General features: G+C 38.2%; 2 protein-coding genes across 4 annotated transcripts in view; one reads left to right on the top strand and one right to left on the bottom strand.

The window, feature by feature from the left end:
- The window catches only part of LOC109434741 (spermatogenesis-associated protein 31A6-like), a 5,851-nt gene extending 1,610 nt beyond the window's left edge, over window positions 1–4,241 (bottom strand). Inside the window, exons 1-2 of the mRNA XM_074331480.2 lie at window positions 4,226–4,241; window positions 1–3,138 (exon numbers count right to left, since the gene is read on the bottom strand). The exon at window positions 1–3,138 is cut by the window's left edge and continues 1,610 nt beyond it. Coding sequence (XP_074187581.2) covers window positions 1–3,138; window positions 4,226–4,241 — 3,154 coding nt within the window. The remainder of the gene's footprint in view (window positions 3,139–4,225) is intronic.
- A 24,765-nt stretch (window positions 4,242–29,006) lies between these two features.
- Window positions 29,007–56,774, top strand: LOC109434759 (uncharacterized). 3 transcript variants are annotated; one of them, XM_074330238.2, is made up of 5 exons: window positions 29,007–33,168; window positions 35,325–35,383; window positions 44,592–44,718; window positions 45,008–45,103; window positions 52,899–56,774. In XM_074330238.2, the coding sequence occupies exons 1-5, from the start codon at window positions 32,964–32,966 to the stop codon at window positions 55,838–55,840; spliced, it is 3,429 nt and encodes a 1,142-aa protein (XP_074186339.2). In that variant the 5' UTR covers window positions 29,007–32,963; the 3' UTR covers window positions 55,841–56,774. The 3 variants fall into 3 exon arrangements, with proteins under 3 accessions (XP_074186339.2, XP_074186338.2, XP_074186337.2); XM_074330237.2 differs by lacking the exon at window positions 45,008–45,103 and having other exon boundaries at window positions 29,012–33,168; window positions 35,328–35,383; XM_074330236.2 differs by lacking the exon at window positions 45,008–45,103 and having other exon boundaries at window positions 29,012–33,168.
- Window positions 56,775–72,089: the final 15,315 nt, after the last annotated feature.

Genomic DNA, 72,089 nt, shown 5'->3' with positions numbered 1-72,089 from the left:
AAGCTACCCTGTCCGCAGTGGGCACTTTCTGAGGATGGCAGTGGGGCACCTGAGAAGCCAAGTTGTTGGGAGTAACGTGTTTGTATGTGGCACAATCTTGAGGCTGGTTCTCTGACTCTAACCTCATGTTGGGCTGATATTCACTAACAACCTCTCTGTGAAGGCATGGCTCTCCCGGATCCTGGAGAACAGACATTCTCGGGAACGGGACACTTTTGCTGGTCCCTGGAGCCCCTAAACTCCTCAAATGTGCATTTATGTTTTGGGGGTTTGTCGGCGCATTGGCTCCCAAGATGACTCTAGACTCTGGGTGAAGAGCAGGGGACAACTTGGCCTCCACTGCCTCGCTGGCCACTTTGGCACTGTCAGATTGGGACCCTAAGTTCATCTCCTTCATCGTTACCCTATGGCAGGGGTCTCGCGGCGCTCGACCCCCGTTCTTCCCGTTTGGCTGATTCCTAGCCATTGGCAAACTTGAACTGGGCTTCAGGCTGCCCCTCTCAGTCCACTCCACCGTCCCACTCTGCCAGGTGATTGTGAGGGACTGAGAAGGTGGCCTGGCTTCCTGTCTAGGCAGAGAGGTCTTTGAGGGCCCATTGCCATCAGTAAGTGGGGTCCCTCCACCCACACTCTGCGTTTCCTCGCACACAGGTGAGGGGCCAATGAGCGGCCTCACCAGGTTGGGACCCGACGCTTCTGTTAGAATCTTCTCTCCTGGATGGGCCTGAGGTGCTTTGCCCAGGAACTGAGCAAACTTGACGATGGTATGGGCCCCAGATACACAGGAGGCTGAGAAGGGAAAGGTGAACTGCTGAGTGGGCGAGGGTTGAGCCTTTTTCATCTTAAAGACACTGATGAACTTGAGGACCTTGAGGGGTAGGCCCCACCTGTGCCTCACCCAAAACCTTCTGATATGTGCTTCCAGGAGCTCTCGAGTGTCCATATTGAGGAAGGAAACCCTGTGGGTGGTGTTCACCGAGGGTTCCCAGCCCTTCAAGATGCCCAGGCTTCTGGTTTCCATGTGAGTGTCAGACTTGGCAGAAGCGTGGTTGACAGCAAGCCAGGATCGACGCACACTCACAGGGATGAAACCCTCGCTGATCTGCCTCAACTTCCTGCCCAAATGGCCTTTCAGGAGGCTTTCTCGATTTTTGTCTAAGCTCCTCAGCACATCACTTCCTGAGTCACTTCTCAAAAACATCAAGTCACTTTCTGAGTCCTCAGAGTCTGCCCTAGGAAATGTCACTAGCGAGGCTTCTGAGCCCCTGGAGAAGTCCTCTGGGACGTTCCCCAGTATATGCCCCTGTTCCTTGCCCATGTCCTGGCTTAGCTGGAACTCCATCTTCTGTGCATCCTTGCTGCTTTCACCTGTGAACGAGGAGGGCCCTGAGGGCCCATGCGCGTCCTGTGCCTGACGCCTCCCTGGTAATTTGCCCTGAAGCTGCCCTAGTTCTAGGGACTCTTGGACCTTGCGGGGCAGCTCCCAGTGGTGTTGGATAAGATACTTCTGTATGTGTTGCTCCAGTTGGTTCCGGAGCTCAGGACTGATGGGAAAATTCTCAGGAAGGATGGAGACCCCCGGATTGTCCTTGGTAATGTGGGGCATGAAGGTACTAAAAACTTCCTGAGGTCTTTTGTCTACAGAGGATAAGGCCTGCCCACTTTCCAGTGGCTCCTGCAACGAGGGCCGTTCTGGATGTTGAATCTCAGTTGGCATGACAGAGTGTGTTTTATTCTGGGCTGTTGGGCAAGATACTCCACAGGCCCCGATCTGGGGTGGAGATGATGATGAAAGGATTGGTAGAGAGGACTGGAGATGTGCCTGGGTCTGGACCTGAGCCAGAGATGAGGCCTGGAATTGCAGGATGGATGGAACCGGGGGTTGAGATTGCAAGTCCAGGTGGGACAGGGCCTGGGAATGGGAAAGCTGTGGAGATGCTGTAGCCTGCAGCTGAATTGGGCAGGCATTCAAGATTCCATTGAATAAGAAAGACGGAGACTGTAGTGCTGATGGCGTCTCAGAGATCCAGGCAGTAGCCACCAGAGATTCACTGTGCAGAGAGGGGAGACCCCAGAAAAGCTGGTTATATTCCTGCTGTAGACAGTCCCCCAAGACCTTGGGGTTTGAGAGATGCTGGGTACCAGGCAGTTGCTCTGGTTTGCTTTTTAGGCTCCAGGGTTGTTGGGGAATTTTCGTGGCCTGCTCAGCACCCAGTGATTTCAACATATTCCCCACAGAATTCAGGTGGTAGTCTGGGCTCCTTTGTTTTGGACAAGATCCGTCTTTTTCGGTTTCCTTCCAAAGCTTTACCTTGATTCTCTTTGTGACTTGTATGTCCAGGACATTCTGATCACCAGAGCTGAACAAAGAGGGGCTACCAGCCTCTACCTGTCTGTCTGAGGGGTGTCCCCCGAGCAAGGCCTCTTGTGGGTGGTGGGACCGGTGCTCTTGCTGGGTCTCACACTCTGTTGCGGTTGAGAGGCACAAGGCTTGGGCGGCCGCCTGCCACCAAGACAGGGTCGAAATGTGACAGCTTGTGCGACCAAGGCCTGACATGGTCGGGCGTGGGACAGGAGAAGCCGACCAAGGTGTGTGTGGAGATGAGCTCTGAGGGACGTTACCTACTGGCAGTGCCATCAAGTCACACTGAGGAAGAGTCAGAGCAGATTCTGCTGGTAGGGGCTCAGAGGAGGCTGTTGGAAGTGGAGGGCGGGCCTCTGAAGCAGGCAGGCATGAGGCAGAAGGGGAATGTACACGTGGCCGGGGTAAAAAAAGGGGCAGGAAAGGCTCTGGGGGCTGAAGGGCACTCAGGGATGAGTGGACGGGAACAGAAACAGAGGAGGTTATCGGGCTTGGTGAGTGGGCGAAGGCCAGAGGTAGGGGGTGTTCAGTCAGAGCAGGTGAGGAAGCCAACGGGGACATGGAAGGAGGAGCATCTTCCACAGGCTCCCTGCAGGGTCTGTGGGTTCCCTCAGGAGCTGCTTTGCACACCTTACCAGGAGGGTCTTGACATGAGCCCTGGTAAAAACTGCCCTTGTCCGGATGCCTCCCCAGGTGGCTGCAGGAGACAGAGGCACAGGCTGCAGCCAGGGGCAGGTGGGGCCAGGAGGGCCGGGAAGACCGGGCAGGGTGAGCGCCTCGGGTTCAGGGTCTCCATGGCCCCCACCCTGACTTCACAGTGCCCCTGCTGTCCCTCACTCCAGGGCTGTAGCCACACCTCATCCCTATGTCCCCTCTCCCCCCAAGGTCAGTCCAATGTGGCCTGCAGCCCCGGGGTCACATCATGGGCTCAGAAGTGGAGAGGACCCAAGAGAGAATTGGAAGATACTTTACCTTCGCAGAAGAGAAATCAGGCGCTGAGCTTCATGCAGTTCATGCAGACAATTTCTGCACGCTGGATGGAAATCAGGAGACTGGGTCATGTGGTGAAGGCAGGGCCTGGAGCTCTTATAGGAGGCTGAGTGCAATGACCCTTTAGGAGACATGCCTGGGAGAGTGGACTGTGGAGCCCAAGCATCAGGGCCCGGGACACATGGTCCCTAACAGTGATGGCAGGCTCAAGAGCTTTGTCATTTACAAAGGGCTTCCACATCCACTAACTATGAGACCCTCGCAGCTGCCCTATGTGAAAGGAAGGGCAGGCAACAACTCACAGTCTAATCTGAGCACAGGACACAACGTGCCCACAGTTAAACCCGGAGGTCCCACCTACCCATCAGGCAGTATTGGCTTCCGACAGCCCAAACATCCCACATGGCAACCCCCGTTTCCCGGTGCTCAATGCTTCATTCTGAGCATGGGATCTGGGAAGGATCCGGGTTCTGATCTGCTTCCCAGGAGCCTCCCTAAGGGCTCTGTTTCCTGAGTGACAGCTCTGCCGCTGGATTCTGGGAGCCCTGGAGCTGGGCCCTCAGGGACAGGACAGGTGGGGTGATCTGTGGGGGACAGGGCTGAGGGGCAGAAGCTCACCTGTCAAATCTCTGCTTTTCTTCCTGCTCCTCCGCCTCCGCTCCACTGCATGCTGAGAGACAACAAACTATGAGTGGCTGGGACCCCATTCTCACTCTCTTCTCTAGACAAGCTGCAGCCTGATGCTCAGTGTTCATGAGCAGGACTTTCTACATTTAACTAATAAGACTTCCTGGCTTTTCCTCTTTTTACTTATTTTTAAAGTAGGTAAAATATTTGAAGGGTACTAGAAAGTATTCTCTATGTGAGACCCACCATGGCTTTCTTCCATCGCTCTTCCTGTACTCAATTAATACACCTTCTCAAACCTCCAGGCCCATGTGAGCTCCATCAGGTAGGACTCTGCTGCCCGAGGCCAGAGCCCCACTGCAGCCTCTGCTCAGAGGCCCGCAAGGTCTCCCACTGCCCTGGGATCAGCCCCGACACAGGACGAGAAGCAACCCCGAGACACCAGCCATGGGAATGCAGCTGGTGAACCAGTGCCTGGGGGCCTGTCCCCACACAGAGATCCAACTCAGTATCCAGTCCTCGGCCACTGGTCATTGCACCTGGGACTGTGCCCTGGAGCCCTGCACCACACCTGGGCTCCTGGTCTGAGGTCTCAGATAGAAATTCTTATGCCCGCTCTCACCCCTGCCCCACCTCCTCCTGGGTGTTCCTAGAAGGATGACGTTCTCTTCTTTCCTGAGAATTCCCACCTCAGGAGTCTCTCTGGGTGATTTGGAAAAAATGGAAATAGGAATGAGAAAAATGTAATCTCTGTTGGGCCTGGTCCAAGGGTTCCTTACCTTCTTGATGTTTCGTTTCTTTGGTGGTGGTAAGAATAGTTTACTCTTGAAGAATGTCAGTGACAGGAGGAATAGCCCCACTCCACACAGGAAGGTGAAGATGGCATCAGTCACACAGGGAGTGAAACTGGAGCTTAGCCATGTATCAATAAAACATCTCAGAGAAAGGAGAGGATTCTCCATCATCTGAATCACTGTGCTGCCTCAGGCAACTGAACACTGGCGGTTCACTTGGGGAAGAACCTTAGGCGCACATCAGAGAGCTGTGATGTTGTCACAAAGGATGCTGAAGGGGGAGGGGACAGTAAGAGGCGGAGGCTGAACCACCGCCCTTCCCCCACCATCCAGCCCCACATACCCCTGCTCGCCCCTGGGCCTTCTAGAGCTCTCATTCCAGCTCTACTCTCACTTGTCAGAGAGACCTTAGCCCATTTTCTATTAATTTCTTCTGGAACTCAGATGTCATCCTGTTCCCTTCTCCCTCAAAGGTTTTGCCTAGAAGCCCACCAATTTCATAATCTTTGAAAATCTGAAGTTGATTCTGAAATTTCGGCTATTTTCCAGGGACTTTTACTCTGTTTTCTCTGTTCTCAACTCCAGCTTCCCTTCATTAGTTTTTGAAGGGAATGTCTTGCATAAACTCAGGCACAGAACTTTTATATTCACTTAATTTGTGAATGTTGAAGAGTGTTTATTTTGTCACATTTTCAATCACAGGGACCCACACATCAAATAATAAAATAATTTGTTATTCAAAATTTATAAATCTATGAAAGAAGTATACATAGTGAAACCTTTAAATATAATTTTATAAATTTGTAGCATAATTCTGGAGTTAGTAAAGCTTTAAATTGCCAAGGACTTTTGGGACATGTACACACACACACACACACACACACACACACACACATACACACACACAGACACTCGTCTTTTCACAGATCAATTCAGTATTTTTAAATCGAAGAATCCACAATATTCTACTTAAATGTTTTTCATATGTGTTTTTACACAACTGCTTATTTGCCAAAATATAGTTCTCACTCTCCACATAAGTTTTGAAACATGTTGTCTTAGTCCGTTAGGGCTGCTATAACAAAACACCGCAGACTAGGGTAGATTAAAAAAAACAAAACAATAGGAATTTACTTCCCACAGTTTGAGAGGCTGGAAAGTCCCAGATCATGGCACCAGCACGGTCACCTTCTGGTGAGAGCCCTTTTCCTGGTTCATAGCCAGAGACTTCTCACGGTGTCCTCACATAGTGGGAGGGGGTTAGGGATCTCTCGGCAGCCTCTTTTATAAGGCCAATCCCATTAATGAGGACTTATAAGCACCACCCAGTGGCCCCACCTCCTATCATCATTAGGAATTAGGATTTCAACAATACAACTTTGGGGAGAGACACAAACATTCAGACATGTACACGTGTGCTACTCTGAGAAGCCAGGAATGGGTTAGGGTGAGCTAATGTCACCCTTGAGGTGTGTAGGATGGAGCGTGAGACTAGGAGTCGAAGCCTGGGTCTGATTTAGTTCTTGAGCAGCCTCTTCACATATCCCTAGAGTGTTCTGTATGTATTTGTTTTTCTGAATGTGCCGTGCCTTACCTTCCCCCGCTTTCCCCTTCAGACCCCTGGAGCCTCCAGTCCAGCCTGACCCATATAGAAAGAGCTTTGAGTCCCATACAGAGTTCCCTTATGGTCCCATTCACAGCCCCTCAGCAGTAATCTAGATTCACTGAGGGATTCACATGGTGAAATTGTCTTCACACTCCAGGTGTGGTTAAAAGTAGTGTGTGTCTCCTGCTTGCTGGTCATAATGTTTTTATACAGCTTTAGGAGGAACGAGCGCATTTGAGTTTATTTGACTGTTTTGTCATGAACAAGGACATTCATGACAAAAATGCAGAGGATATCTGCATCTGCTGTTGCTTCTTCGATTTGCTGTCTTTTCCTCCTCTAAAATATTGGTACCTGCTCAAATCAACAGTCTATCTTTACACCTAAGGGAATTGCAAAAAGAACAGAAATATAAGCCCAAAGGGAGTACCAGGAAGGAAATAATAAAGATCAGAGCGGAAATAAATGAAATAGAGACCAAATAAACAGTACTAAAGATCAATGAAACCAAGAGCTGGTTTTTGTTTGTTTTTTGAAAAGGTAAACAAAATTGACAAACCTTTAGCCAGACTCACCAAGAAAAAGAGAGGACCCAAATTAATAAAATCAGAAATGAAAGAGGAGAAATGACAACAGATACCACAGAAATACAAAAAATTTTAAGAAAATACTACAAACAACTATATGCCAACTAATTAGACAATCTGGAAGAAATGGATAAATTTTTAGAAACATACAATCTTCCAAGACTAAATCAGGAAGAAACAGAAAATCTGAACAGACTGATTACTACCAGTGATATTGAATCAGTAATCAACAAGCTCCCAACAAAGAAAAGTTCTGGACCAGATGGCTTCACAGGTGAATTTTGCCAAATATTCAAAAAAGAAGTAACACCTATTCTTAAGCTATTCAAAAAATCCAGAATGAGGGACGGCTCCCAAGAATACTTTACGAGGCCACTATTACTCTGATTCTAAAATCAGACAAAGACATTACAAAAAAGAGAAAACTACAGACCAATATCCCTAATGAACATAGATGCGAAAATCCTTAACCAAATATTAGCAAACTGGATACAACAATACATTGAAAAGATCATACACCATGATCAAGTGGGATTCATTCCTGGTATGCAAAGTTGGTTCAATATCCACAAATCAATTAATGTGAAACACCACATTAACAAAATGAAAATAAAAATCATATGGTCATATCAATAGATGCAGAAAAAGCATTTGACAAAATCCAGCAACAATTTATGATAAAAACTCTTAGCAAAGAGAGAATAGAGGGATCATATCTCTACATAATAAAGGCCATATATGATAAACCAACAGTTAATATCATACTCAATTGGGAAAAGCTAAAACTTTCCCCTTTAAGATCATGAACATGATTGCTCACTTTCACCACTTTTATTCACCATAGTTCTGGAAGTTCTAGCCACAGCAATCAGACAAGAAAAAGAAACAAAAGGCATCCAAATTGGAAAGGAGGAAGTAAAATTGTCATTATATAGGTGACATGATACTATATAGAAAGAACCCCAAAGACACCACCAAAAACTATTAAAACTGATAAATTTAGTAAAGTAGCAGGATACAAAATTAATACTCAGAAAACTGTTGCATTTGTACACACCAATAATAAACTATTAGAAGGAGAAATCAAGAAAACAATTCCATTTGCAATAGCTTCAAAAACAATAGAATACTTAGAAATAAATTTAACCAAAGAACTAAAAACCTGTACTCAGAAAATTATAAGACACTGAAGAGAGAAATCAAAGAAGATACAAATAAATGGAAACACATACCATGCTCATAGATAGGAAGAATTAATATAGTTAAAATGTCAATACTAGCTAAGGCAATATATAGATTCAATGCAATTCCTATCAAACTACCAATGACATTTTTCACAGAAGTAAAACATATAATCCTAATTTTTCTTAATTAAAATTTATTGAGGTGACAATTGTTAGTAAAGTTACATAGGTTTCAGGTATGCAATTCCACAATGTGATATAATCCTAAAATGTATGTGGAACCATAAAAGACCCCAAATAGCCACAGCAATCTTGAGAAATAACAAAGAATGAAGTGGGAGATATCACACTACCTGACATTAAATCATACTTCAGGGCTATAGTAATCAAAACAGCATGGTACTGGCATAAAAACAGACACATAGATCAATAGAACAGGATAGAGAGCCCAGAAATAAATCCATTGCTATATGGTCATTTACTCTATGACAATGGAAGCAAGAATTCACACTGGGATAAAGACAGTCTAGTCAATAAATGGTGCTGGGAAAACTGGACTGATGCATGCAAAATAATGAAGCTGGACCATCTCCTTACCCCATATACGAGAACAAATTCAAAATGGATTAAACACTTAAATGTAAGATCTGAAACCATAAAATTCCTAGACGAAAATATAGGAAGTAAATTTGCAGTCATTATCCTGAGTAATAATATTTTTACTGATGTATCCTCTCGGGCAAGGGAAGAAAAAGAAAAAAATAACATATGTGATGACATCAAACTAAAAAGCTTTTTCACAGCAAAAGAAACCATCAGTAAAACAAAAAGACATCCTACTGAATGGGAGAAGATATTTGTCAACGATACATCTGATCAGGGGTTAATATCCAAAATTTATAAAACACTCATTCAACTCAACACCAAAAAAACAAACAACCAAATTAAAAAATGGGCAGATGACATGAAGAGACATTTCTCTAAAGAGGACATACAGATGGCCAACAGACATATGAAAAAAATGCTCAACCTCACTAATCATTATAGAAATGCAAATAAAAACCACAGTGAGATACCACTTCACTCCGGTCAGAATGGCTAGCATCAATAAATCAACAAACAAGTGCTGGTGAGGTTGTGGAGAAAAGGGAACCTTTGTGCACTATTGGTGAGATTGCAGATTGGTGCAGCCACTGTGGAAATCAGTATGGAGGTATCTCAAAAAACTGAAAATGGAACTACATTATGACCCAGCAATTCCACGCCTAGGTATCTATCCAGAGAAATCCAAAACTCTAATTCGAAAAATTTATGCACCCCTACGTTTATTGCAGCACTATACACAATAACCAAGACATGGAAACAACCAAAATGGCCATTGGTAGATGACTGGATTAAGAAACTGTGGTACATTTATACAGTGGAGTATTATGCAACCATAAAGAAGAAAGAAATCTTACCATTTGCAACGATATGGATGGACCTAGAGAACATTATGCTAAGGGAAATAAGTCAGACAGAGAAAGACAAATACCATGTGATCTCACTTATATGTGGAATCTAAAGAGAAGAATAAACAAATGAACTAATCAGAAACAGTCTCAGAGATATAGAGGAAAAACTGAGGGTTGCTAGATGGGAGGGACGTGGGGATAAGGGAGAAGGTGACCCCTTAGAAAGCACAATCAGTAATCACAAGATTGTAATAGGGATACAAAAGTCAATTTGAGGAATATAATCAATAATGTTGTAAAGATTTTGTAGGGTATCCAATGGATGCTTGTCTTATTAGGGAGACCACTTCAGGGATGGTGTAGATGCCTGATCACTGCACTGTACACCTAAAGCTGAAGCTGAATAATAATGAATGTCAAGTACATATATACATATATTTACATATATATTCACAAGAAGTGGAGCACAGCATTAAGAATAGAGAGAGTAGAAATGTAACGGCTATATGTGATGTCAGAGGGGTAGTAGATTGGGGGACGGGAGTTATCACTTTGTGAGGGGTATAAATGATAAATGTCTAACTATTACATTGTTTTGTATATCTGAAACTAATAAAAAAGAAAGAAAGAAAGAAACTGGTACATTTATACAATGGAATATTACTTGGCCATAAAGACGAATGAAATCTTACCATTTGCAATGATATGGATGGACCTAGAGAACATTATGCTAAGTGAAATAAGTCAGACAGAGAAAGACAAATACCATATGATCTCACTTACATGTGGAAACTAAAGAACTCAATAAATGAACAAACTAAACAGAAATAGTCTCAGAGATATAGAGGAAAAACTGATGGTTGTTAGTTGGGAGGAGGGTGGGGATAGGGGAGAACGTGAGCAGATTAGAAAGCACAAATTGGTAGTCACAATATTGCCACTGGGATATGAAAGATAGTTTGGGGAATATAATCAATGAGATTTTGTAGGGTGTCAGATGGGCACTTGTCTTATTAGGGAGACCAATTCATGGACTGTGTAGATGCCTGACCACTGCACTGTACACCTGAAGCTGAAGCTGAGTAATACCGAATGTCAACTGTAATTTAATATATATATATATAATCACAGGATGTGGAGTACAGCATAGGGAATAAAGTCAATGGAATTGTAACAGCTGTATACGATGTTAGACGGGTAATAGATTGGAGGAGGGTTATCACTTTGTGAGAGGTGTAAATGTCTAACTATTACATTGTTTTGTATGCCTGAAACTAATAAAAAAATTCATACCTGGAATTCAACCATATCAAAAATTGGGCTTAGGTCTTTCTTGTATTCATATTTGCCCTCTACATTTTCTCCATTATTTTTAATATGTTTTGTTTGATGAGTTGTTGTGTTGTTTTTTTTGTTTTTTTTGTTTTTTTGTTTTGACATTAAAAAATCTTATCTGAGAATCTTTACCTTGGTTTATTTAATTACTGTTCTATAATAATTTGTTTCTGCCACCTTATTTTATCCTTTATTTTCTATACTTTCTTTATTGTTTCTTCCCCCCACACACACACACACTTTGCATCTTTCACTTTATAGATCAAATGTTCTGTTTGTTAGAGATTTGGAAATTTTTAATATTGTAATGGTTTTTTATCATCAATTATGTCAATTTCCTCTTCAGTTTCTATGTGTGTCAATATTAATATCATCTCAACAATCCAAGCAAGGGCTCTTGCCTTCTCTGACTCTGATTTTGCCTTCTCCATTACAATAGCCCTTTTTCAAGGGGATATTTTCTGGAGCTTTACTTTTGGGTTATTTCGGATAAGCTACACTTTCGTTTACATTTTAGGATATAATAAATGTCGTTAACATCAATCCTTTTTCTCACAAACTTAATACTATTTTCCTAGGTTTATTTTTCCACCTACTTGAGCATTTCTCCTAGAAATGTTTTCAAATGGATTTATGTGAAATGAAACTTTGAGGCCTTATTTTCTTTTTCTTTCTTCCTTCCTTCCTTCCTTCCTTTTTTTTTTATTTTTTATTTTTTTTTAAGATTTTATTGGGGAAGGTAACAGGACTTTATTGGGGAACAGTGTGTACTTCCAGGACTTTTTCCAAGTCAAGTTGTTGTCCCTTCAATCTTGGTTATGGAGGGCGCAGCTCAGCTCCAGGTCCAGTTGCCTGAAGGAATGGTGGGCTCCACCCCCTGCAGCTAAGATTGAACACGGCACCTTGAGCTGAACTGCTGCTGAGCTCCCAGATGGCTCAGTTGGTTGGAGTGCAGGCTCTCAACCTTGAGGCCTTATTTTCTGATGACATCTTTTTTTGTGCACTCGTATTTAAAAGAGCTTGGTTGTATACAATTCAATGCTTAAAATTTGTTTCTTTTCAATTCTTTAAAATATTAGTTCACTGTATTTTTGTCCCCAACACTTCTGTTGAAAAGCTTAAAGTCAATCGAAATAAATTTTTCTTTAATGAATGAGCTGAGTTTTCATCATTTTGACAGGATGTTACAAAACAAAGAGTGTAAATCACGTTGCAACTAGAAACTTAAATAAAATGTTAATGCAATATGAAAGAAATTAAAACCTTCTTAAGGCATTCTAGTGCACAGGAAAATTAACTATCATGCTCTCATTCAGGAAACAAAAAATGAAAAAGAAACTTGATGAAAGAGACAGTCATTAGATCCAGGTACAGTTGGATGTGCTTGAATTGAGCACCCAAGGAATTGATACCGACAGCTGGCAGCAGGCCTACCATGCTGTCTGTCCAAAATTATTGATTTATCAAAGAGAATAATAAGAATTAAGTTATCTTGGTGATGTGCTGAAGAGGTGTTATGTTTCTTTTTAAACATTCAAAATAAAGGTAATTAAACTCCTGGAAAATAAGAAATAATGTACCATAAATGTACAACATTTGAAAAAAAAACTACCATGTTTTTATGTATTTAAAAATGTCATGTCTTACAGGTTGTATCCATCTTCAGCAATGTATTTCAGACTTGATGGCATGTAACTTTTAAAAAATGACATAGTTTCAAACAGTTAATGGAGAGGAAAAAGATAATTAGCTTTTTTTCTTGATTCCTGGAACCTGGGTTTTTTTGGAGGCTTAGATGTTCAAATATTTCACTGCCTTCTTGCAAATCAAATCATGCCACACACACCTGTGGTGCAAACAACAACAAACCCATAATCATGGTAATGTCATTCATTTGAGATTTCATGATCAAAATCAACCTATGGACAAAATGTGGGAGACTGCCATAATTACAAAGAGAATGTAAATTACATAAGTTTGACCATATAAATATCGGCCTATATTTGCTAAAAGTTGAAAGCCATCATGGAGAATGTAGCAAGGGAGGGAATCTCTACGTCTTACAGAGTCTGTCAATGTTGCTCAAAATGGAAAGACAATGTATAATTTAAGCATAATATTGAGTACAGTAATGTATTATTTAGAGAAAGTAAAAAAAATAAAAAACACTTAACATTTTAGGTTAAAGAACAACTGGAAAATGTGCTTTTAGGTGAAAAAGTGGGGAAAATGAGCTATATTCTCTATTATTCATAAGAAGTCAATAGATTTTACTTAAAATTGATAAAGCAAATTAGGTGATTAAATAGCATTATTTAGAGTTCAAAGGAATAGTACTTAGTGAAAAAACAAGATAGTAAAAATTGCTTACCTCTGAACAGCAGGACCAGGGCCTGTAGAGGGTAAAAACGTGGTTTGTGTTTTCATTTTTTGCCCTTCAAAGTGTTTGAATGACTTCTCCATGCACATGTATTGCTTCCATTTTAAAACGGCATGAGTGTAAATTAGGTTTCCTTTAGCCAAAGGTGTATGAATAGTAATCAGCTCATCTGATATCTTATGATACTTGAAGTTAGATATTATTAAATTATGATTTTGGGAAGAACATAAATATACCCATAAAACAACCAGGACATGACATTTAACTCTACGTTCTGCTTATCTAGGAAGTACAACTCTTATAAAAAATAATAACGATGAGTTTCACACTGTTAAGGAGCATTTTTAATAGAAATGCTAGTTTTTCACTTGTAATCAATGGTAGAACAAAGTCAATCAGGGCTAAAATTTATATTTTCAAATTTATATTGTGACTCAAATATTTATATCAAAATGTTTAAGTACAGAATTTGTAAAGTAGCTGTTTGCTTATTAATAGCGTCCCATTTCTTTCAGTGATTGGCAGCACCAGTCCTGGTCGGGCATCTTATCAAAGAACTATACTTGAAGTTCTTGAATGTACATCAGGGGAGAAAGTTTGTTTGTGATTTAACCCTATTGTTCATGTATAACTGGATGGCGGTGAACAGGGCCAATAGAACCGTTAGATTAAAAAAGCACCATTGTCTCTTAATATGGATAAATACGACAGATGAGCAGGAAAAGATTTAAAGGCTGCAATTCTTCAAATCTGAGTGATGCATAAGAAGTTTTGATAAGAATAAACATTTGAGGACTGGCCCGGTGGCTCAGGCAATTGGAAACTCCATGCTCCTAACTCTGAAGGCTGCCAGTTTGATTCCCACATGGGCCAGTGGGCTCTCAACCACAAGGTTGCCAGTTCAACTCCTCGAGTCCCACAAGGGATGGTGGGCAGTGCCCCCCTGCAACTAAGATTGAACACAGCACCTTGAGCTGAGCTGCCGCTGAGCTCCCAGATGGCTCAGTTGGTTGGAGCAAGTCCTCTCAACCACAAGGTTGCGGTTTGACTAACACAAGGGATGGTGGGCTGCGCCCCCTGCAACTAACAATGGCAACTGGACCTGGAGCTGAGCTGCGCCCTGCACAACTAAGATTGAAAGGACAACAACTTGACTTGGAAAAAAGTCCTGGAAGTACACACTGTTCCCCAATAAAGTCTTGTTCCCCTTCTCCAATAAAATCTTAAAAAACAACAACAAAAAAACAAACGTTTGAAAACCACAACCAATTTTGCTGTTTCATTATTTAATACATTTGCATCAAAAGATTTAGGCAATACAGATTAATGTGGAAATACATAATAAATGACTGAGTAGTCAGTAATTATCTTTGAAATATATGTTTAAATAACTGTTTAGTCCACAAAAAAGTGAAAAATATAATGTTCTGGCAAGAAATGGCAGTCCAAAATTGGTCTCAGGAATGTCCAATCTGAAACAAAAGTTAATTTTGATTGCTTGCTTAAGTTTTAAGAGATAGACATCTTTCACTAACGTCCAGTATATGTTCTGCTATTACTTTCAAATCCCTTCCTCAGTGAATATTTACCTAAGCACTAGGGTATCAAAGAAACTTTGAAACAAAAATTTCTAGCTAGAGAGATGTACTTTTAAGTAGGACACACATTCTGATTATGTTATTGATTTTGGTATTTTGAGAACACTAAGAAAATGAAATCCAAGGGTACAAACAGGTACCTTTGCCCCAGTGTAGCCTCTCTGACGAGAGCAATTGTGCTGACTCTTCAGGGACTCTCATGTCACCCACTACAGAGTCACAGCTGTCATGAAATGTGGCCCAAGAAGAAAGGACCAGGGTCTCTTGAAAAGATGAACAAATCTGTTAAAATAAAATCTTGGAATAAATGAGCATTTCTCTGCATAGAAACAATAAAATACTTGAGAATGAATCTTTTAGGGCTTGGATTTTTAGGAAAAAAATTTAAATAGATGGTCTGAGACACGTAAAACAAAATGAAATAACGATAATGAATAAGGTAGTGAAATTCTGTAGTAACTGGCATAAATGGCAGGAGTTGATTAATGCTGAGGATAGTGCGAAAGAAGAATCAAAGGAAAGTTAAAACTTGGAAAACTAAATATTCAGAGAAACCCTTTCCTAAAAAATGCCTAGTAAAGTATTTTGGCTTCTGTGTTAATGTATGGCTGAGTCAAAATAAGGGAATTCTTCAGAGACCTGGAAAAGCAAGAACGTGTGTGCCTAGTCTGTCATTTGCTTGGTAGTTTCTCCCAGACCCTGGGTTTTAAAGGGCCATGAGCCCCTAATTTGGGAGAGAGACTGATGCCCATACAGGGAGAAAAATCCTCTCCCATAGGTCCAGGATTTCTGAAGGGCGGCTGTACCTGGACTAGGAAAATCCCACATGGAGACAGTGAAAATACATGCCTACCTTTCTCTTGGCCCCCATAGGGCAAGAAAAAAAAAAGTTTTTGTGATCATTTCTAAATGCAAGACAATAGCCATATGGGTTTTAGGTTTGAATTCATACTGTGTCGCCTGAAAAACATCAGGGTGGAAATCAGCTCCCTGTAATACTGGGAGCTAATTGAGAAGGGAAGCCGTGGAGAGACCCACACATATTTGGAAACTTGATTTATGACATGTATCATTGCAGGTAAATGCAGAAATAGTGTATTTCTCAAAAAATAGTGCTGGGAGAATTGATCTCCATATGGGGAGTAGGGGGAAGAAATTGACCCTTTTCCCATACTGCACACAAAAGTCTATTATAATTGATTTAATGTTGTAATTGATAAATGCAGTTTTTTAAAATTTTTAGAAGAATGAGGAGGATCTTTGATCTTGGTATAGGGAAAAAATTAACTCTAGCATATAAAAATTAAAGACTTGTGTTCATTAAAAGATACTGTAGTATGAGAAAACAGCCCCAAAACTTGGCAGAGATATTTGCATCACATCTTACCTGAGTTTGGTATCTAGAATTTATATATATTTAAAAATTTTTGTTTCAGCCAATGTAAGATTAAAAGCTTAATATTTAAAATTACAAAACTAAATACATTTAAGAGAACTTCAACCAAATTTTCAAATGATGTTTTGTTAGTTTGTAGCATCTATGTTTCTACAAGTATCAAAGTTTAAAATTGCACTGAAACTTAAGGTTGATATCTGTATCTTCATAGAAATGCCCTCTTTTAAAAACAGGTTTTTTTTAAGGGGTGGCTAGTTAGCTCAGTCGGTTAGAACATGGTGCTAATAACACCAAGTTTGTGGGTTTGATCCCTGCATGGGCCACTGTGAGCTACGCACTCATTAAAAAAAAAAAAAAAAGTTTTTTTACAGTAGGGCTGTGCCATATACCTGCTTTGATCACCTAAGTTTCTTTTTTCTAGATTTGGTAAAGGAAGATTATGAAGAGTAGTGTTAATTCACATGTAATAAATTGAAAGGAATTGGGCCCTAATAATGGTGATATGAAAGTGGGTGACATGAAACAGCTTTTCTCCCCTACATGCTAACTGGGCTGTGGGTGTCCCATTGAAGTCTTGCCATTTAAGAGGAAACATACAGATCTTAGGAACGCTTACCTCAGGCTTTGATGGGCAGGAAGTTAAGTAATCAATCTTTTGGGAGATTGGTAAAATGTCACCTTAACTTGAAATATTGTTTTTAAAAAAATGAATGTTCTCAACTATGTGAAATCTTTCTCCTACCTATGCAAATGTATTCCTGGAAATTTTGCCTATACACAAAGCATTTCTGGGCCAAGGAATACTTTCAATATAGCAAGGCTCCACATTATATTGAGTGCTGCAGGTTCCATCATTTTTAAAGGACAGAAACATAAATGATAAAGAATTGTATATAAAATATTACAGTCTACCACCTAAAAAAAACATTTTTTATGGAATTTTGGAGCTTGGTGTTTCAAGTATTGATTGCAGTTTTATTTTGAAAAGAATGCTACAACTTATGTGTTTTATTCCTCCTCATGTATATATTAAAAGAAAAGCTAATAAACTCTATTTTAATGAAAATATGGCTACTGTGTTTGTAACACTTCTCTCTATTCACATAGTATTATGTCTCTGCCTAACTTATAAGTTTTAATCAGCTCTGATAGTCTTAAAGCATTTTTAAACTGACCATAATTTGGTTTGACCCTTGCCCCTAGTTAGGATGTAGTCATATCTTTAGCTTCTGCTCTTTTCAACCTAAAGATAATTTATTACACTTAAAACCAATGGCCACAGTACTCTGTGGCGTGGTGCATTCAATTATTGTATTTGAATAATTTACTAATCTGCTTTATAAATTATTAACATATAATGCTTGACCAAGGGCCTGTAAATGTATTAAAATAAAAGTGATCAGTTAAAAAAATTCATATCTATCTATCTATCTATCTATCTATCTATCTATCTATCTATCTATCTATGTAGCAAGCAGCAGTTTCTTGGGCCTGAGACCTACTGAATCTCAATTCCTGCAGCTAAAGCCTAGGAATCTCCATTAATAGCCCCAAATGATTCTTACGCAGACTCAAATTTGAAATTCTAGCCTTTTTCATTCCCTGTCCAGTCCATTCCTGAACAGCTCTTTCCTCCATGCTTTATTTACTTTTTAAAATTAGTTTCAGTTGTATAAAACAACATAACGATTAGACAGTTACAGCCCTCACAAAGCGATAACCCCACCAAGTCTACTACCCCTCTGACATCATACATAGCTATCATAACACCATTGACTATATTCCCTATGCTATACTTTACGTCCTGTAAATAAATATATATTTTTTTCTTTTTTCACTCTTTTTTATGGCAGAGTAATACTCCATTGTATTAATGCACCACACTTTCTTTATCCAATCGTCTATTGATGGGTGCTTTTGTTGTTTCTATATTTTGGCTATTGTGAATAGTGGTGTATTCACAATACACCATAGGGGTGTATATATTATTTCAAATTAGTGTTTTGGATTTCTTTGGATAAATACCCAGCAGTGGAATTGCTGGGTCATAAGGTAGTTCTATTTTTAATATTTTGAGGAACCTCCATACTATTTTCCTTAGTGGCTGCATCAGTTTGCAATCCCACTAACAGTGCACAAATGTTCCTTTTTCTCCAGATCCTTGCCAGCACTTGTTGTTTGTTGATTTATTGATGACAGCTATTCTGACAAGAGTGAAGTGATATCTCATTGGGGTTTTTATTTGCATTTCTCTGATGATTAGTGACATTGAGTATCTTTTCATATGTCTATTGGCCATCTGTATGGCCTCTTTGGAGAAATGTCTATTCATGTATTCTGCCCAATTTTTAATTGAATTGTTTGTCTTTTTGGTGTTGAGTTGTATGGTTTTTATATATACACAAGGTGTGATTAAACAATACGGTGAGTGTTTAAATTTAAAAAGATGTATTACAATAAAAGACACATTGCCATTAATCTCCCTCAAAATACTCCCCCTCGCTTTGAACACACTTATCCCATTGTTCTTGCCACTTTCTGAAGCAGTTCTGGAGTCCTCTTTTGTGAGTGTCATTAGTTGTGCTCTCTGGCTGCCTCAATGTCTTGAATCATTTTGACTTTGGGGAAGAGCCAGAAGTTGCATGTTACCAGATCGGTGAATAAGGGGATGAGGACATACCATAATGTTTTTATTTGACAGAAATTGCCGTATACCAGAAGCGATGTGTGACACAGAGCATTGTCATGATGGAGGATGATTTATGGCACACTTTAAAACACACCTTCTCTCAACTGTAGCTCACACCCAACTGACTGTACGAAACAAGTTAAAACTTATTACACACTATTACTAAGGTTTGACGCACCACTTCCCATATTGAAGATCACTGCCTTTCCGTTGGATGGTATTTGGCAGCAGCATTCACCATATTTTTTTTATTACGATGGAAAGGCTCTGTGTCACACATTGCTTCTGGACTTTTGTTTGTTGGAAACTTGTTGATTACTGATTCAATTTTATGGGTAGTAATTGGTTTGTTCAGATTTTCTGTTTCTTCTTGATTTAGCCTTGAAAGATTGTATGCTTCCAGGATTTCATCCATTTCTTCCAGATTGTCCAGTTTGTTGGTGTATAGTTGCCTGTAGTATTTTCTTAAAATATTTTGTATTTCTCTGGTGTCGGTTGTCACTTCTCCTCTTTCATTTCTGATTTTATTTATTTGGGTCCTCTCTTTTTTCTTGGTGAGTCATGTTAAAGGTTTGTCTATTTTGTTTATCTTTTCACAAAACCAGCTCTTGGATTCATTGAGCTCTTGTATTGTTTTTTACGTCTCTATTTTGTTTATTTCCACACTGATATTTATTATTTCCTTCCTTGTACTCACATTGGGCTTTGTTTGCTGTTCTTTTTCCAGCTCCTTAGGTATAAAAGTATACTGTTTTGAGATTTTTCTTGTTTCTTTAAGTACGCCTGCATTGCTATGAATTTCCCTTTTAAGATTGCTTTTGCTGTGTCCCATAGATTTTGGTTCATTGTGTTTTCATTTTCATTTATCTCAAGGTGACTTTTGATTTCTTCCTTGATCTCATTGTTGACCCATTCATTATTTAGTAACTTGTTATTTAGTCTCCACTTGTTTGTGTGTTTCTAGGTTTTTTTCTTTCAATTCATTTCTAGTTTCATACCACTGTGGTCAAAGCAGATGCTTGATATGATTTCAATCTTTTTAAATTTATTGAGACTTGTTTTGTGGTCCAACATGTGGTTTATTTTGGAAAATGTTCCATGTACACTTGAAAAGAATGTATATCCTGCTGCTTTGGGGTGAAATGCTCTAAAAATATCAATTAAATCCATCTGGTCTAGTGTGTCATTTAAGGCCACTGTGTCTGGGATGAATTTCTGTTTACTTACTGTGTTTCTCCAAAAATAAGACCTAGACGGACAATCAGCTCTAATGCATCTTTTGGAGCAAAAATTAATATAAGACCCGGTCTTATTTTATTATAATGTAAGACCAGGTCTTATCTAGTTTTTCATCACTTTAAATATTTTCTTCCATGCCCTTCTGGCCTGCAAAGTTTCTGTTGAGAAATCAGCTGACAGTCTTATGGGAGCTTCCTTGTAGTAACTAGTTGTCTTGTTCTTGCTGCATTCTCTCTTTGTCTTTAACCTTTGGCATTTTAATTATGATGTGTCTTGGTGTGGGCCTTTTTGGGTTCATCCTTTTTGGGACTCTGCGTCTCCTGGGTTTGTATGTTTATTTCCTTTGCCAGGTATATGGAGGTTTTTAGTCATTATTTCTTCAAACAGGTTCTCAATCTCTTGGTCCCTCTCTTCTCCTTCTGGTACTCCTATGATCACATATCCCTTAAAGTATCTTCATTTTTTTTAAAATTAGTTTCAGGTGCACAAGACAAAGTAATACTTAGATGTTTATCATTTGTATCCCTCACACTGTGTGAACCCCCCTCCCCCCATCCACTATCCCTCTGACATCACACAGAGCCATTACATTTCCACTGTCTCTATTCCTAATGCTGTACTCCGCTTCTCGTAAGCATATATATATATATATATATATATATATATATATATATATATATATATATATAATTATAGTTGGCATTCATTATTGTTCAGCTTCAACTTCAGGTGTACAGTGCAGTGATCAGGCATCTACATCATCCCTGAGGTGGTCTCCTAAATGGGACAAGTGTCCATTGGATACCCTACAAAATCTTTACAACATTATTGATTACATTCTCCAAATTAATTTTCAAAACCCCGTGGCCATCTTGTGGTACTGACTGTTTTCTAATCCCCTCACCTTCCCCCTTATCCCCACCCTCCCACCCCTCTAGCAACCCTCAGTTTTTCCTCTATGTCTCCAAAACTGTTTCTGATTAGTTCATTCACTTATTCTTTTCTTTAGATTCCACATATAAGTGAGATCATATGGTATTTGTCTTTCTCTGTCTGACTTATTTCACTTAACATAATGTTCTCTAGGTCCATCCATGTTGTTGCAAATGGTAAGATTTCTTTCTTCTTTATGGCTGCATAATACTCCATTGTATAAATGTACCACAGTTTCTTAATCCAGTCATCTACTGATGGGTATTTCAGTTGTTTCCATGTCTTGGTTATTGTGTATAATACTGCAATAAACATAGGAGTGCATAAAGATTTTTGAATTAGAGTTTTGGATTTCTCCGAATAGATACCTAGGAGTGGAATTGCTGGATCATAAGGTAGTTCCATTTTCAGATTTTTGAGATACCTCCATGCTGTTTTCCATAGTGGCTGCACCAATCTGCATTCCCACCAACAGTGCACCAGCGTTCCCTTTTCTCCACATCCGCGCCAGTACTTGTTTGTTGATTTATTGATGATAGCCATTTTGACTGGGGTGAGGCGGTATCTCATTGTGGTTTTTATTTGCATTTCTCTGATGATTAGTGAGGTCGAGCATTTCTTCATATGTCTGTTTGCCATCTGTATGTCCTTTTTAGAAAAGCGTCTCTTCATGTCCTCTGCCCATTTTTCAATTGGGTTGTTTGCTTTTTGGAGTTGAGTGAGTTTTTTTATAAATTTGTGATATTAACCCCTTATCAGATATATCATTGGCAAATATCTTTTCCCATTCAGTAGGATCCCTTTTTGTTTTATTGATGGTTTCCTTTGCTGTGAAAAAACTTTTTAGTTTGATGTAATCCCACATGTTTATTTTTTTCTCTTACTTCCCTCGCACGAGGGGATATATCAGTAAAAATCTTACTCCGGGTAATGTCTGTGAAGTTTCTTCCTATATTTTCTTCTAGGAATCTTATGGTTTCAGATCTTACATTTAAGTCTTTAAGCCATTTTGAATTTATTTTTGTATATGGTGTAAGCAGGTGGTCCAGCTTCATTTTTTTGCATGTGTCTGTCCAGGTTTCCCAGCACCATTTATTGACTAGACTGTCGTTACCCCACCGTACATTCTTGCTTCCATTGTCATAGATTAAATGGCCATATAGGCATGGATTTATTTCTGGACTCTCCTGGGTCAGTAAGTCTCAATATACTCAGGTCTCACACTCAGCCACGCGGTGTGCCCCACCACCCTCTGCCCTGTGGCTTCTCAGGCACAAATCCTGGAACAACTCGGACTCAGTCCAAACAATATCCCATCTTAACATGTCCCTGGCAGAGGAAGCATGAAAGGCAGGTCCTTTCAGAGAGCCTGCTGAAAAGTGAGACACATCCAGAACCCCACCAGTAAGGGAAAAGAGTTGCTAAGTGTAATTCTGTTGCAGAGGCAAGGCAAGCGGCTGAAAGGCACTTGTTCACAGAAGGAATGATGGAGATAAAGTTGAGAGAGGATCAGAATCTGGGAGTCTGTACTAACTCTTAACACTGGGAACTGCGGGGGGCGGTGTTGTGGGGGGTTATTGTATGAGTGTGGAACTGTGTACATCATTGCACTGATATTGCCTTCCAGTTGTTGGGGATGCCTAGCACCCATTTACCCTGATCTGTGACCAATTCACCCTGTCATTGGAAACTTCAAGTGGTGGGAGTCTTGTGGCTTTTAACTGACCCACCCATGCCCACAATGCATCTAAGGACTTTGCCAGAGTGCTAGAAAAAATGAAAGAAGGAACAGGGAGCAGGCAAAGGGAACAGCCTCAGTAAGAAAGTGGAGAGGAAAAGCAGCCTTGTGGCTTTGTTCTTACTGTGAAAGATTCAGTCTAGATGTCCGTCGCGTCCAGCGCAACACGGGCAGTAAGAGAACGAGAAGGGGTGGTGAAGGGTTAAGAAAGAAACAGAAATCAAGAAAGTTTTGAAACAGGGGCCAAAGTTCTCACAGCCTCAAAGGACTGAGAGCCCCGAATCGGGCCGCCTTCTGGCTTTTATTGATGAACACACAAGGAAGTAGCATTGTTTTCCTTCGGTCTGTGAGTCTCATACATGATACCAGAAAACTGATTCAAACCAATCACCTTTGCCTATCGAAAGTCCCATGATGTATAAATAATTATTGTTTGTACCTCCCCAGGGGACAAAACCTTTATGTTGAAAACTTACTGAGATGGAGAACTGATGTTATCACATCAAGAATAACCTCCCAAGCAGGTTGTTAGAAGGAATACAGCCACAGAGGCAGATGCTCTCCTTAGATGGGAGAAGGTGGGGGGCTATGCCCACCTCTATCGACCCTGTGAGTTCTCCTGGTGGTCCCCACACGACTGTGCCTGTCTTAGGTCATTCCTCTCTTGAGGACTCTTACCCGTCATTGGCTAGCCAGCCATCCTTTGGGGCCAAACAAGGAGATGGCATAAAGGTGAAGCAGTGTCCCTGAAAGGAATAGTCTCACAGACTCTGCTTTCTTTTTAGGGGTAGACACGAGGGGACAGACCACCAGGCAGCTGAGTGACAACAGATGTCGGTGAAGAATAATCCATTCACGGTTGCCACACATGACGCCAGTAAAGAAAAGAAAGTGTTCTTGTATCGTCGCAGAAGGAATTCCAGGACGTACCAAATGAGTCATATAAGTGGATTATTAAAAAGCCAAATAAGTGGATTATTAAAGTATATTAAAGTATATAAAGAGTACACTCCCAAAATAATGGGAATGGCAGGCCAGGAGGGGGGCAACTGCTGCCACGTTATCTTTTTGGAACATTTGATTCATTTACATTGAAAATAATTGTTGAGAGATACATAGTTATTGCCATTTTATTATTCATATCTTTTATCCTTTTTTTTTTCTATCTCAAAGAAGTCCCTCTAACATTCCTTGTAATACTGGCTTGGTGGAGATGAACTCCTTTAGCTTTTCCTTCTCTGGGAAGCTCTATCTCTCCTTCAGTTCTAAATGATAATTTTGTTGGGTAGAGTAATCTTGGCTCTAGGTCCTAGCTTTTCATCACTTGGAGTATTTCGTGCCAATCCCTTCTGGCCTGGAGTTTCTGTTGAGAAATCAGCTGATAGTTTTATGGGAGCTCCTTGTAGGTGACTAGTTGTCTTTCTGTTGCTATTATTAAGATTCTTTCTTTGTCTTTAACATTTGGCATTTGGCATTTGAATTATGATGTGTCTTGGTGTGGGCCTCTTTGGGTTCACTTATTTGGGACTCTCTGCACTTCCTGGTCTTGTATGTTTATTTCCTTCACTAGGTGAAGGAAATTTTCAGTCATAATTTCCTCAGATAGATTTTCAGTTCCTTGCTCTCTCTCTCCTCCTTCTAGTACCCATGTGATGCAAATGTTGGTACGCTTGAGATGTTGTCCCAGAGGCCCTTAAATTATCCTCATTTTATTGTATTCTTTTTTTCCCTTTTCTTTTCTTTTTTCTTTTCTTTTTTTTTTTTTTTTTTTTGCTGTTCTTATTGGGTATTTTCTGCTACCTTATTTTCTAAATAACTGATTCAGTCCTCTGCTTCATCTAGTCTACTGTTGATTTCCTCTAATGTATTCTTCATTTCCATTATTGTATTCTTTATTTCTGACTGGTTCTTTTTTGTTTGTTTTCTATCTCCATTTGTATGTTTCCTATCTTTTTGTTGAAATTCTTATTGAAATCATTGAACATTCTTATAACCAGTGTTTGGAACTCTGTGTCTGGTAGATTGCTTGTCTCCATTTTGTTTGGTTCTTTTTCTGGAGCTTTGTTCTGTCCTTTCATTTTGGACATGTTTCTTGTCGCCCCATTTAGGCAGCCTCCCTGTATTTCTTTCTATGTATTAGGTAGGGCTGCTATGCCTTTTGGTCTTAGTCGAGTGGTCTTAGGTAGTAGGTGTGCTGTTGGGCCCAGTGGCACAGTCACCCTAGTCACCTGAGCTGGGTGTTCCAGGTGTCACTTTTATGGGTTGTGTGTGCCGTTGTAGTTGAACTTTAGTTGCCTCTTGCACTTCAGTGGGAGGGATTGACTCTCAGGCTGATTGGTTGTGAGGACTGGCCATGACTATCGTGGAGGGGCTACTGTGCAGGGGCTGACTCTATGGAGAAGGATTCATGTCAGTAAGGCTCTGGTGCCTGCCCAGCCTTCCCTTTGGGTGTGTCATCCTTGGAAGAGACTGGGTGATGCTCTGGTTTTGGCTGAAGCCACCCACTGAGAATGCAAGCCCTGGGGCTTCTTGGAAGGTGCCTTCCCACAGGCCAAGTTCAGCCACAGCTTGTGCCCTGCCCTGGAAGTGGTTTGGGTGGGTCCAAATTTGGGGTGGGGTGTCAGGGAATCACCAGGGTGGGGCAGAGGAACAGTGTTAACCAGGTTGATAGAGACTCAGATATGACAGCCTCCCATGTCTGTAGGCTGGGCGTGGAGAGGGCTCAAAAAAGAAACAATGGATTCTACCTCCACTTCTGCCTGGGAGAAAGCTGCCCCTCTAAACCTTGTTTTAAAGCCAGACAAATCAATTCCTCCTCATATGTTTATGGCAACTTTCAAGCTGCTGCCCCAGTGCTGGAGCTCAAAGAGAGTGAGTCCTCAGCAAGTAAGTCTGTGCGTGGGCACTTAAAGAGGCTTCCCTGGGTCTCTAGCTGTCCTCGTCTCAACCAGCCACAATCTATGCTGGTTTTCACAGCCAGAAGTAATGGGGACTTTGCTCCCTGGCAGTGGAACCCTGGTCTGGGCAACCTAGTTTGGGGCTGGGACACCTCCTCCTCCAGGGCACATCCACAGCTGAGATATTCCTTCCAATTTTTAATGATCACAAGTCGGTGTGGGCCTGGACTGTTCTGTGTTCTACCCATCCTACCAGTCTCAAAGTAGCTTCTTCTGTATGTCCTCAGAGGTGGGACTGCAGTTCAGTTAGACAACAGACAATTCTCAATTATGGTTGCTCTGTATTTTAGTTCTAATATTGATGTGTTAGGGAGAGGAGGCAAGCACAGCATTCACCTACTCTGCCATGTGACCAGAAATCCCCCCAAACCTAGTGTTCCAATATTGGTTTCTTGTGGAAGCAGTGATATGGGAAAAGAAAGCAGTCAAATAGAAAAAAATAATGTATTAGAAAAAGTGTAAGTGATAACACTTTAATAGGTATGTAAAATTATGCTTGTATAAAAAAATAAAATCAAACACACTAAAAATATCTTCACATTTTCACACTTTCTGCTTTAATAACTAGGGAGTGCCACCCAATACATTAAAATATCATTTGATCTTCAGAATATGCCTTTCCTTTGTTGGATAACATATGAACCTTGTATTGAGATGGTCATCAGTGACCATAAGTATTTGGAAATCACAGAAATATTATTTCCCTCTGAGATTTTCCCAATGTTTAGAAAATTTAGAGCAATTAATCCTACGCCCATGTGTCCTGGCTGCAACCCCAGTGATGGCAGTATGAGGCAAAGGAGCACCATTCAAACAATGTTGGTCTCAAACTAATGTTGTTAGTGCCCATTGAATCTGTGACTAGGGTGGTGTGCACCCTAGCCCAGCATCCCTCAGGCACCAGCTAAACATTTTAAATATTGGGCAACTATGCCACATCTTTGCTCTCAAAAGGATTTTTCTCCATGTTGCTATCTTCACAACGAGAAAATGAATAGGCCAGAGTGTCATCCCTCTAACACTCTGGATCATATATTTTTCATTGAAATAAATAAAAGTTATTTTTTTTTCTGATACTCTAAGTTGGGAGTCAGACTCCCTGGGTTTAAATCCTAACTATGGCACTTACTAGCTGTGTGATCATTGGGCAATTTTCTTAATCTCTCTGTGCCTCATTTATAACATGGGATGGTATGATTTTTTTTAACTTGTAGTAGTGTTGTAAGAGTTAAATTAGATAAGAAATGTTTGCAATATTATGTGGCACACACAATGAACCTATAAATATTTGTTATTTTTATTATTTTATACATCACTCGATATGGCATTCTGGTAAATGTGCCAGTTTTATGAGCTTTGTAGATGAGAAAAAATGACAAATTGGACTTCAGCAAAATTATAAAACTTTGCCCTGAAAATACCTTGTTTAAAAGGATGAAAAATATAAGCTCTCAACTAGAAAACATATTTGCAAACCACATATTTGACAAAGGACTTGTTTCTAGAACATATAAGGAAACTCTAACTCAACAATAGAAAAACATACAACCCAATTAGAAAATGGACAATGAACATGAAAACACATTTCACTAAGGAAAATATTTGGAAGGCAATAAATGAACACATAAAAAGAGATTTCATATCAGTGGCCATTAAGAAAATGCAAATTAGACTACAGTGATATGTCACTACACAACTACAGGAACAACTAATATAAATAAGACTGACACACAAATAATGGAGGAGATACACAGAATCTGGGCTCTCATACACTCTTGACGGGAGTGTAAAATGGTACAGCCATTCTAAAAAATGGTTTGATATACTTTTATCATATGACTCAGTAATTGCACTCCAGGCATTTATCCTAGAGAAATTAAAATTTGTATTCACACAAAAACCTGTATATAACAACTTTAGTTTCATTTTCCTGAAACTGGAAAGACCCAAAATATCCTTTAACGGGTGAATGGTTAAGCATACTATGGTTTATGCATACCAAGGGATACTACTCAGCCCTAAACAAGCAAACTTTTGGTAGGTGCAACATCTTGGATGAATCTTGAAAATTTAATGCTGAGTAAAGAGCCAGTGTCTAAAGACCACACATTGCATGAGTCCATTTATATAAAATTCTTGACATGAGAAAATTATAGTGATGGAAAACAAGCTAGTGGTTATTAGGAGCTAGGGGTAGTGGGGAAAAGAGAGGGGCAGCATGAGGGAGACTTTTGTGGTGATGGAATGGTTGTGTATTGAAACTGTGGTAGTGGTTACAGGATGGAATGGCAGGAAGGATTACACACACATGTACTGAACCCGATTTTCTAGCATTAATATTGTGCTAAAGTTATGTAAAATATAACCATTGGGGAAAAGCTGAAAAGAATTTAGAGAAGCAATTTTCTGAATTTAATGTAAATATAAGTATTTCATAAGTATTTATTATCTATGGTAGAGAGAGGAGAGAAAGAAGGAGAGAGAGAAAGAGGGAGAGACAGGGAGAGAGAGAGAGAGAGAGAGGAAGAGAGAGAGAGAGAGAGAGAGAGAGAGAGAGAGAGAGATAAGATATGTTGTGTATTTTTCATTTTTGTCTAGTATCAAAAGTTTGAAAACAAGCATGCCATGATAAAAACATGTGATAGGCCTTACCTGTCTGTGATGCCCAAGGAGTCTATCTGGAGGTCATTGATACTCCCCAAGCCCTCTGCTGTACTAAGATGAGACGCACGCATTGCCTTGTTGCCAATGGAGATGAGCCTACATTGAAAGCTCCCCAGGGAAATTTTACTTTAAGAACCAGAGCTATTGTCATGACAGCCCGAATGAACAGACACAGACTTTACAAAATTTTTGCAAGGCATGACAGAAAGCTGCTTTCCTGTGTCTACAGAAACCTGATGATTGATCTTTCAAAATAAACAATGTGAGAAGAACCCACCATTCACTGGGAACAATATGAACAAAAGTTAGTATTTGTAGATATAAAATAACATCTGGAGTCGAGAATATAGAAAGTTTTAAAGTGAAAGAAGTTAGAATGTATACATATATATATATATATATATATATATATATATATATATATATACTGAAAATATACCAGATATTCTCATTGCTCTTAAAAGCATGTTAAATCTCCTTCAGTATGTATGTGTACATTTGGGCATATTTCCAAGTAGGTTGTTATAAAGATTAGACTGAGCCCTCTAAGGGAAATTCACACTAACTTGTCTAATTTTTTTTGACTGAAAAGAAATGGACTTTTGATTATTTTCAATATTGAAATTTAGTGGATAGTAGATGTTCTCACCACACAAACATAAAATGGTAACTATGTGAGGTCACAGATGTGGTAACCAACCTTATTGTGGTAATAATATCCCAATATATATGTATGCCAAATTATCACATTGTACACATTACACTTACATAGTATTATATGCTGATTATATCTCAATAAACCTGTACAAAATAATTTACAGTTAAATTAAGAAAGTTAAATTTTAAAGTTTCCATTGCAGCCATAAAATTAATTTAACATAAAATATAAAGTACTTTCCCTTTATTATCCTGAGTTTCTTAGGATAGTCAATGATGATATCAGAATTTTAACAACTATATTACTTTGACCCAGATCAGAAAACATTAGTTCTAAAACTGTATCAGTCAAAAGTGGAATTTTCTCTCATTCTTCTGTGAACTACAGTGTAAAACTTAATTGCAGACCCTTAGGGTTGTATCCTTCAAAATGAACAATATAAAAGATGAAAATATAAGAAAGGATACTTAAAAATTATAAACTGCCTTTGTGTATAAAGAAAGAATTTAAGGGAAAGAGTGATATTAACAAAAAAATCAAATCACAATGCATTTCTTTAATCAAATACTAAATTACTAGGCATTTATTTAAATGAGTTATTTTCATCCATATGTATTTTAATCATTTATAATTCTTTTAAGCCGAAAATCCTGAAATAAATTTTACACCGTGAAACTTTAATTTTCTTTCATTTTTCAGATCTCACATATGTTTTATTTATATTAGCATTGGAAAACTGCTTTTTTATAACTTGTGATAAATGTTTACATAATGTATTTTTCCAAATATTTAAAACTTAAATAGTTAAGTAATTCTTATTTTGCATTAATATTTATATGCCTCTACGTATCATCTAGACCAGTTTCTTCGCTGACCAAATATGGAAAATGAGGCTGAGAAAAATTAAATAACTTTCCCATGTTCACTGAGACAGGCCAGAACTACAAACCTTCTGTCTGTGCTGCACTCGGATACCTTCCTTCAATTCGTATTTAATTTTTTCGGTAGATACATTGAGGAAATTATTCTATATATTGTGCTGCGTGGTAAGCTGAAATGCAAGGGGAAATATATTTATCTGTTTATATATAGTTAATATTTAATAACAGGGACTAAGCTAAGCACTTTGTATATAATATTTCCAGAGAATACCATTAATTACAATAAGATTACATCCCTGTTCAATAATACATTACCACATTTATGAAGAAAAAGACGTACAAAAATATTTCAATATGACATAGTAAGTGAAGAGTGTGGCTTTTTGGATATTTTGTTGTAATTCCAATAAGAATAGAAATATATGGCAAGGAAAAATCATGAAATTGACATGAAATAATTGCAAAATAGACGTAGCGTTTATATTTTGCTGTGAAATGGGAATATTTGACAGCAGTTTAAGGCATTTTCTTAAATTAAAAATATTAAAGCAAAACCAATAAACAGAGATACAGACTTTCACAAATATTAACTCGAAATGGATCATAATAATCTTAGAAATGAAATACAAAAGTATAAAACTTGTGGAAGGTCACATAAAAGAAAACCCTAGGTTACCTTGTGTTTGGCAATGAGGTTTTGGATAACATCAAAATTGTAATGCAGAAAATATCCTGGAAGAAGAATTACATACACAAGGTTCGTCCTTGGTAAGATTGGAAATAAAAGAACTATATTTTTTTAAAAATGTGTAATGCATGAATGAACAAACTGATCAGTTTGACTTCATTAAAATTAAAAACTTTTGCTCTGTGGAAGAATGTCAGGAGAATGAAAAGATAAGTTGCAGACTGAGAGAAAATACTGGCAAAAGACATATCTGATAAAATTTTTTTATCTAACATATACAAATAACTCTTAAACTCAACAACAAGGAAATGAATAACCAAATAAAAAATTGGTGAAAGAGTTGAACAGACACCTCACAGAAGAAGATATACTTATGGCAAATAGGCACATGAAAAGAAGCCCAGCATTGGATGTCATTTCAGAATTGCAGATTATGAGATACCAGTACACACCTGTTAGAATGGTCAAAATCCAAAATATTGGCAACACTTAACGCTGGAGAGAATATGGAGCAGAAAAACTCTATGTCATTGCTGGTGAGAATACAAAATGATACATTCACTTTTGGAAGACAGTGTGGTGGCTTCTTATAAAGTTAAACCTAGTCTCTACTATACAATCTAGCAATGCACTCCTTGACATTTACTCAGTTGATTTGAAAAATTATGTTCATACAAAAGCCTAGAGAAAATGTTTATAGTTTTATTCACAGTTGCAAACACATGGAAGCAATCAAGATGTCCTTCAATAGATGAGTGAATAAACAAACTGTGTACATCCATACAACAGAATATTATCCAACGATAAAAAATCATCTGTCAAGCCACAAAAAGACATGAAGAAAACTTAAACGCATATTTTAAGTGAAAGAAGCCAGTCTAAAAAGGCTCCTTACTATATCGTTCTAACTATATGACATTCTGGAAAAGGTAAAATTTGTTGAGACAGTAAAAAGATGAGTGGCTGCCAGGAGTTTAGGATGGGAGAGCAAGAGGGCAGATGTTGAATAGACAGAGCAATGGAGATTTTTAGGGCAGTGAAACTATTCTGTATGATAATGGACTGCTGGACATTACATCAGATGATATTATGCATTAGGTAAAACCCATAAAACTGTACAACACAGAGTGACTGCCAATGTAAACTAGTTTGGACTTTAGCTAGTTATAATGTATTATTCCTTAATTGTATAAAATGTACCGCACTAAAGTAAGATGATAATAACAGGAGAAACTGTGCATGGGGTGACAAAAGGAGGTATATATGGGGACTCTGTACTTTCTGCTCAATTATTCTGTAAACTGTTTAAAATTGCTCTAAAAAAGTCTCCTAGAAAGAAAACCTATGTTATTGTGTCCACATGTCTCTAATTTGAAGTGTGCACACATTAAGTTTCAAGGAAAGTTTACCTATGGAAATGCAAAATTAATACAATGATAATTTTCTTATTTGGGGTTGTATGTGTTTTCACATGTATAATTTGAACAGCTAGATTATTGCCTCCCCACCAGCAGCATGCTGGTCACAGATGTCAGTTACTCTTTAATGTTAATGCTGGCACCATTTTGTAGTACCTGTTCTATTTCACAGCTGTGAAAGAGATAGTTGTACCTTTACTACTCTTTCCCAGGCAGTAGGGGGCAATAAACTCCCTAACCTCCCTCCATCCCCTTCACATCCCAAGTCCTTTACTATGTATTAAAAAGAAATTCAAACACTCTGAACAGTAGAAATAGTAAAATAAGTATCTTATACACATGTTAAATAGATTTAATGATTCTTAACTTGTTGCTGTATTTGTTTTCCCTAATTGTTTTGCTTAATTTTTAAAAAGTAAATTACAAACACATGATTTCATAATTGTAAACATATTAGTATATATCTTTAAAAAATAACAATTTCCTACATCATCCAAATATTATCGCACTTTCCAAGGTAATGGTTAATTTTCCATAATATTTCCAATATCTAGTTCATATTTATGTTTCCCCAATGTTGTCTCTTGCAGCTGTTGTTTTTTCCAACCAGGATCCCATTGAGAAGCACGCCTTGCAATGCGTTGTTAGGTTCCAAAGTTAAAGTTTAACCCCAAACCTCTGGGGATCCAGGAAAGTTTCCAGGGGTCAGGTCCAATTGTCAAGTCTTCCAACTGCTAACGAAGTGGAATTGCTTCAAAAATTACTTCCTGCGGTCTCAACATTTCATGGGAAATGTAGTTTTCAAAGTGGGGCTATACAGCACAGCCCTCTGGGAACGGGTCTTCGGCGCTCGCTCTGCGCATGTGCACACGAGTATCGCCTCCTCCCATCAGTTCGCTCCCTGTAGAGATGCGGTGTCAGCGTCGCTAGGTCTGTGCGGGAGCAGAGGCTGTGGACCCGGAGTGAGAGCCCTGGGCCCCTGCGGGTCAGGTAGGCTGGTGTCTGGGTCACGGGAGGGGCACGTCCCGGGGACCAACGGGCGGGCCCTCCCCTCCCCCAGCCCCTGTTCGTGCGGGATTGGCCCTGCCGGCCCCCGCGGCGCACTGGGCCTGAGCCCTGGTCAGGAGAAGGTTGTCAGTGAGGCCGGGTGCGGGGGTGCAGGCGGCGGGAGTGGAATGTACCTTTGCTATCAGGCTACTCATAGTAGTTCGCATAGTTATTCTGAGAATTAGATAAGGTGTCGTCTGCAAACCATTTTGTCAAATGCTTGTAATCACTGTGTAAACTGCTAGCAAAAGTCACTCTGTTCCCTTCGTTTATTTCATTTAACCCTCACAACCAGCTTGTTGGTCAGTATACACATGCCATTTCCCAAAGTGGAAGGACTTTCGTGGGGTGGACTGACATACCCCAAGGGCACAAGCTGGTAGGTGAGAGAGTAGGACGCAAATGCAGATTTTCCTCCCCATCTCTTGCTCTTCCTAATGTCCTCCCTGCCCCAAACCCAGAGTAGCAAACTTTGGGGCGCTTAGCAAGGTAGCCTGTCCTCAAATTCCCGGAGATGATTTTGAAGTAAATGCAGACAGAATCTTACCACGTGGTAAACACATCCTGGGATTTGTGGGTTTTCTCCAGAGCCGCTGGGTCGGACTGTGAGGCTCTTGCACCTTCCTGCACTGTCCAGGCTGTCTCCATCCCGAGGCCCAGTCTACAGTAAAGAGAAAGGAGGTGAAGTTGATTTTACTGGTGTATTTAATTCAGTACATTCAAAATCCTATTTTGACTCGTGGCACTAGCCACACTTCCGGTGGAGCAGCTGCGTGCAGGGAATGGGTACAGTGCTGCAGAGTCCGGTTTCCGTGAATTCCGAAAGGGTCAGGTTTTGAGTGTTAGATGAAGGTTTCCAATGAACTGAATTTGTTTCTCAGGCTCAGGTCCCAGCCCCTCTGGAGCAAAGGAACTCTTTTAAGTCAGGAAAGAGGGAGGAGCCCCAGGAATAGCTGCCACTTGGAGGAACAGCTCTTCTGACAGACTCCTCACCAGAGCTTTAGAGTAGAGGCAGAAGTGTCTAGAAAGGAGCAGGTCCTGATTTGCTCCCTGGGTAGCCAGAGTCAGACTTGGGGATGTCACCACACCCAGAAGCCATCACAGACTGTGACAGTGGATACTGTGGACAAACTTGCAGAAGGTAGTAACCTGGGGTTGATGGGATGGGTGCCTGTCAAGCTGCACAGGAAAAGGCACCTGACTGAATGGCTGGTGAGGACTGATGTCCAGGGGAGGTGTAAGCAGCCAGAGCTGACGAGACCCTAAAGAGCACATGTTTCCTGTGTTCTGCCCTCACTCTTTCCTGATCCTGAGCTGCTCTCACACTATGTGCATCATCTCATGTGGTATCTAGAGTTACGCTCATGCTCCCTCTTTCCTGAACATAGAGTTAATAGAATGAGAGTAGAATAAGGGTTTTCTGTATCGGACACTTTGGAAAGCCCAAAAATATTGGGTCCGAAATGAATGATTTTTGTAGAGTCACCCAGGGCAGAACCAAAGGAGCAGCACAGGGCTGTTTACTCACCCAGGTAAGTACTGTAAACATATTATCAAAAGATGTCTTTTAGAAACTGCAACCAATTTAGAACAAAAAGTTAAAAAATGTATTTCTTGCATCAAGTATCCCATCTTTATTTCAGTTTTCTGGGGAAACTCTAACTCAAGGTGGAAAGACAGTAAGAAGTTGATTAACAATCCAGCCAGAGTTGTTTTTGCCATTAGTTTTAATGAAGGTAAGGGGACCTCTGGTGGACTTGAATTTTTTTGACCAATCCCCTGTTTTACTTACATTTTTTTTTTTTTTAATTAGTCAGAAGGGGGCATCAATTGTGAATTCCTTGACAAAAAGCAGTTATCTTCACTTGGTGAAAATGCAAGGTGTAGCCCACGTAATCGTACCAGAGATGCACATGATCAGGTGGTGCTCCCTCTGTGTGCTTCTTACTGTTCCTCCTGTTCAAGAATGTCAATGGAACGTGCTCCCACAGGGAAGCTTTCCCTCCAGTTGGTGTTATGAGATTTGTAGGCAGGTGAATGTAAGAGTTGTAATGAAGACCAGGTTTCTCATGACTCCATTTCTGTTTCCTCTTACTCAGTAGAACCTTTGCAGTTCCTTACCTTCTTCCAGGACCAGCAGAAAATGAACATAGTTCGGGTGAGTTCAGTTTTTAATACCTGTTTATTTTACAATGAATTTTATAAAGGCTTAAGTGTCTCTGTGTTAACATGGAGAAGTAGAAACAGAAAAGGATCAGATGCATTCAGAGAATTTGTAGAAATAGAGATGAACAGCAGAGCAAAGGTGGCATGAAGGTATGTGCGGATTCTGTGATCCTACAAATTTACCAAATTGGAGCTCCAAATTTACTCATGAGATTTTTGATGTCCTTCAGTGTCAGAAAATACTTCTTTAAAGGCTGACATTGGTGAGAAGATAAAGCAAACTTTTTCTTATAGAATGTAAAGACAATTGAAGATAAAAAATACCTTTGTTAATTTCAAGTAGGTGCTTTAGTTAACAACTTTCCAGTAATAACCCTAAAATAATATAAAACTTTGCCTCTACTTGTACTGTACTTGTACTTGTACTACTACTTGCACAATAAAAATAGAAGACTTAATGCTAAATATCAATAGTATTTTTCAGGAACCCCAGCCCAGTTGAATTAAGACATTTTTTGATGAATCAACTGAATATCCTTAAAATTACCCTGCATAAATATTTTGAGTACCTATGATATTCAGGTTGCTCAGCAGATATTTAAAAATTCTATTCTTTTTCAAATATTTCAACACTTCTCATTCATACTTGCAACATCTGCATGATGCCTTGGTTTCTCTCCCTATTTGCCTGTGATCTTGTTATCAGAGACTTGATTATATGCATTGGGTGTTGTCTAATCCTTTCCTTACTTGACTTTTCTGTGTCACTTGCCTCTACTTCTCTTTTTCTTCTGGAACATTTCTGTTAGTGTCTGTGACACCCTCCACTGGCTCTGTCCTTCCCTTGCTACTATCTTCATGGAGTGATTTTCTCTCTGTTGTCCTTTCACATGGCTGATCCCCAGTTTCCATCCTTATCCCCTTAATCTTCTCTATTTTCCTGTACTGATTTCATCCTCTCTCATTTTTTTAAAAACAGCTCTATTGAGATTCACTTCTTGTAATGCCATTCACCCATTTAAAGTGTAAAATTCAATGATTTTTGTAAAGTGTACTCACAAATACGTACAAACATCGCCACAGTCAATTTATAGCATTTTTTATCACCTTAAAAAGCAACTCTGTAAACTTAACTATACTGTACCATTATGCCATTTCCCCCTCCCAAACCTCAAGCAACCACTAATCTACTTTCTGTCTGTAGATTTGCTGAACTACTTTTTATATTATTTCATGTAGGGAAGTTTTGCCTTTGACGCATTGTGTTTTTATTGATTTATGAAGGTTTTAATTTTCACATTTTTGCTGGGTATAGCATTCTTGGTTGACAACCTTTTCCTTTCAGCACTTAGAATATGTCATCCCACTGCCTCCTGTCCTTCATAGTTTCTGATTAGTAATCAGCTGTTGCTGATATTGTACATGATGAGGCACTTCTTTCTTGCTGCTTTCAAGATTGTCTGTTTGTCTTTTTGACAGCTTGATTATCATGTTTCCTCGTGTGGCTGTCTTACTTCAAGTTCATCCCGCTTGAAGTGTTGACTTTTTTGAATGTGTAGATTAATGCTTTTCATCAAATTTGGAGACTTCTTGGCCATTATTTCTTTAAATAGTCTTTCAATCTCTTTCTTTTCTCTGTCTGGGACTCTTATGTATATATTTGTAAACTTGATGCTATCCCATAATTATTTTTTACCACTAATTTTTCTTTCTGTTTCTCACACTGCATACTTTCAATGGACGTCGTACAGTTTATTCATTCTTTCACCTGCTCAAATCTGATGTTGAACTCCTCTAATGAAAGTTTTGTTTCAGTTATTGTACTTTTCAACTCTTGAGTTTCTATTTGGTTCCATTTTAATGCATATCTCTTTATTGATTCTCTATTTGGTGAAATATTGTTCTTGTACTTTCCTTTATTCCTTAGATATCCTTTCCTCGAGATCAACTTCTTTGACCATATTTGAAACAGCTGATTTAAAGTCATTGCCTCGGAAGTCCAACATCTGCTTCCTTAGGAGTAGTTTCTATTGATAACACTTTTTCCTGCATGTGGGCCTTACTTTCTTGTTTTTTTTCCCTTGTGCAGCATTTTGTTGTTGTTGATAATTGGACATTTTAAATAAAATTATGTGGCAACTTTAGAAATCAGAATCTCTCCCCTCCACAGCAGTTATTCTTGAAATTTATTTGTTTAGTGACTTTTCTGAGCTAATTCCATAGAGCCTGTGTTTCTTGTGATCTGTAGCAGTTGAAGTTTCTTCAGAAATTTCCTTCAATGCCTGGAATCAGTAAGTCTCTCAGCTTTGCTCTGTGTGTGTCAGGACATTCCTTCAACAGTCAGTCAGGTAGATTACAAGTCTGCAGTGGCCTTTACTTCTTATATCAAACCTCATGGTCACTTAGAGGTGACACATGTTTCCTGTGCATGTGGGCTTATACACAACTCTATGCATGTATGTAGCCTTCTGGACTCTCAGAAATATATAAGAGCTTTTCAAAATCTTTATTAACATTCCATTCCCCAGCATTTTGTTTTAAGCTTCTTGATTATGCCATTGTTTGCTCCTGCTGTTCTCTACCATCTCAGGTAGCTACTAAGTTAAACAAATGCCTTTAAATGTTTTGACAAATGCTTCTGAGGATAAGGATTTTCACACATACTATGTGAGTTCAAAGTTAGCTCAAATAAAGACATCTTTGTAAGTAGGATCTTTCAGAGAACCACCAAACAGGCCAAATGATGATAGTTTTCTGGGAATGAGGCTGTGATAGAACTTGAACCCAGTTCTGCCCCTCCTGCTGGCTGCAGACTACTGCAGAGTTTTAGAGAGAGAGTTATGGGAACAGGGTAAATTAAAAGGATATGGTATCACTGTTTTTACTGTGATTCAGTCATTTTCTTGCATATTTCCACAGATTGTTTTTGTTAACTTTTATAATTTTTGTCAATTTTTTTATTGTTTTTGTAGAGGAGAGAATTTTCTGGGATTCCCTACTTCAACATTCTCTCTCTCTCTCTCTCTCTCTCTCTCTCTCTCTCTCTCTCTCTCGTTAGTTTCAGGTGTACAAAAAATTTACACCCCTCACAAAGTGGTAACTCCCCTCCCCCAAACTACTACTTGGCCATAAAGAATAATGAAATCTTATCATTTGCAACAATACGATGGACCTAGAGATTATGCTAAGTGAAATAGGTCAGACAGAGAAAGACAAATACTATATGATCTCACTTATATGTGGAACCTAATAGAACAGAATAAATGAGCAAATTAAACAAAAATAGACTCAGAGATAGAGGGGAAAAACCTCATGGTTTCTAGATGGGAGGGGGTGGGGATTAGAAAGTCAAAATATTGCCATGAGGATACGACAGACAGTTTGGGGACTATAATCAATAATGTTGTAAAGATTTTGTAGGGTATCCGATGGGCGCTTATTAGGAAGACCACTTCATGGACTGTATACATGCCTGACCACTGCACTGTACACCTGAAGCTGAAGCTGAATAATATTGAATGTCAACATTTTCACTTCCATCACTTGTTAGCATAATTTCTTTTAATTCACCTGATTTTTATTAAATCAGATATTAAAGAGGATGGAAAAAATGAAAAAAGAATAGTGCTACTTTTCTCACTAATTTTTCAGTTTTGAAAAATAAAAACTGCCAGTTAAATTTTCTCGATTTTTTTTTTAGATCAAAATAAATTTAATCAGAGGTGTTCCTGTTCTTTTATTCATTTGTTTTAGTTCCCTGCTACTAGCACTGAGCTTCACACAGAGAAGATAATTCAATCAGGAATAGTGAAGACTTGAATGAATGTATCATTGAATACGTAACACTGCAAAATTACTTGTTTTTGTCCCCTTATCTCTTACTCTACTTTATTTATTTATTTATTCATTATTTATTTATTTTATAAGAAGACTTAACATGAGATCTATTCTCAACAAATTTTTGCGTGTACAATTCAGTATTGTTAACTAGCTGTACCATGTTGTACAACAGATCTCTAGAATTAATATTCTGCTCAAATGAAATGTTTTTGTTTCTTTTAAATTTCTTTTTCTGAGATTTCATGGTTAGTATATAGGAATGGACTTTGGTACGTTGGTTTTGTAGCCAGCAACTGTACTGTATTTGTTTATTGTTTCTAATAGCTTTTTGGTGGAGTCTTTAGGGTTTTCTATATATCGCATCATGTAATCTGCAAAAAGTGACAATTTAACTTCTTCATTCCCAATTTGGATGCCTGTTTCTTTCTCTTGCCTGGTTGCTCTGGCTAGGACTTCCAATGCTATGTAGAAAAGCAGAAGTGATAGGGGATAGCCCTGTCGTGTTCCTGAACGTAGATCAAAGGACTTCAGTTTTTCACCATTAACTATTATATTAGCTGAGCGTTTGTCATATATGGCCTTTATTATGTTAAGCCATTTTCCTTCTATAACCATTTTATTGTTTTAATCATAAATACATGTTGTATCTTGTCAAATACTTTTTCTGCATCTATTGATACATTCATATGATTTTTGTCTTTTATTTTTTTTTATGTGATGTATCACATTGATGGATTTGTGTATGCTGAACCATCCTTGTGCCCCTGGGATAAACCCCACTTTGTCCTGATACATAATCTTTTTAATGCATTGTTGCAGAATTTGCTAGAATTTTGTTTAGGATTTGTGCATCTGTATTCATCAGAGATATTGGTCTGTAGTTTTTTTGTGTTGTCCTTACCAGGTTTTGGTATCAGGGTAATGTTGGCCTCATAAAATGAATTAGGGAATATTGTCTCTTCTTTAGTTTTTTGGACGAATGCGTAGGACAGGTATTAGATCCTCTTTGAATGTTTGGTAGAATTCACTAATGAGGCCATCTGGTCCCAGACTTTTGCTTTTGGAACAGTTTTGGATCACTGATTCAATTTACTTACAGTTGATCCGTCTATTTAGGTTTTCCAATTCCTCGTGATTCAGCCTAGGAAGGCTGTATGTTTCTAAGAACATGTCCATTTCTTCTAAGTTATTGAATTTGGTGGCATATAATCCTTCATAGTATTCTTGGATGATCCTCTGTATTTCTGTGGCATCCGTGGTAACTTCCCCTCTTTTATTTCTGATTTTATTTGTGTCTTTTTTTATGTTAGTAAGTCTAGCCAAGGTTTTGGCAATTTTATTAATCTTTTCAAAGAACCAGGTCTTTGTTACATTAATTTTTTTCTATTGTCTTTTTGTTCTCTATTTCATTTAGTTCTGCTTTGACTTTTATTATTTCCTTCCTCCTGCTGACTTTGGGTTTCATTTGTTCTTATTTTTCTTGTTCTTTAAGGTGTAATGTGAGGTTATTTATCTGGGATTTTTCTTCTTTCTTGAGATAGGCCTGTAATGAGATAAATTTCCCTCTTAAAACTGTTTTCATTGCATCCCAAAAATTTTGGTAGGATGTATTTTCATTGTCATTTGTTTCTATGTATCTTTTGATCTCTCCTCTTACTTCTTCGACCCAGTCGTTCTTTAAAAGTATGTTGTTTAATCTCCACATATTTGTGGTTTTTTCCTGCTTTGTTTTTGCAGTTGATATCCAATTTGAAAGCCTTGTGATCAGAGAATATGCTTGGTATGATTGCAATCTTCTTAAATTTGCTGAGGCTAGTTTTATGTCTCAATATATGGTCTGTCCTTGAGAATGTTCCATGTACACTAGAAAAGAATATATAGTCTGATGTTTTAGGATGAAGTGCTCTATAAATGTCAATTATGTCCATTTCATCTTATGTGTCATTTAGGGCTGCTATTTTGTTATTTAGTTTCTGTTTGGATGATCCATTCATACCTGTCAACGATGTATTTAGGTCACCTACTATAATTGTGTTTTGGTCAATTTCTCCCTTTAGTTCTGTTAGTAGTTGCTTGGTATATTTTGGTGCTCTCTGATTGGGGGCATAAATACTGATGATGGTTTTGTCTTCTTGTATAGTTCTCTTTATCATTATGAGATGTCCATCTTTGTCTCTTGTTACCTTTTTTATCCTGAAGTCTGTTTCATCTGAAAACTGATATCCTGAAGTCTGATATCATTATGGCTACACCTGCTTTTCTCTGGGTACTATTTGCTTGGAGTGTCAATTTCCACCCTTTTACTTTGAGTCTATATTTGTCCTTGTAGCTCAGATGTGTCTCTTGGAGGTAGCATATGGTTGGGTTTAGTTTTTAGATCCAATCTGCTACTCTGTGCCTTTTTATTGGTAAGTTCAGTCCATTTACATTTAGGGTGGTTATTGATATATGAGAATTTCCTATCATTTTATCTCTGGTTTTCTGGTAGGATGGTGTCTCCATTGTTTCTTTGCCTTTTTGTTGTTGTCTATTATTTCAGTGTGGTGATATTTTATGATTTTTCCCTCTATTTCTTCTTTTTTTATGTTATATATTTCAGTTCTGGATTTTTTTGAGTGGTTACCATTAAGTTTATGTTAAAGAAAGTTTCATATTTAGAGTATTCCACTTTTCAGTATGCTTACTTTCACCATTCCCTTGTGCCGGTTCAGACCTCTACTCTCTCCCCTTTTATGTTTTTGTTGTCACAAATTATCCCTATTTATGCTGTGAATTGATTTCTGTGCTGCAGTAGCACGTTGTTGTTTTCTTCTTTAAGTATTTTTTTTCCTTCTTTACCGTGTATGTTATATTTAAGTCTATAGTTTCCTATTTGGTGTAGAGGTTGCCATTTCCTGGTTCTGTCTGTTTGTAATTCTACTCATGGTTTTGTATTATTTTGCTTTTTTGTTTCAGATTGAATAGCCTCCTTCAGTATTTCTTGTAGTGCAGGTCATGTGTTAGAAAATTCCCTCAATTCTGTATGTCTGGAAAGGTCTTTATGCCTTCTTCATATATAAAGGATATCTTTGCTGGATATATTATTTTTGGCTCATATTTCTCTCTTTAAATAGTTTAAATATTTGATTCCACTCCCTCCTGGCTTATAGAGTTTCTGCTGAAAAATCTGTTGGTAATCTAATGGGCTTTCCTTTGTAGGTTACTATCTTCTTTTCCCTGGCTGCCTTGAGGATTCTTTCTTTGTCGTTAATTTTTGACAGCTTCAATGCAGTGTGCCTTGGAGAAGGCCTATTGGGATTGAAGTAATTAGGTATCCTATTTGCTTCTTGGATTCAATGATCCAGTTCTTTCCACAAGTTTGGGAAGTTCTCATCGACAATTTGTTTGAATATACTCTCTGTTTGCTTCTTCCTTTCTTCTTCTGGTATGCCCATTATTCTTATATTGCTCTTTCTGATGGAGTCAGAAAGTTCTTCTAGAATTGCTTCATTTCTTTTAAGTCTCAAGTCTCTTTCTTCTTCGAGCCATTTCATTTCCTCCAGATTTCTATATTTGATGTCACTGATTCTTTTGTCCATCTGGTCAACTCTACTACCTAAGCTGGCTATTTCATTCTTCATTTCTTTTATTGAGTTCTTAATCTCCATAAATTCTAATTTATTCTTTTTTAAAAATTTCAATCTCTTTGGTAAAATGTTCATTTTGTTCTTTGATTGTGTTTCTGAGTTCATTAAACTGCCTGTCTGTATTTACTTGCATCTCGTTGAGTTTTTTCAGAACTGCAGTCTTGAATTCTCTGTCATTTAAGTCACATATTTCCATATCTTTAAGTTCCTTTTCTGGAGACTTTTCACTTTCTTTCTGAGCTGTCTTGTTACCTTGATTATTCATGGCAATTAATGAATTACTATACTATTTCCCTTCCTAGGCATCTACAGGGGTGGGTTCTGCAGCAGGTTGATAGAAAGAGGTCTTTCTTTTGTTTTCCAGTAGGTGTTTTATTTTCTGCCCAACTGCAGCCTTTTATATTCTCTCACACTGCAGTGTTATATTATCTCTGCACTGTTCCGGCTTCTTACACAATGGGGGGATTCCCTGGAAGGCAGGCTTCCCCTCTGTGAACAGGTCGCCTGGGTCACAGGGCAGCCCCTCCATGGGGGGATGTGGAGAGCTTCTGAAGTTCCAAAGCTTTTCCTGTGTCAGTTTCAGAGCCTGTGTGTCTCAGAGGCTCTGTTTACTCCTGCAGGGATCCGCCCAGATAGTCAAGTGAAACTTTATACCCCATGAAGGGCAACTCCACACTTCTCCCCTCTCTCAGTCTCTTTGAAGTCTTTTGTTGTGAAAACTTGCCCTTTTCTCAGTTTCCAAGACTATATGCTCTCATGGTCTATTATTACTTTTTTAAAAAGTTTTTTCTTGGCTTTGTGACCTGTACATTTTCTGCCCACTCTTTAATATCCACAGTCCCTCCAATGCTGGTTTTGGTACTTTTCTTTCCTCATTCCCAATGTGCTCAAGTTGCTGTCTGATGCTTCTGATACCTTCAGTTACCTCCTAAATTGCTCCTAACTCCTTAATGCTTGTCTTCATCCTGGACCCCCCCTCTGTGTTATACAATCGTGTGTGTGCTAGTTTAAGGGACAGTTCCAGCTTCATGTTCCACAGACATTCAGTAGCATGACCAGATCTAGCTCACTAAAAATTCTAACTGAGTTTTTTCCTTTTGTGTCCCCAAAGCCAGTATTTGACCCCAGCATTGAATAAGCTGCTCATGTTGCTAGACTGGGTGTCTATGTAAAAAATAGTTACCACATTGGTTGCTGCTTCTGCTCCGTGATTCCATCCCTACTCTTATACCCTTTGCTATTACTTCAGTGTATACAGTTCTCTTATACAGGTCTCTCTGAATCCAACTCCTTGGTAAGTTGTGCTTTGCTCTTCATAAGCTCTAGATTTATATTTCTTTCTATATATATTTAGACCAAGGTTCAGCCATGTATGTTATCACCACAGCTTCCATGTACCTCTTCCTTGGCTCCCATCGTTTATGGTAATGGTGTCCATTGAGGGATTGAAAGTCCTAGAATTCTCTAGGACAGTCCCTTGTGACGTAGAAGAAGAATAGGACGTCTCTTTATAGTGAAGTTTTCTTGTCTTAAAAAAACGACAATTCATAAATACATGTTATGGTGTATTAAAAGCATTCCTAACTAATTGAGTAACTCCAAAATTCAAGATAAATTAGGTAGAAAATAGACATCCTTGTATTTGTTTTAGAACCTTAAATGAAAATAGTAGTTCTCAAAGGTATTTCTTCTGTCACGTAATTCTGAACTTTTGAACAAAATGTATTATCTCAGGGATCAGTGTCATTTGAAGATGTGACTGTGGAGTTCACCCAGGAGGAGTGGCAGCACCTGGGCCCTGCTCAGAGGGCCCTCTACAGAGATGTGATGCTGGAGATCTACAGCCACCTCGTCTCTGTGGGTGAGCAGACCTGACCACCTCACTCCCTCTGAATACAATTCCTTTTTTTAAAATTATCAAAGCACAAGCACCATTTATGGAGATTAATGTTGTACAGGCTTTTGATTAAGAGGCCTACGTAACTGAAACCTTTAGTGAAATAGAAATGGTGTTTGCATCATTAGTTTCCCCTTGAAAACAACAAGTGGGTGCTTTCATTTTGCTGTTGCTGCTGTGTCTTTCTCCACCTTCAGAAACTGGAAAGCCCGTGGATCTAGTCTACATATACCCTCATTTGTTACGTTCACAGGGTATTGCATTACCAAACCCCAGGTGATCTTCAAGTTGCAGCAAGGTGAAGAGCCCTGGTCATTAGAGAAAGAATTTATAAACCAAAAGTACCCAGGTGAATGAGCACAGACAGAAGGAAAGTCCAGGGGTAGTCAGACCTTAGAGGGAAACACTTTTGAAAGTTGTTTTTCTTTTTAAACAGCTTTATTGAGATGTAATTCACATATCACACAATTCACCCATTTAAGGTGTACAGTTCACTGGCTTTTAACATATTCATAGACATATGTAAACATCACTGTAGTCAGTTTTCTTCACCTCAGAGAGAAATCCCATACCTTTTAGCTATCACCTCCCTATCTCCTGTCCCCTCCAACCCTAGTAACTGTTGATCTTCTGTCTCTATAGATTTGGCTATTCTGGACATTTCATATAAATATAATTACACATTATGTGTTCTTTTGTATTTGTTTCTTTCACTTTGAATTACAAGGCTTATATTATAGGATGTATTAGTACTTCATCCTTTTAATTGTAAAGTAATATTTTACTGTCTGATATACCACATGTGTTTGTCCATTCATCAGTCATTGAACATTTGGGATTCTACCTTTTGGCTATAATTGAGTAATGCTGATATAGTCATTCATTTACAAGTTTTTGCGTAGATATATGCTGTTGTTTCCCTGGAGTTCCTAGCTAGGAGTGGAACTGCTGGGTTACATGTTACCTCTGTGGAACTGCCAGACTCTTTTCAAAAGTGCTGTGCCATTTTACATTCGTAATGACAGCGTATGAGGGTTCTGATTCCTCCATGTCTTCACCAGCACTTATTATCTGACATTTTGATGGTAGCCATCCTAGTGGATGTGAAGTGCTATGTCATTGAGGTTTTGATATGCATTTCTGTGTTAGTCAGCTGGGTTGGCATAACAAAATACTGTAATCTGGGTGGTTTAAATAGCAGAAATTTATTTCTCACAGTTCTTGGGCCTAAAGGTCTAAAATCAAGGGACCAGCATGGTTGATTTCTGGTGAGGCCTGTCTTCCTGGCTCACCACGTCCTCAGATGGCCTTTCCTCTGTGCACATATGGAGAGAGAAAGAGCTCTGACATCTCTTCCTATTTTTATAAGGACACCAGTTCTGTACAATTAGGGCCCCACCTTTATGACCTCCTTTAACCTTAATCACCTCCCTAAAGGTCTTATCTCCAAATACAGTTATGTTGGGGGTTAGAGTTTCAAAATAAGAGTTTGGGGAAGACACAGTTTAGTCCATAACAATTTTCCTAATCACTGATGAGGTCAAGCATCTTTTCATATGCGTATTGGCCTTTGTCTAAAATAATAGACAATTCCAGGAATTTCAAAAGTTATATTTTCAATATAATTCCTTGAGCACAAAAGTAAAATCATCTTAAGTAAGTATTCTTACTGAAAGTTTTTGTTGTGAAGCCATTTTAACAGGGTAATATAAAGATTGATATAATTTAGATCAAGTGTATTTCCTGGTCACTAAATGTAAATGATTGGATCGTACTGATAGGATAAAGAAGATATCACCAAATAAGTAGCTTAGAAAGATTGTAATAAAAAAAATGACAATGTTATTAAGTCAATAAAAATAAAATAATTTAAGGTTTAATATTCTATTACTCAGTTTTGAATTTTGGCATTATATTCATGAACTTAACATGTTGCATACGGCAGGGTTTAAATCCCTCATACCCCTCTGTTCCGGCAGGTTTTTAAAAGGAACTACTTTAAAATGCACTCTCTTCTCTTTAAAGCGTAAATGCTTCTAAGTCATTTATTATTTTTCTATGGAATTTTTTAGGATTTACTCACCTATGATGTTAGTAATCCCTCCTGATGTGATACTGCAGAAAGCAGCTTCCTTTGTGCAGTGGGACACGGCAAAAATTGCATATGTACCGAGTTTCACTTCTCACTTTTTTTGATGCACACACTTTACACACCTTAAGGGATACACTTAAGGGATACTAAGGTTCCAAATGTTATAAACAAATCACTACAGTTCTGGAAAACTCTGTTCATTCGTACATCCACTGTTGTGAATGTAACACGTGAAGTGACTCATGGCTGAAAAAATGTATCCGATTCAAAATCACTATTTTTTTAGAAAAAAAAAAATGAATTCTAAAAAGTGTACATATGATTCAGACTTTATTCATTAACGACATTTGCCTGTTAGATATTAACGAAACACAAATAATTCAATAAAATATGCAAAGTGAAAAGAGTCAACAGTAAAAACGAGAATTCTCGTTATTCGTCCTTAATGCATGGCTCAGAAAAAAACGAAGATTCTCGTGATCTGTATGCAACGTGTTAAAAGAAGGCTTTCTAACAAGCACAGGTTAACGTAAACCCATAAGCATTTGAAACACTGCATCAAACAGTATATCAACAATCATAAAACACAAAGTAATGGCATTCTAAGAACTTAAAACTCATTTGAATTAGGAGATCCTATACAGTAAGTCTTCCATTAACGTTGTCTATAGGTTCTTAAAAATTTACTAAGCGAAATTACCTATAATGAAACCATCATAATTGATATAAACAATGGTTACGTTCCTACAACAAAAACATCACCAAACTTTTACATAAAGAGCCAAAACACTGCTAACATTAAACATTCATTAAATGTGAGCTATACATACATTTTAGAAAGATTAATCATTATTTTCCAACCTGCTTATGCCAGTTCAGCATGGCAGGTGGCCAGAACCTATCCCGGCAGCTCAGGACTGAAGGTGGGAACCCATGCTGGACAGGACGCCATTCCATCATAGGGTGCACTCACATACACCACACTCAGACTGGGTGCAATATAGACATGCCAGTTCATGTAACATGCACATCTTGGGGTGTGAGAGGAAACCAGAGTACCTGGAAAAAGCCCACGCAGATTTGCCAACTCCACACAGATCATGGCCCTTGCTGGGAATTGATTTTTTTTCTCATCAATGTTGTCACGAAACAATGTTGAATGAAACGAAGTTATTTGAGGTCCTGCTGTATCTCATCTGATGAAATAAGAAATACTGTGGATATTAAATAAGTATGCCTATAGAGTATATAAATGATACTCGTATTAAAGTGAAACATATATTTGTATATCTGTATTCTGAAATTAAAGGACAAGCCTTTCAAATTCCCATAGAATAATAAAATTGTGAAAATACAGTTTTAGTCTAAAGAGAAAATAATCCAACAAATTAAAATCACCACAAATAATAGTCTCTTAACATAGTTTGATAATTCTAGAAATTAATGATAAAATGAGTAAACAAATAGATAGGGAAACCTTTAAAAATGATCTTTTTAAAACAATATATAACGAAAATCAATTCCAAAATTGCATGACATTTATAAAATAAAAATTAATGTGCATATTAGAAACCTTAGGATGTAGCTGAATTAGTGTACATAGGTAAATTTGTAGTCTCATGTTTATACTAATAAATAAAGCAAGAAGTATAATAAAAATGTACTAACAAAAGCAGAAGAATTTAAAAGTGAAATTAATAATAAACCTGAAAACTGAGAAATTGTAGAATGTTCCTTAAAATAAAACACAATAAAATGGATGAAACTTTAGTTAACCCTAACAAAGAAAAAACAAAAGAAGCACTTTTATGTAAAAAATTCAAATGGGGATATATCTGTGAAGATTTAATGCAATATCAAACTAAATCCCATTCATAAAATAGAGTGAATTTGTTCTACCAGACATAAAGGATTTATGTAAAGCTCTGAGCAGTGAAGTAGTATGCAGCTGAGGGAGGGATAGTTAAATAAATTAGTGAAACAGAAAACTCAAGAAAAAACATATGCTTTATAGACAATTGGTCTTTAACAGATGGCACTATCCCCACAGAGCAGTGGGGAAAGAATTCTGAGGAAAACTAATGGATGAAAACAAAAAAATTGGATTCAGTTGGTTTAATGACCTGATGTCGTGCGCGGAGGCCTGCTCGCTGCGCCATTTTTCAGGCGGGGCGGCCTGCGGGGTCTCTGCTCCCGCTCCCCACACAAGAATGCAGGATATGGTGAGGCCAAAAAGGAACACCCACGGAGCCATAGGTAGGGGAGTCATACCACTATGGTCTCACTGGAGGCTGGGCCCACCGGACAGCGACCTGCTGTCCGCCTTTCCGCCGACCGACCGACGACTCTCCTCCACTCTCTCGACTCTGTTCCTCTCCTCTCTTCCGCTCTCTTCGGCTCTCCTCGGCTCTGCTTGGCTCCTCGGCAGTCTTCGGCAGTCCTCGGCTCTCCTCCGTAGCCACAGCAGTTATACCAGTGGCCAATCGGCTAACCAGCCACAGCCGACAGCCAATCAGCCACAGCCGAGCCAGCACCTTTCCACGTGAGGCTGAGAGCCTGTAAACTACTCTCTGGGGCTCCGTCCCCACACTTGATTTTTCAAAGCAAAACTAGAAATAGTCTATATGATGATAAGAAAAACATGTTCGTGCTTAGGGAAGAAATTAGTAGGATATAAAGAGCCTTAACTAGGGGAAATACGGAGTAAATATATTCCTTCCTACTTCACCCGCTAAGTTCAGTTTAATATGGACTTATATATATATAGTACAAATATACATACGTATACCGTGGGTGCCAAAAAAATGTATACACATTTTAAGCAATGTTGTCTATGTATTACTTTTCAAAGTTGAATTAAATTACGGCAGCAATGTGTATGATGTTCGCTCAAAATATGGTGTTCATCAAATGAGTGCTAGTGTCACCATGAGACAGGCAGGACAGTCAAAGAAAATGGCAGAAGCATGGTTGTCATTCAAGGAGCGCAAGACCATTTTGAAGTGGTGTTTGAAATTCGAGAACGTTCTCCTGACTTAACACACTTTGACTTCAATCTGTGGGGACCTTAAAGGATGTAGTGTACCCTAGAAAACTGGCTACACTGGAGGTACTTCGGGAAGAAATTGAAATGGCGTACGCTGCGATACAAGTGGACACTGTGTTCAATGTTGCTCAAGCCGTAGTTCGCCATAATCAGAAGTGTCTGGACGCTGATGGTAACCACTTTGAGCACCTGTTTTAATTGCCAAAGTCACACATGACTTGTATTCATTTTTTGTTATGGTATATATTTACTATTACAATTTTAATACAGGTTTTCCTTTACTAAAATGTGTATACATTTTTTGGCACCCTCTGTGTGTATATGTATACACACACATGTACATACATATATGCATACATATGTGTGTGTGTGTGTGTGGTAAGATTCTGAAAGATGGAAAGAAGAATGATGATGAGCTAGGGACCTGATGAAATACTGGGTGCCAGTAGGAGGCTTGTGGGGGCCTGATATCTCACCTCTGCCCAGTTTAAAGTGACAATTTTCTTCTTCAACTCCCAGGGTGTCAACAGAGGTTTAGTGGGGAACCTGGACTTCTCTACCGACTTGGCAGTGGGGAAGCTGCACCCCATTTCTCTTTGTATGGTTTCAGAGGAGGCTGGCTAAAACAACATTAACTTTGATAAAGTCTAATTCTTTAATTTTCTCTAAGGACCATGGTTTTATTGTTCTGTCTAGAACATTGAGCTCAAAGAGACACAGATGATTCCTATGTTTTCTAGAAATTTTTAATTTTCACAATTTATACTTTGTGATCTACTTGGTGTTAATTTTTATAGAAAGTATGAGGTGTATGTCAAGTTTAAATTTTTGAAGAGGGAGTCCAGTTATTCTAGCACCATATGTTAAAAAGATCATTTTTCCATTGAACAGCATTTGCAAGATCTTAGAAAACAGATAGGTATATTTACATACTTCTGCATACGAGTATATATACATTTTAAATATATTCTGTATGTCTAAGATTGTATATTTCTGTGGCATCCCTATTTTTTATTTATCTACATGTCCTATGCACATAGCACATGAAATATTAGGTTGATGCAAAAGTAATTGCAGTTTAAAAGGTTAAAAATAATTGCAAAAGCCACAATTACTTTTGCACCAACCTAATATATTATACTAACTTATTAATTAAATTTTGAAATCAGGTAGTGTGTGTCCACCAACTTTCTTCTGTATCAGTTTTAAAATGAGCTTCTTGATATTTACAAAAAGCATGTTGGCATTTCAGCTGGGATTGCATTGAATTTATAGATCAAATTAAAGAAAATTGACATCTTAATATTATACACAGCCTTCCAATCCATAAATAACACATACCTCTCCATTTATTTAGCATTTCTTTGTTTCTTTCATTATGATTTCTTTCATCAGTAGTTTTCAGGATAGAGATACCTTGTATTTGTGTGTGTGTGTGTGTGTGTGTGTGTGTGTGTGTGTGTGTGTGTTTGCATTCATGTGCATGCTATGGTAAATTATGTTGTTTAATTTAACAAAGATAAACACCCTTGTTTTTCCCCCCAATCTTAGGGTTAAGGCGTTCAGTTTCTCACTCTTAAGTATGATGTTAGCTTTTTGTATATTCCTTCTATTAGGTTAATGAATGGATTTTTAATTTAGTGAAATATTTTTTTACCTTAATTTATATGATTGCATGGTTTTAATTTTTTAGATTGTTTATATGATGGATTACATTGATTAGCTTTTGAATATTGCAACAGTTTGCATTCTTGAGATGAATCCCATTTAATCCTGATTTATTTATTTTTATACATTGCTGTGTTCTTTTAGCTACTATTTTTCAGTATTTTTACATATATGTCATGAGGGATATTGTTTTGGCCTGTAGGTTTTTGATTTTTTCTTTAATTGTCTCTGTTTGTTTTTGCTATGAGGATGATACAGGCCTTATAAAATGATTTAGGAAAAATTCCCCATCTTGTATTTTCACAAAGAGTTTTTGTAAAATTGATATTATTTCTTCTTTAAATGTTTGGTAGAATTCACTAGTTAATACCACGTAGTCCTGGAACTGCTTTTTGAACTACATAGTGTTTTTGAGCACATATTCAATTTATTAAATGGATCTATTTGGGTTATTTGTTTCTATATGAATGAGTTTGGTAGTTTATTGTTTTAAAAAAATGTGTACATTTCATGTAAATTGTCAAATTTGTGTTACTGTTGCCCATGCAGGTTTTATAGAATAGATAGGAATACATTTCCGGGTGGAATTTTGGCAGTGGCTGCTGTTACCATCTCCCAGAATGTCTTATGAATGGAAATTTCTCAGGGTTCTTGATGATCTTTCCTATGAGCCTTGGTTTGGCTCATGGAGGGTAATTTTACAAGTGTGTAAAAATCCTTTATATCTGTGGTAGAACTGCCGTGAAGAGTGTTTCTTTGTTGGGGGGGGTGAGGGTGGAGCTTGAGTAGGGTGGATATTGTCAAAAAATTTTTCTATTCCGTTAGACCACCTTTTTCTCAGATATTTGGTTAGAAGAAATAGGCTTTTTTGGAGCTCTTTTGTCTCTATTGTTGGCTTTGGATTGCAGGCTTCTCCAGCATTTGAGCACTGCATGTAAGATATATGGGAAGCAGAAAGAAAATCTTGGAATTCTCTTCCATGTCATTTCTTAAGTCCAAGAGTCCACCTTCTTTCCATTTTGTAGCATCTTTATTTGCTTGTCAAATTTTTTTCCAGGGATTTCCAGTTGTTAGGTGGAAGACCTGGGAAGAATGGGGCTGCTTGATCTTGGCCAGCACTGGAAATAACACCTATGTTTTCTTTTCTTTTTTTTAAACAACATGTATAGGAGGGAGAGGGAAAGAAAGGGAGAGAAGGAGAGAGATTATGTGTGCATGAATTTTAATTTTGGAAACATGACCAGAAACTATACAATACATGACAAGACATATGGCTATAAGCTCCTCTCAGTAAGAAATGTAAGATTCTTATGATTTTTTCTATTGTTGTCATTCTAGGATATTATGAAGTGGATGTCCACATTGAGAGGCACCAGGAAAAAGAAGAGAAACCTCTGTGGCAAGTAATATTCAGTGATAAAAAAACATTGAGTAAAGAAGGGCAGAAAGTTTTAGGAAAACCAATTATTCTGGATATAACTCCAGATTTTTCAGGAACAATGCCCTGTACATGTGACTCATGTAGAATGAATTTGCTTCTTGTTTCTGAATTAATTGTTAGTGATAGAAACTGTTCAAGAAAGAAGGCTGATTACATGAATCTACGTGAAAAGTTGCAGCTTGATATTAAACATGAGAAAGCTCATACTGGAGAGCAGTCTTACAAATACAATACAAATGTGAAAGCTCTCAGTCATAAAAAAGATCATCAGAAATTTCAAACTCTGGAGCATCCTTTGGAATGTACAGAACTTGGAAACGTTTTACATGATGAGACTGTTGTCTGTGTTACAGCTCAGAGTTGTCTAACAGGAGAGGAATCCTGCCAGGATAATGAACTTAGGAAAAACTGTGATAAAGCAACTGTATTTAACCAAGTGAGAACTGACATAAGAGAGGAAAGCTTTGATATTAATGAATGTGGGAGATCCTGTGACAAAAGCACTGCTGTGGAATACAGTAAAGTTCACAGGGCTATGATAAACTATGAATGTAATGAAAGTGGAAATAACTTCAACAGGAATCCACCCTGCACTCAACCTCAGCAAACTGTTACAAGACAGAGTGCTTTTGAAAGGAGTAAATGTGAAGAGAATGTGAGCCAGAGCTCAGCCCATCTAGTACATCAGAAGACACAAACTGGAGATAAGTTCTGTGTTTTTAATGGATGTACAAATGCCTTCTTCCAGAAGTTAGACCTTAGAATACACCCAAGAACTCAGCCAGAAGAGAAATTCTACCAGTGTGGTAAATATGGGGAATGTTTGCATCAAAACATACTTCTAAGTGTACATCAGGAAAGTGACACAGGAGAGAAATTATTTGTAAGTAATGAATGCAGGAAATCCTTTCACAAGAAAGCACACTTCATTCAGCATCAGACGACCAGCCCAGGGGAGAATACTTTCGAATATGAGGAAAACAGAAAATCTTTTTGTTCAGATTCACACACTATTCATTATCCTGCTACTCATATGGGGGTCAGTCTCTATGAATGTAATGAATGTAGGAAAACTGTCTGTCAGACATCAGACCTCAGTGAACACCTGACAATTCTCACAAAGGAGAAACCTTATGATAACAATGGATGTGGGAAATCTTACAAGAAGTCCACCCTCCTAGTACACCAGAGAACACAAACAGAGATGAAACCCTATCAAAGTAATAAATATAGGAAATCATTCTCCAAGATGGCACAGCTCAAAGAACATCAGAGAATTCACATAGAGAAACCTTATGAATGTACTGAATGTGGGAAAACTTTCTGCAATATATCACATCTTGGAGCACATCAGAGAATTCATTCAGGTGAAAAACCTTATGAATGTATTGAATGTGGGAAAACTTTCTCTCACAAGACACACCTCACTGCACATCAGAGAATACATACAGGGGAGAAACCCTATGAATGTAATGAATGTGGGAAAACTTTTGCTGATAATTCAACCCTTAGAGGACATCACAGAATTCACACAGGGGAGAAACCGTATAAATGTAATGAATGTGGGAGGTCTTTTGCCCATATATCTGTTCTCAGAGCACATCAAAGAATTCACACAGGGGAGAAACCTTATGAATGTAATGACTGTGGGAGGTCTTTTGCCCATAATTCAGCCCTCAGAGCACATCAGAGAATTCACACTGGTGAGAAACCCTATGAATGTAATGGCTGTGAGAAAACCTTTGCCCATAATTCAGCCCTCAGAGTACATCAGAGAATTCATACAGGGGAGAAACCATATGAATGTCATGACTGTGAGAAGACTTTTGCCCATAATTCAGCCCTCAGAGCACATCAGAAAACTCACACTGGGGAGAAACTCTATGAATGTATTGAATGTGGGAAAACTTTTTCCCAGAAGACACACCTCAGTACACATCAGAGAATTCATACAGGTGAAAAACCCTATGAATGCAGTGAATGTGGGAAAACCTTCTCCCAGAAATCATACCTCAGTGGACATGAGAGAATTCACAAAGGGGAAAAACCTTATGAATGTAATCAATGTGGGAAAACCTTTGTCTATAAAGCAGCTCTCATAGTCCATCAAAGAATTCACACAGGAGAGAAACCCTATGAATGTAGTGAATGTGGGAAAACTTTCTCCCAAAGGACACACCTGTGTGCTCATCAGAGAATTCACACTGGGGAGAAACCTTATGAATGTAGTGAGTGTGGGAAAACTTTTGCTGATAATTCAGCCCTCAGAGCACACCAGAGAATTCACACAGGGGAGAAACCCTATGAATGTAATGAATGTGGGAAAACTTTCTACAAGACATCACACCTTAGAGCACATCTGAGGACTCTCACAGGGGAGAAACCCTATGAATGTAATGAATGTGGGAAAACTTTCTCCCAGAAGTCATATGTCAGTGCACATCAGAGAATTCATACAGGGGAGAAACCCTATGAATGTAGTATATGTGGGAAACCTTTTGCCCATAATTCAACACTCAGAGTACATCAGAGAATTCACACAGGTTTAAAATCCTATGAGTGTAATGAATGTGGGAAAACTTTCTCCCAAAAGTCACACCTTAGTGCACACCAGAGAATTCACACAGGAGAGAAACCCTATGAATGTAATGAATGTGGGAAAGCTTTTGCCCAAAATTCTACTCTCAGAGTACACCAGAGAATTCACACAGGGGAGAAACCCTATGAATGTACTGAATGTGGAAAAACTTTTGTCCGTAAGGCAGCCCTTAGAGTACATCACAACAGAATACACAGCAGAGAGAAAACCCTTGCATGTAATGAATCTGGGATGTCCTAAAGGAATTCATATAACAAACCGGAGAAGCTCATGGCACATAGACTGGCAAGTTGTTTCCTGTATGTATTTCTTTTTGTGCTAGGCACATAGCTTGTCTAAATTTCCCAGTCCAGGTGGATATGGTCATGGAATATAATGCTATTACATTTAAGGTAAGTCTGGCCTTAAAGGTCACCTCATATTGTTCCTGTTTGTGTTATACTGAAATGGAGAAATTTCCATGGCAGACTTGGTTGCTGTGTAGTGAACATAGAACACAAGGTTAAAGAAGTTAGAGTATGAATAATTGGGTGAAACAGAATTCCCCACTAACATCTTCAACCAGGGAGTTAGTTAGTAAGTTTGTTTGTTTGTTTGTTTTTAAAGCAAGAATTAAGTTTGCTCTTATAGATTTGGATCAGTTGGTTAAATGCATATAGCTTAGGCAACTGTCTGTTAGAGTGGGATAAAATTCTATAAAAATAATAAATGTCAAAAGACCTATCAGAATTCAAGTTATCACTGTACATCAGAGACTTTGCATGAGGAAGAAAACTTCTATCCATGTGCTGAATAATCACAAGCCTTCGTTAAAAATCAGAGCTCTCAGGGAAAAACACAAAGCCTTTACTGCCAAGTGAACTTCATTAAACATGAAATAATTAACATTAGACTAAAATTTTATATTTTGATAACTATAATTTTTGAATACATACTGAGATTGCATCAGATAATTTTTTTCTGAGGCAATGTATCAGTTTAAGAGTTGAAGATAAATTCTTCACTGAGAACTGATGTACCAAAAGTTGTGATGTATATGTAATATTAAGTTGTATAGAAAATATAGAAGAAAATATTTACCTATGCACAAACACTGTGGAATGTGAAGTTTTAAAGATGGAAGAATAACATGAACTCTGGACAACACCAATAAATATTTGTGACTAGTCTCTGAGCTATGTGGTATATCCGTATGAGTATGTAACAGATTTCATTACTACTTCTAGTAGGAGGCAGTAGCCAAACCTGCTCTGGACCTGTTCACTTTTTTTTTTTTTTTTTGAGTGACGGTCTATGTGCTTCTTCTGTTGGCTTCCCTCAGCTTGATGCTGTTAGACTTTGGTCTCCTGCTATGTCTGAATATTAGTCTGGCCCTGTTTTTCCAGGAGCTTGTTGATCCATGAGATTTCTCAAGGATTCTTGTGTGCGTGTGTGCGTGCGTGCATGCATGCATGCGTGTGTGCAGGGTAATTCTCACATCCTCATTTGGCCTTCATTTTATGCCATCTTGTGGTTTATGTTGTGCTAATTAAAAAGCAGGTAGCCTGAGCTTCCTGTGTAGGAGCTTTTCCCAACCCCATGGTGCTTGCTCACACTGCAGCGTTGCAAACCAGTTAATTTCTGCATTCTTGGATAGCAGGTTTTAGAATTGGAATAAAATCGGGGCTACTTTCATGTCAGAAGCACTACATTGGTATTAAAAAGCATTCACATTTTGGGGAAACAACATAGTACAGTGGTACCTCAGTTTTCGAACGTCTTCATTGATGAACATTTCGGTTTATGAACACCGTAAATTTTATGGATCTATGGTATCATTAGATAGTAAAGTTCATGCTAAATTTGCAGTTTTAGGGGTTGATTTTAAAGGCCTGGAACGGATTAATCCATTTTGCATTACTTTCTATGGGGAAATCGTGCCTTGGTTTCAAACTTTTCAGAACTCGAACTGTTTTCCGGAACGGATTATGTTCGAAAACTGAGGTACCACTGTATAGTCTTAACTAAGGAAACATTTGGTCAATCTGTCATCATTTCAGGCTACATGGTTTGGTCAGCACAGAGAAAGAAGTAACTGAAATTCTCATTTTTAAAACCTGAACCACTAAAAACTTCTCTCAACCCTGGGCATGTTGCTTTCTATAAGTGTGATCTGGTAGACTGAGTATGTGGAAAATACTCAGGTCAGTTGATTCCCTGGTAAGTTTTCTATTCCTCATCTTATATTGATACGGTGTGAGGGAAAATGATGATATAACTAGCACTAATTGGAGAATAGGTATTTCTTTGACACTGGCTTATTATCACTTAACTTAGCGGCATCCCTGCCAAAGAAAAGAGCCAGGAATAAGAGCCCAGCGCTGGATGAAGGCTGTATCATGGGATCACCAAGGCTAGCACACCACAGACTGGATCAGCACTCCTTCTGGCAGGAGAGTTCCAGCAGCTGAGAATACATTTGCCTCTCAGCCTTTTGACACCTTGATACAACGTGAGCTTATTGCACAACCAAAAGGGAAATGAAAGTCAAAAGGAATCTCTTTCTACTTGCTTGATTTTTCAGAAAACTGTTGATTTACAGAAAACAAAAGGAAATTAACCTACCTAACAATTTTAAAATTGTTTTAAAATTCACTTCAGTTTCAAATAGTTGTAGGTTTAAAGAAAGTTACAACAGTAATTCCTATATGTTCCTCACACAGTTCCCCTTGTTAACATTTTTTATTACACTGGTACATTTGTCATAACTAGCATTGATACATTATTAATTAAACACAATTTTTTTCAGTTTTACTAGTTTTTCTCTAGTGTTTTTGTATTTCAAGATTTCCTCCAGGATACCACATTACACTTGTCATGTCTCCTTAGCTTCCACTGTTCTTTGACAATTGTTCATGCCTTCTATGTTCTTGATTACCTTTACAGTTAATGAGTACTTGTCAAGTATTTTGTAGAATATCTCTCAATTTGGGTTTTTGATATATTTTTTAAATAATTGCATTGGAATTACAGGTTTAGGTTTTGTTTGTTTATTTTTGTAGGAAGACTACATAGGTTAAAAAAGAAACATTCTTATCCTTACATCACTAGTATATGTTGTCAACCCAAATGATCACTGACAATGCTAAGCTTGATCATGTGGTTGAGGAAGTGTTCCTCAACTTAAAAGTATGTATAGCAAGCACCATGTTGGCACTTGGTAAAGATTTCTTTTATAAATTATTAGTTCATCAAGTTGTACATAAGATCTGAACCCTTTTTATATGATTCTGATATTAATGCTAGAAATAATATAAACAGGTTAAAAACTAGAGCACCCAGAATTTAAAAATCACTTTATGTGGATCCAGTTCACAGTCCAAATTTTGGATTTTAGTGTGTATTGGACTATGAATGAATCATTGCCCTTTTCTTTGTTCCCCAGGATTTAACTTCAGGATTTTATTTATCTTTACATGTAGTCATGAGAGTGATGCCAAATTCTTACACACCTCTTAATCCTTGGAGTTTGGACTTGGAGTAATGAAAGGACTGAGAGTTTGTCTGCATTTTATGAGCCAATCAATGCAGAATTTATTATATCAATCCAGGTAACAACAGGAGCTACAAAGAATGAGCAACCATCATAACTAAGAAATCTATGATGAGAGGAGAAATACATTAAGTCAGGCTTGAGAGCAGGATGGGTATCAAAGCCAAATGCCTGCACAGGGTTTTTAAAAAGCATTGATAAACTGTATGATACTAGTAAGAAGATTTAAAAGAAATGGGTGTGTTATCATTAGAAAAGTTTGGACATGTAGGTCATAGGCAGATGATATAATGATATAAATACATAAAGGAATAGAAGCAGATGGTCACTCCCAAATAATAGCTTAATAGTTAAACCATGGAAGGATTCTAGACAAGCAAGTGAAGCAAGAACACATGGGCATACGTTATTGCAGACATACAATGCATATCAGATGTCAATGTGGATGAAAATCTAGTAGAAACTTATAAAAGCAACATCTCTAGGAGAGAACAATATTGATTGAAGTACATATGGAAAACAGTTCTATTGATTTAAAAAACATAGCTCTCAAAACGGGCATGCATCTCTGATAGAAGATAATAACTCAACAGCACAGGTAGAATGTAATTATGTCCCTACTGGAATAAAACTACGGTTAGCCTGCTCAGGAAATCAGAGAAGATTATTGGTGCCAGAGGGCACTGAGAATCCAAGAGAAACAGAAACCAACAAGCACACTGAGAAAGTCAGCAGAGAAAAGGAACAAATGGGACCACTGAACATGAAAAGAGAACTAGATTATATATGCTTTATGGATAGATAACTCACAAGAGAGAAAAAGGTTACACATTGAGAAATGGCCACAAGGCTTAAAACTACAGAACTGCCCCATTTCAAATAATGTGCACTGACATTGACAGCTAAATAGGGTGAAATTGCTGAAGTAGACTCATAGGACCCAAAATGGCAATACTTACAAATCTACACTTTATTAAGGAAAAAGGGTGCCTCACAGCACAGGGTTTGGATAAAGGCCAGGTAGGAGCTCCCAGTTTTCTCCATTGAACAGGTAATTTCACTGTCAGGTGAGAACCAATGTGCACAGAACTCACCAGAAATCAAAAATGTATTCACTGCTGAGGTTTCTTACACCATGAAGGGTATGTAGGCATGTGCTTGCTATGTAAGCAGCCCCAACAGGGTCTCAGTGAGGGTCTCAGTGAGAACAGGTGTAAATTATCAGTTGCACTGTTATGAATAAACACTGCTGATAAGCTGTTGAAACCTGCCCCCATACATCTTGGATCCATGGTTACAAAACAACACTATTAGTCAATGTATTTCATTCCTTGAGTAATGAATAGTCACGTACAAATACTTTAGCTCAGGCTTATTCGAGGTCTGTGGGATTTAACCCTCATAGCACAGTTCATCCCAATTTTTGGTTAAAGCCTTTTACTAAATAAATAAATAAATAAATAAATAAATAAATAAATAAATAAATCACTTAGTTTGACAGCAGTCAGTCATTGCCTTTCAACAGTATGTAATCAAATTCACAAAATGCACATACAGATTTCCAAGTGTTGTAATAACCAGTAAGGGGTTGTATAATTTAAGCCATCCTACAATGCTGGCACAAATTGTCTCGTTTTTATATCTTTACACTTTTTCTGGGCCTCCCTTAGCTATAGCTATTAGCACTTTATGTTATATACTTGTTGAATAATTAAGAACCCTAAGCAATCTGTCATCATTTAAGTGTAAATCTTCTTTAGGCCCATTCTACTCCAGAGACATAATGTTCCATGAAATGAGAACCATAAGAGACAGCTACATTGATACCATTCACATAGTCATCATCTGAGCTCTGATCTGTTCACTGATTAGGAGAACATAGATCAATCCTGGAAGTACGCTTATTAGATTGGCCATTGTACAGCTCCTTCATTTTGTTAAAGGTGGAGGAAGTTCGGGCAGTCTTCTGCCCCAAGAGGCATCTCAGTCTAAGCTAAGAGTGCATATTTTTCACTTGTTCTAAGCGTCTGTTAAGGCACCAATATTATATTATTTGCTTTTGTAACACCCATTTATTGGCTCTCCTCCACTCACAACAATCTCACATTGCCCCCATTTACCATTAATTTTAAAGTCAAACTTTCCCCTAGAAGTCATTGATATGATGGTAGCAAGTTGAGACGACCAGGGCTTCCTCCTTGAGTTATTTCCAGTCACACAGAGGTGGGTTGGATAAGTACAGAGAAATGTGGCTATCCCATCCATTAGGCAACAGAACATTTGCACAGTCAGGCCCAAGTTGGTGAAGTACAGAGAGAAGATTATCCATCCCTTCAATCCCTTTGGAATTCGTCAAAATAATAGATATAGTATCTGTTTTGGGAATGTTTCCAGACTCTTAGACCTTAATTTTAGCCCTATTATAGGGGCTTCCAGATCTGGTATTGAAAAAGAAAATTGTTGCCAAGTAGGGATGTGTTCTTTGTGAGTTCCTTTTTCATCCCCTATGCTATGGACTGAATGTGTTCCCCCAAATTCATATTTGGAAGCCCAACTCCCCATTGTGAATATACTTGAAGTGTGGGATCTTTGAATATTTATAATAATGAGTATTTATTAAACACATACATAACAGACATTATACAATTAAAAAGTATTTTGAGCTGAATAAAAATGAAAAAATATTGCAAGATTAGTGGGATCTACCTCACTGAGTAATTAATGGGAAATTTAATGATTATATTACAAAAGAAGATTTCAAATCATGGACTTCAGCTTCCACCTTAAAAAGCAGAAAAAGAAGAGCAAATAAAACCAAAAGTATGCAGAATAAAGGAAATAAAAAATATCAGTGTGGAAATTAACAAAACAGAAAACAAGCAACAAAATCACACACAAAAAAAACAAATCTGTTTTTTTCAGAGAAATCCAGATTTATAAACATCTATTCAGGCTGATTAGAAAAGGAAAGAAGATGTAAAAACTAGCATATCAGGAATAAGAGAAGTAACAGATTCTACAGATATTAAAAAGATAAGATACTTATGAACACATTCCAATGGATTTGATAACTAAGGTGAAATGGACAAATTCCTCAAAAGACAAAACTACCTAATTTCACTGAATAAGAAATAGCCAGAATAGTCCTGTATTTATTAAAGAAATTGAATTTGTAGCTTAAAACCTTCCCACAAAGAAAACTATGTCTAGGTGCCCTTGCTGGTGAATTCTACCAAACATTGAGGAAGAAATAATGCAAATTCTACGTAATTAAGGAGAAAGTTGGAAGAGATGGGACTACTTCTCAAATTATATTACAAGGCCAACATTGTCCGGATTCCAAAACCAAAGACATTGAAAGAAAACTGCAGACCAATACCCTTCATGAATATAAATGGGAAAATTCTTAACACAATTTTAGCAAATCGAATCCACTAATATCTGAAAAGGCTAGGACATGCACAAGTGGTGTTTATCCTGGGAATGCCAGGTTGGTTTAATCTTTAATAATCAATGTAATTAGACATATGAATAGATTGTAAAGAAAAAAATCTGAGTAAATACACAAAAATCATTTGCCAAAAACCCATCTCTATTTCTAATAAAAACCTTTGGTAAATTGATTGGATATGGCAAGAATACAAGGCTTTGGTTGTTTTTTCCACAGGCATTTCTCAGGGTTGTCTGTGCAGCAGCAGGTCCTGGCTGGCTAATTCTCAGCTGAATGACAAAGCGATCTTAGAACCTGTGGGGAACAGCATGACCAGAAACAGCCACACACGCATAGGCACATCCTTAGGACAGAACTGCCCTCCCCAAGAAAGGAGGAAGTAATGCCAGGACCCCGGGAGGCTGCTGTCCAGTTCCCAGACTTGGGTTGGATCAGGTGCAGGGGTGTGCATGGGAATTCCGGTTCCTGGCATGGCTCTGCCTGGACATGGAGGGCCTCAGGCCAAGAGCCACCAAGACCTTGTGTTCTCCAGGTTGCGGAGAGGCTTCTGTGTTGGAGCTGACCCACTGGAATGATCTGGACCCTGCCAGACCCATGGCCTAGTCAAAGCTCCTCACCCCCCAACACTGCCATGGCCCACCTGCGCCCTGGGCACTCCACCCACCACCTGGGGCCGCGCTGCACAGGCACTGTGGGTACTGACCAGATGTGCCCTGGTACCGAGGCCAGGGGCCTCGTGAGATGACTTGGGCTCTGCCGCAGCTCCTTGACACAGCTGGGCTTCGTGAGGAATAGCACACTATAATTTGGGACTTGGCTGACCTCCATGCTAAAGCAGACACTAAATACCCTGGGCTCTCCAAGCCTCTCTACCCAGACAGAGGTTGCATCTCAAGGACCCCAAGAGGTAACACTGGTCTCTCCTCAACCCAGCTTCTCCCCCAAGGTCGCACCTCCAAATCTGCTGCACGCAGGTGGGCGGGTCCTATGGCCTCCTCCCTCCAGTACCCAGCTGTGAAGTGAGGGGACTGTGGCTCAGGGAAGTGACCCCTGAGAGTGGCTCAATTTCCAAAGTCTAATACAAATACAATTTGGATTCTCAAAATCATGCAAATAAACAAAAATGTGCTATTCTAACAGTCTGTCAATCACATTGTTTTTCATAAAATGATATTAAATAATGAAATAGTAAAACAATTATAGCTCAGAGACTGTACGATGTAAAATAAAAATGGAGTCCAGTGGTGTTTAAAACACATAAGAGGATCATATTGCTGAACTGGTTCTCTAGGAATTTAGGCAAATACATGAAAGACAAGTTATGAGTAAAGCATTACCACAAAACTGTGGGTGTGAGGTCCTCATTCTAACACTTTGAGCAAAACTAATACACTGCAACCAAACCTGGTTTCAAAACTCCTATTTGCTCCACCTACAAAAGGCATATCTTGGACGATGGAAGCCATCTTTCCCTTCTGTCTGTCAGTTGTTATTTAAAGTCCTGTTTCTTCCTGTGTATCTATTTTTTAAAAAATCTCAAGCTCAAATACCAAACTATTCAGCTATTATAAATGCTATTGTTGCCTTAATTTATAGTCTATCCAGCCTGATTTTTGAAAACATTTTCCTATTATATAGTTAGTCTTACATTCCTCATTTATATACCTGATATTTCCATCAGGTAATGAGTTTTGATGCTCCAAATGTATGTTCTTCCATACTTTAATGCACATATATATGCTTTATAGATATTATAAAATCAATTTTTAAAGTAATTTATTGAGTGCAATTCTGTCCTCAGCTTTTTGTTGGAGTCAGTGGTGGGGAGGGAAAGGGAAAAAGAAAAGACATTGCCTTTGCCCTCAGAAAAGGTCACAACCTTCTCTGTCTTCTTTATCAAATGGAGTCCTGTTTCTTTCCCAGTATCTTTTCTATTGACCCCACATCTAGCAGACTTTAGAACTATTTCCTATTTGTGTTTGTGTACTTGTGTTCTGACTGTCCCCCCACTAGTTTGTGAGCACTGTGAAAACGGGGCCATGTTTGTCTTGGTCTAGGTCATGTCCTTAAAGTAGAACTAGCAGAAGCCCAACAACGATTTGTGAAAAAATAAGTGAATGCATAACTCAGTTGATCAATTGGTATAAAAAACTTGACATAAGAATATAAAAGTCTAGAGAGCACATGGAAGAAGCTTTTGTTTATATTTTTACAGGGAATATCTTCTGTGTTTTCATATTATTGCAAAAATAATCAATAATGTTGATCAGACTATATTCAAAATTATGCTTCTAGGAAAAGTTATTGAAAGGAAAAACAAGAAAAAGATATGAATATTTAATGCTCCAGATGTTGGCAAAGTGGCAATTTGATCACTAAGAACATATTTTTTGCACTGTGATGAAATATATGTAATATATGTAAACACATATGTATGGCATATATAATACATATATTTTTTTCTATTTTTTAAGTGAAAGTTTATTGGGGTGACAGTTGTTAGTAAATTTACATCGGTTTCAGGTGTACAATTCTGTAATACATCATCTATATATCACATTGTGTGTTCACCACCCAGAGTCAGTTCTCTTTCCATCATCATATATTTGATCCCTTTCACCCTCACTCTACCCCCCCTTACCCTCTGGTAACCACTAAACTATTGTCTGCGTCTATGAGTTTTTGTTTCTTCGTTTGTTTGTCTCGATCCTTTTTTGTTTTCAGTTTTATATACCACATATCAGTGAAATCATATGGTTCTCTACTTTTTCGGTCTGACTTATTTCGCTTAGTATTATAGTCTCAAAATCCATCCATGTTGTCGCAAATGGCACTATTTCATCTTTTTTATGGCAGAATAGTATTCCATTGTGTATATATACCACAACTTCTTTATCCAGTCATCTATTGAAGGACACTTCAGTTGTTTCCAAGTCTTGGCCCCCGTAAATAAAGCGCAATGAACATCAGAGCACACTTGTCTTTATGGATAAATGTTTTCAGATTTTTTGGTTAGATACCCAGGAGAGGGATTGCTGGGTCATATGGTAATTCTATTCTTAATTTTTTGAGGAACTTCCACATTACCTTCCAAAGCAGCAGCACCAATCTGCATTCCCATCAACAATGTATGAGGGTTCCTTTTTCTCCACAACCTCTCCAACACTTGTTACTATTTGTCTTGTTGATGATAGCCATTCTAATTGGGGTGAGGTGATATCTCATTGTGGTTTTTATTTGCAATTCTCTGATAATTAGTGATGTTGAGCATTTTTTCATACGTCTATTGGCCATTGTCCTCTTTGGAGAAATGTCTGTTCAGGTCCTCTGCCCACTTTTTAATTGGATTGTTTGTTTTTTTGTTGTTGAGTTGTATGAGTTCCTTGTATATTTTGAGTACTAGTCTCTTAACGGAGATGTTGTTTGCAAAAATCTCCCATTCATTTGCTTGCCTCTTTGTTTTGTCAATGGTTTCTTTTGCTGTGTAGAAGCTTTTTAGTTTGACATAGAACCCAGAAATAAACCCGCATAAATATGGACAGAAAATTTTCGACGAAGAAGCCAAAAATATATAATGGAGAAAAGACAGCCTCTTCAATAAATGATGCTGGGATAATTGGAAACGCGTGCGCAAAAGAATGAAACTAGACTGCTTTCTGTCACTGTGTACCAAAATTAACTCAAAATGGATCTAAGACCTAAACATAAGACCTGAAACAACAAACTGCATAGAAGAAAACATAGGTACTAAACTTACGGACCTTGGGTTCAAAGAGGATTTTATGGATTTGACTTCAAAGGCAAGGGAAGTAAAAGCTAAAATAAATGAATGGGACTATATCAAAATATATTTCTTTTCAAATTAACTCCTTTGGGTTATAATTACACACAGTTTAAGGCACTCATGTTAAGTGTACAGCACAGTTAGGTGAATTTTGAGAAATATATACAGTTGTGGAATCACTACCACAATCAAGATATAAAATTTATATTACTCGGGAAGTTTCCTCAGGCCCCTTTGTTATCAATCCCTACAAAAAGCTTTCCTACAAAAACATAGTGGTGATTTGCTTCCAGTGACTATAATGTTCCCAATCTCCAATTTTATGTAACTAGACTCTTACAGTGAATACTTGGGGCCAATTTGCTTTTACTCAGCATGTTCTGAGATTCAGCCATGGTGTTGTATATATTAACATTCCATTTTCTTTTATTGCTGAGCAGTGATATGGGTGTACCAAAATGTGCTTATTCATTCACCTGTTGATGGACATTTGGGTTGCTTGCAGTTTGGGGCAATTATGAATAAAGTTGTTGCTATGAACATCCGTGTAAAAATTTTGTGTGGACATAGGTTTTTATTTCTGTTGTGTAACTACCTAGGAGTGAGATTTTTTTGGGTTGTAAGATAAATCAATGCCAACTGTTTTCCAAAGCAGTACATCATTTTACATTTTCATCAACAATGGATGAGAGTTCTAGTTGTTCCACATACTTAAAAGCATTCAGTGTAACTAATCTTTTCAATTTCAGTCATTCTAGTGGGTGTGAAGTTATTCTCATTGTGGTTTTAATTTTACTTTGATGACTAATAAGGTTGAGCATTTCTTCATATGCTTATTGCCCATTCGTGTATCTTCTTTTTTTGGAGAAGTGTCTAACTAAACGCTTTTACCCAATTTAATTGAATCGTTTGTCTATTAAGTTGTGAGCGTTCTTTATTTACCTGGTGTTTGAGTAAAATCTAGGAGGGAAAGAAAGTTTGGCTGGATTGCAGCAAGCAAGGAAGGAGAATGGTGAAGCAAGAGAGGCATGGAGAAGGGAGGAGATTTGGCAGGACCTTGAGGCACAGCTAAGACTTTGGATTATTAATGAGGTGGGATGCCACTGGATGATTTTGAGTAAGGAGTGGCAAATGAGGATTACATTTAAGGGAGCGCTTTGACAGCACTGGGAACAGACCAGGGGAACTGGAGTGAACACTGGATCCACGAGGGGGTTATTATAGCATTCGAAGAGAGACTGGCTAGTTTCAGTTCTGAATAGTCTCTCCCCACTTTTGTTCCTAATAGTCCATACTGAATAATTTCAGATGTGGGAGACTGAGCAATTTCCTTGATCTTCTCAACAGAATATGACTCAATCGAGGCCTTTACCTGGAACATACTTTACTGAGGGTTGAGAGAAAGCTGACAATGGTGGCTCGCTTAGCTTAACCCAGTGGTTATGGTTGTTAGTTGTAGTTGCAATATTATGGTTGTTGGTGTGGCTCTTTGATTAGCATTTGCTTTCTCCATCTTGGGCTTTAATCTTCATGAGAGTGGGGAAAATGATTTCTCTTTCAACTCACAATTGTATCCCCAGTTCTAGCACAGTGCTTGCTATACTTTTTTTTTTTTTAATTTTATTAAATTTATTGGGGTGACAATTGTTAGTAAAATTACATAGATTTTAGGTGTACAAGTCTGTATTACATCATCTATAAATCCCATTGTGTGTTCATCACCCAGAGTCAGTTCTCCTTCCATCACCATATATTTGATCCCCCTTACCCTCATCTCTCACCCCCCTCCCCCCTTACCCTCTGGTAACCACTAAACCATTGTCTGTGTCTATGAGTTTCTGTTTCTCATTTGTTTGTCTTGTTCTTTTGTTGTTTTTGGTTTATATACCACATATCAGTGAAATCACATGGTTCTCTGCTTTTTCTGTCTGACTTATTTCGCTCAGCATTACACTCTCAAGATCCATCCATGTTGTCACAAATGTTCCTATATCATCTTTTCTTACCGCCGAATAGTATTCCATTGTGTATATATACCACACTTCTTTATCCATTCATCTATCGAAGGACATTTTGGTTGTTTCCATGTCTTGGCCACCGTAAACAAAGCTGCACTGAACATTGGAGCACACGTGTCTTTATCTATAAACATTTTCAGACTTTTTGGGTAGATACCCAGGAGAGGGATTGCTGGGTCATATGGCAATTCTATTCGTAATTTTTTGAGGAACCTCCACACTGCCTTCCATAACGGCTGCACCAGTCTGCATTCCCACCAACAGTGTATGAGGGTTCCTTTTTCTCCACAGCCTCTCCAACACTTGTTACTATTTGTCTTGTTGATGATAGCCATTCTGACTGGGGTGAGGTGATATCTCATTGTGGTTTTGATTTGCGTTTCTCTGATGATTAGTGATGTTGAGCATTTTTTCATATGTCTATTTGCCATTTGTATGTCCTCTTTGGAGAAATGTCTCTTCAAGTCCTCTGCCCATTTTTCAATTGGGTTGTTTGTTTTTTTGTTGTTGAGTTGCATGAGTTCCTTCTATATTCTGGATATTAGCCCCTTATCGGAGGCACTGTTTGCAAAAATCTTCTCCCATTCAGTTGGTGGCCTCTTTATTTTGTCGATGGTTTCTTTTGCTGTGCAGAAGCTTTTAAGTTTTATATAGTCCCATTCGTTTATTTTAGCTTTTACTTCCATTGCCTTTGGAGTCAAATTCATAAAATGCTCTTTGAACCCAAGGTCCATAAGTTTAGTACCTATGTTTTCTTCTATGCAGTTTATTGTGTCAGGTCTTATGCTTAAATCTTTGATCCATTTTGAATTAACTTTGGTACATGGTGACAAATAGCAGTCCAGTTTCATTCTTTTGCACGTGGCTATCCAATTCTCCCAGCACCATTTATTGAAGAGGCTGTCTTTGCTCCATTGTATGTTTTTAGCTTCTTTGTCAAAAATTGTCTGTCCATATTTATGTGGTTTTATTTCTGGGTTCTCAATTCTATTCCATTGGTCTATGTGTCTGTTTTTCTGCAAATACCACGCTGTTTTGATTATTGTAGCCCTGTAGTACAAGCCAAAGTCAGGAAGTGTGATACCTCCATTATAGTTCTTTTTTCTTAAGATTGCTTTGGCTATTCGGGGTCTTTTGTGGTTCCAAACAAATCTGATAATTTTTTGTTCTATTTCTTTAAAATATGCCATTGGGATTTTGATGGGGATTGCATTGAATCTGTATATTGCTTTGGGTAATATGGCCATTTTAACTATGTTGCTTCTTCCAATCCATGAGCACGGAATGTCTTTCCATTTCTTTGTGTCTTCTTCAATTTCTTTTAAAAATGCCTTATAGTTTTCAGCATATAGGTCTTTCACATCTTTGGTTAAGTTTATTCCTAGGTATTTTATTCTTTTTGCTGCAATTGCAAAAGGAATTGTTTTTTGTATTTCTTTTTCTGAGATTTCATTGTTAGTATATAGGAAAGCAATGGATTTTGTACGTTGATTTTGTAGCCAGCAACTTTACTGTATTCGTTGATTGTTTCTAATAGCTTTGTGGTGTAGACTTTAGGGTTTTCTATATATAGCATCATGTCATCTGCAAAGAGTGATAATTTAACTTCTTCATTCCCAATTTGGATGCCTTTTATTTCTTTCTCTTGCCTGATTGCTCTGTCAAGGACTTCCAACACTATGTTGAAAAGCAGAGGTGATAGGGGACAACCCTGTCGTGTTCCTGAACGTAGAGCAAAGGGCTTCAGTTTTTCACCATTAATTATGAGATTAGCAGAGGGCTTGTCATATATGGCCTTTATTATGTTAAGGTATTTTCCTTCTATGCCTATTTTATTAAGTGTTTTAATCATAAATGGATGTTGAATCTTGTCAAATGCTTTTTCTGCATCAATTGATATAATCATATGATTTTTGTCCTTTAATTTGTTTATGAGATGTATCACATTGATGGATTTGCGTATGTTGAACCATCGTTGTGCCCCGGGGATGAACCCCACTTGGTCGTGATGAATAATCTTTTTAATGTATTGTTGTATTCGATTTGCTAGAATTTTATTTAGGATTTTTGCATCTGTATTCATTAGAGATATTGGTCTGTAGTTTTCTTTTTTTTGTGTTGTCCTTACCAGGTTTTGGTATCAGGGTAATGTTGGCCATAAAATGAGTTCGGGAGTACTGTCTCTTCCTCAATTTTTTGGAAGAGTTTGAGCAGGATTGGTATTAGATCCTTTTTGAAGCTTTGGTAGAATTCACTAGTGAAGCCATCTGGTCCCGGACTTTTGCTTTTGGGAAGGTTTTGGATGACTGATTCAATTTCGTTACTGGTGATTGGTCTGTTTAGATTTTCCAGTTCTTCATGGTTCAGCCTAAGAAGGCTATATGTTTCTAAGAATTTGTCCATTTCTTCTAGATTGTTGAATTTGGTGGCATATAGTCCTTCATAGTATTCTTGGATGATCCTTTGTATTTCTGTGGTGTCGGTGATACCTTCCCCTTTTTCATTTCTGATTTTGTTAATTAGCGTCTTCTCTCTTTTTATTTTAGTGAGTCTAACCAAGGGTTTGTCAATTTTGTTAATCCTTAAAGAACCAGCTCCTTGTCAGATTAATTTTTTCTATTGTCTTTTTATTCTCTATTTCATTTATTCTGCTCTGATTTTTGTTATCTCCTTTCTTCTGCTGACCTTGGGTTTCATTTATTCTTCTTTTTCTAGTTTTTTATGGTGTAACATGAGGTTATTTATTTGGGATTTTTTCTTGTTTCTTGAGATAGGCCTGGAATGATATAAATTTTCCTCTTAAAACTGCTTTCACTGCAACCCAAAAATTTTGGTAGGATGTATTTTCATTGTCATTTGTTTCTATGTATCTTTTGATCTCTCCTCTTACTTCTTCGACCCAGTCGTTCTTTAAAAGTATGTTGTTTAATCAATCTCCACATATTTGTGGTTTTTTCCTGCTTTGTTTTTGCAGTTGATATCCAATTTGAAAGCCTTGTGATCAGAGAATATGCTTGGTATGATTGCAATCTTCTTAAATTTGCTGAGGCTTATTTTATGTCCCAATATATGGTCTATCCTTGAGAATGTTCCGTGTACACTAGAAAAAAATGTATAGTCTGATGTTTTAGGATGAAGTGCTCTATATATGTCAATTATGTCCATTTCATCTAAGGTGTCATTTAGGGCTTCTATTTCATTATTTATTTTCCGTTTGGATGATCTATCCATAGCTGTCAATGATGTATTTAAGTCCCCTAGTATAATTGTGTTTTGGTCAATTTCTCCCTTTAGTTCTGTTAGTAGTTGCTTGGTATATTTTGGTGCTCCCTGATTGGGGGCATAAATATTGATGACTGTTGTGTCTTCTTGTTGTACAGTCCCCTTCACCATTATGAAATGTCCATCTTTGTCTCTTGTTATCTTTTTCACCTTGAAGTCTGTTTCATCTGATATCATTATGGCTACACCTGATTTTCTCTGGGTACCATTTGCTTGGAGTGTCAATTTCCACCCTTTCACTTTGAGTCTATGCTTGTCCTTGTAGCTGAGATGTGTCTCTTGGAGACAGCATACGGTTGGGTTTAGTTTTTGATCCAATCTGCTACTCTGTGCCTTTTTATTGGTGAGTTCAGTCCATTTACATTTAGGGAGATTATTGATATGTGAGGATTTCCTGTCACTCTATCTTTAGTTTTCTGGTA

The sequence above is a fragment of the Rhinolophus sinicus genome, chromosome 16 (assembly GCF_057876585.1).
Source record: "Rhinolophus sinicus isolate RSI-liver-muscle chromosome 16, RSI-T2T, whole genome shotgun sequence".
Lineage (NCBI taxonomy): Eukaryota > Metazoa > Chordata > Mammalia > Chiroptera > Rhinolophidae > Rhinolophus > Rhinolophus sinicus.
This window is presented reverse-complemented; position numbering and strand designations above follow the sequence as displayed.

What these genes read in the sequence shown, in the direction of transcription:
- LOC109434759 (XM_074330238.2), top strand. Translation starts at nt 32,964, where the DNA reads ATGGGAAATGTAGTTTTCAAAGTGGGGCTATACAGCACAGCCCTCTGG. An exon ending in CCTGGGCCCCTGCGGGTCAG is followed by an intron (nt 33,169 to 35,324) that starts GTAGGCTGGTGT and finishes CCTCTTACTCAG; the next exon opens with TAGAACCTTTGCAGTTCCTT. An exon ending in CAGCCACCTCGTCTCTGTGG is followed by an intron (nt 44,719 to 45,007) that starts GTGAGCAGACCT and finishes TTACGTTCACAG; the next exon opens with GGTATTGCATTACCAAACCC.